At 45.8% G+C, this 71,504-nt stretch overlaps 1 protein-coding gene across 1 annotated transcript; it reads right to left on the bottom strand.

Moving 5' to 3' along the window:
• Positions 1 to 33,938: 33,938 nt before the first annotated feature.
• On the bottom strand, positions 33,939 to 39,271 carry SOX9 (SRY-box transcription factor 9). Its single transcript, XM_037809070.1, has 3 exons — positions 38,492 to 39,271; positions 37,319 to 37,572; positions 33,939 to 36,722 (listed from the first exon to the last, which is right to left on the bottom strand). The coding sequence occupies exons 1-3, from the start codon at positions 38,920 to 38,922 to the stop codon at positions 35,875 to 35,877; spliced, it is 1,533 nt and encodes a 510-aa protein (XP_037664998.1). The 5' UTR covers positions 38,923 to 39,271; the 3' UTR covers positions 33,939 to 35,874.
• Between the last annotated feature and the right edge of the window lie 32,233 nt (positions 39,272 to 71,504).

Here is a 71,504-nt window from a genome sequence, read left to right as displayed (position 1 = left end):
AGCTCTGACAACGGCTTAGACAACCTGTTCTCTGAAGGGCAGATCTGAGGGCAGAACTTCTATGCCCAGAGTCCAAGTGCTTGTATCATGTTAGCATCCAATGACTGCAAAAGGTCAGATATTGGCTTGAGTAACAGAATACTACAGTGGATAGGAATGGTATATTCCAAAAGGAAAGCTATCTGCTTGCTGAGCAGCCGGAGTCTCCCCCAGTCTGATTCCCCTTGCCCCTGATCCTCCAACCGTATCTTCTGCCCCATCTCTCCCACCTCAGGTTGTCTCACATATGGAGAGAGTGTGGAGCTGCCTTGTTTACTGCTATCAGCCTCTGCCGGAGCTCTGGCCTCGGTGAAGCCAGCAGGCCTAAATCAAGGGCTGTTACTGAAGCCAGAAGGTTGCAATCAAGAGTCGGCTGGCGAGGCCACGGGTCACCAGAAGGGTCACCCCTGACTTATTTCCATGTCCCCTAGTCCTGTCAGGCAGTGCATGGGGGCACAGAAAGCAAACACGGTGCAGGGCTCCAATCCAGAAACAGCCTGTGACCTTCTCTGGCGTAGAGCAGGGTTGCGCTGGCCAAAACTCCCTGCAGCTCCCTGAGGACAGTGGGGCCAGAAAGCGGGCTTCCGTGTGTCGCCGGGAATGTCTTTGGGTCTTCCACGCATTTCTGCAGATGTATGCAAATCTGAGCAGAACGCGCATGCTCTGCGAGTGAGCCCCTGAGGCACAAGAGAGGAGAGTTTTCAGGGGACACAAAACCCTGTGAAGGTATCGTGCGTGTGGTACCAGCGAGTTCAAAGTGGCCAGTCTTGCTGGCTCTGACTCGGTGCCCCTTCTTTCTTGTTAGAGGATTGGAAGGAGCCATCCTGAATAGCGTGGCTAATATACAAGCGGATCAGTCTGCCTCCTTGTCACTCCGGGGCTTTGACCAATCAATCAGCATCCGATCTGATCAGGATGGGAAGGCGAGGAAGGAGAGCTCCTTCCGAATGCAGCATTGAAAGGGGCGGGGGGAGGAGGCAGCAGTCTCTGCTGGGTTGGCTCTGTCTCTCTCTCTGTTCCCACCTCACCATCCCTGCTTCACACTTAGCTTAATGACATTCTTTCACTGCAATGTTCCCTGTTTGACTCTCAGACTCTTTGGGAGTGGAATGTTTCACCCCATCCCCCACCCCCACCTTATTATGGGACTCCTCTGGGCTTTCTGGAGCTGTGTTGCCCTGTACTTTTAATATGCATAGCACCTCACCTATTGACTTCATATAATGGTCCCAATTTACATGTTGCTTTGCATGTGATTTGCATTACATTAAGCCATTCCGCCTTCCAATGAATATTTATCAAGTCACACACCATGGAAGATGCTATATAATGGGAATGAAGGCTAGGGTTGCAAAATCCCCTACTCTAAATCTTTGCTGCTTTTCGCCAGCAGCCTCTCTCCACCTTCCAGGCCACTAATCCATCTCCCCATCTACCTTTCTTTGACAGTTCTTAATAAAAGTTGATCTTGGGATAATCACAGGGTCTGCTTCACAGAGTTTAGGTCAGCCTGGAATATGTACCTGAACAGCCAGAACATACTGACATTCCACATGATGTGGTTCTTTCAATCATTTCTACCAGTAATATTGTGGATTTCATGGGCCATTTCCTTTTAGATTTACCAAGTGTCTGGTGTGCGGCTCTCAAGTACCTTACGAATTCATCAGAAAGAGAGCCATGCATTTTATTCCCCTTCTACTAAAGAAAAGAAGAAATTGAGACGTGGACTTTAGGAGGGATTTACCAAGGGCGGTTGCACCATGTTTTAGCCCAATCTGAGGTTAGACTAGATTGGATTCAGCATGCAATTTCTGGATTTTATTATGTTTGAGTACTGTGCTGGAGGAAGAAGGAGGCACGAAAGAAATTTTTGCTCTCAAGTGTTCATAATCCTCCTTCCTGGTTCATATATAATCCTTTTAAATTCGTTTTGAGGTAATTTCTCTTGCTTGGCATGGTACTGAACATAATGGACCTGCATATTTGGGACCCAGTGCTTCAAAGGCTATACCACAACATGAAATAGTATATCATGGACCCTAGTTCAGATCATTCTACAGCAACAAATTAACTCAAGAGTATCAATTGGGTAATTGTCCAAGTGGTGAGTCCAAGATCCCAGATCCTCTTACCTTGTGGCTGAGCCATCTTGGAGTCTTTTGCTTCCACTTATGGGGGCAGGAATGTCAGAGATTTTGTGAGATGTGAGAAGTGGTTTGCGTTGCTTCTGTCCATACTCCAGAACTCAGTGACACGACCAGCCCAACTGCTAGGAAACTGACAGGTGTGAACAGTGATGCTCTCAGCCATACACACTTAGCTGTGGACCTCAGACAAACCATCTGGTGTAACTGAGCCTTACTTCCTCATCTGTAAAATGGGGATGATATCCCCTAGCTTGTAGAGTTCTTGTGAGGATTAAATGCGATGAGACATATGAAAGCACCCGCCAGCATAGTGGCAGGCACAGAGCGAAAGCTAAAGAAATGTTCCCCTCTCTTTTTAACCACACCCCTCCTCCCTACCAGCTATTTGTGTGAGCATATAGGAAAAGAGGAGGCAGCACCATCCACATATGGTTTTAATCAGATAAATCAGGATGTGAAGGAGATTCTGTTTGCACTCTTTGCTGGTCTTCTTAAGGCAAACAAGAGTGATATGCTGCTTTTTTGAAAGACGAGGTCTTCCCAGCCCAATCCAAACACTTCCTGCCTGCTCCGATCATGGTGTCTCCAGGCTCGGTCAGAAAGGATTAAGGCACCGAATGATGCAACCACGGGCACCAGGCACTGAAACGTATCGCCGTGGCCGCGTGCTTGGTTGTTCTTGGGAGTTGCACACAGAGAAAGGCAGGATCGGTGCCTTCCAAATTATTAGCACAGGTGCTGGGGGCTGGCTCAGTTATACTTTGGTTACTGGGTGAGCCGAAGGTGGGTGGAGGGTGTGTGCACAGATGGGCTCGCTCTCTGACTCAAGCCTCAAAGGTGTTGACACCAAGGGCATGGCTTTGGGAAATGCTCTATTGAGAAAGGCTGGGCTGATGTCCTAATACTGCTTTCTCATCTTCTAGAATATTTTAGAGAAACCAATCAGATTGAAATTATGGCCTTCCTCTACTTGAAGGCCCTCCACTTCTCATCCCCAAATCCTCATTTATGCCAGCCAGCATGACACACTTTTTTCCCTATGACTCCTAGACAATTTGGAATTATATCTTTGACATTCATTTTTTTAAACAGTCCAATTTAAGGGGGTTGTGGAAATCAGTAAAGGTCCGATGCTTAAAAACACCCAAAACCCTAAATTATAGTGGTAAAGTAAATAGTTGTATCAGTTAGAAATACCTTGGCCTGCAAGTAGCAAAACAAGGTTGATGATGGTTTTAAAAATCAAAGATATTTAATTGCCTCACAAAGGAATCTGGAGGTTGGTAGTGCAGGACTGGTTCAGCACTCAATGATGATCCCAAAATCCATGCTCCTTCCTTCCTTCCTTCCTTCCTTCCTCTTCTTGCTTTCTTTCCTTCCTTCCTTCCTCCCTCCCTCCCTCTCTCCCTTCCTTCCTTCCTTTTCCTTCCTTAGTTTAATTGGATGGCTTTTCATCCTCATGAAGGTAGCCTTATGACTACAAAATGGCTTCTGTACTCCCAGTGTCACATCTGCATCCAAGGCAAGAAGAAGGAAGTATATAACACTAACCATATCTGTCCCTTTTATCAGGACAATAAAGGCCAATCTTAAAATATAGATCAGGGCAAACAAACAATTCTTTTCAAGTAAAGCCCAAACAGCCTCACTTTAGTTCCAAACTTTGACTTCATTTCATGGTTCTGGAATTGTACCTTTCTTCTTCATTTTCCTGGTAGAGGGAACTGTGGACTGTAGTTTAGGGTTATATTCTCCTCCCTTCCTCCAGCATATCTCTTGAAGATGGAGTAGAAGACTTCCAAGGCCAACAGAAAGAGAGGGAGAAAAAAATACCCAAGACATAGGGGGAGGTGTTTTGATCTATTTCAGTCAATGTAAACTACCACTTTTGGTTTTTATTTTTCAAACCATATTTTAACGGCACCTGCTGAGACTTTACCTGCTGCCCCAGTGAGGTCACACACCTCAGTCTCTCATAGAAACATTTCAAGAATGCCAATGGGCAGATAGATGGCTTGACAGTTAATCTTATTGATAAATTATTTTTAGGTAAGCAAAAACTGAAATCTGTTACAGCCATAGAAATCGACTTTCACTTAACTGTCTAGGACTCAGCTTGGTATTTATATAGGGGGGCTATCATACCTGTTTTAACATGTAGAAATAAAAACTGGCTATAGACAGCAGTTCATTCAAGTATTAAAAACATTAATTCTTCTTTCTTCCCTCCCTTCTATATACTAAGAAAATAGAAATGCATGTTCATGAATTTTAAGGAATTTTTCAAAGATTCCTTGGAAAATTCATATTAAAAACTAGGAATTTTACTTCATACTACCCCAAGGTACACTTGAGACACAACCATGGTATCCATGGCAGACATTGCTAATCAATCACTGTCAACTTCCAGCTACACACAGGGCAGACATTGCTAATCAATCACAGCCAACTTTATGCTGGTTTTTAGTTTCAGAATGCATCTTAGTGGAGTGCTTTAGAAACTACTACAAACTCAGCAGGGTTGGTTGTTGCTGATAAGAAATGAAACCAATTTGTCATACTTGTCACAGAGATTTTTCATTGTTTTATTTGAATAAATCTAAAAACCAAACACTATTTCTTCATTCAACTAAAAAGGTTAATTTTTTTTCTAAAAGGAGATCTTTCTTTTCAAATATATCCCCTCTCCCCGCCCCATCACCCTACCACAAAGATCTCTGTCAAGCCAGAAGGTCTGAGACTGTGTGGAGCGTGCCCCAAACTCTGTGGTTGTTGCTGTGGGGTGCACACAGCTGGACTTGGAGAAGCTCCTGTAAAGAGCCATCAACTTCCTCCCTGTGGGAACCTCCTCAAAGAGCAGTAGTCAGTGGGTGCTGACCTCTTCCTCCCACATGGAACACAGCTCTTCCCTCATCAGGGCCCCCAACTCTCCTCCCCACAGCTGGGAACATTTGTTGGTGGATGGGGTGAGCTTGCCCTGGAATTAGTGATGATAGCATATCCCCTTTCCCCCAGGGCTCCATCACAGCTGCAGCCTGCGCCTGAGAAGTTGATCCACACAGAGCTGGCCTGACGGGTACCCAAGAATTCTAGATCTTTGGATTACACAGCAAGAGTACTGAGGAGCCTATTTGGGAGAGTGGAGGCAAAGCGAGTGATAGTCCATTGATGATAAGGACAGTCAGATAATTAAATAGTGGTTGACTTTTGGAACCATCTTCATTGGCTCAAGAGCAAATAAGAACATGGCCACAGCTAGAAAATATTCACCAATCTGTTAACCCTATTTGAGGTATATTTTTTCTTCTCACAGCAATTATTTTTATTTTAGTTAAGTCTTCAACCTTCATCAGATGGGTTGATGAGCCTGACTTTAGGTGTGAGGAAAGGGGAATTTGAAATTCACAAATGTTTGTGCAATCCAGTTTTCATTTGCAAATTACTGTCTTATGAAAGAGACCTTTGAAACTGGAATTATCAACATACATGCAGTACTTCTGATTTAGACTTCCCTATGGTAGACATACTACAGGATGTAAATTTATCCTTCCAAATTAATTTCAAAATGGTTGCTAACATCTATTGAGGTTTTCCTCTTGACAAATGCTGTTATATGTGTCAGTCATTTAATCCTTAGAACCCTTTAAGGCAGAAACCACTGTCACCTTATTAATTGATGAGAAAATGAAACCCAGAGAAGTTAAATGACTTTTCCAGGATCACACAGCTATGAAGTGGCAGAACCTGGATTTTAACCCACTAATATGGCCTCAAAACCCATGATCTGAAGTCCAACTCTCTACAGTGCTTTTCACCTTTAAAATGCACTGTTACTTGACGTTTGTTTTCCTTTCTTGAAGGTGAAGAGGTTTCCTCTCTAAGTACCAGTACTGGTTCTCAGCACCACTCTCCACCCTGATCAGTGCTTTCTGCTACTTTGCTGCAATGAAGACTTCCACAAATCTTCAAAGCATCAGATTAGATTCTGCATCTTTATTTTTTCCCTATCTCATTTTAATTTAGCTTCTCCTTGTCTTTCTTCTACTTCCTGATCAGGTCCACTGGGCGAACATTCTAAGGGCAGCAAAAAAACTTCAGCCCCAGAGCCCCAGTTGTTGTTGTTTTTCAAGTTCCTTTGATCCTGTTTTGTGGTTGACTTGGTGAAAGTCCACATCTGTCACCAGTGGGGTTTAAAACAGTTGCGACTCAAAGCCCATATAAGTTTGACCTCAACACACCCAGTTCTGAGGCATCCATTTCCTTGTAATGTTGGATGAATAAAGGGTTTCCCTTTTCCAACGTCCATCTTTGTTGCTCTCTGTCTCTCTCCTCCCCCTCAAAGATCCTTCAGCCTCAGGAAGGACCTTAGCATGTTTCTGTGGCTGTGCGGCATATGTTGTGTTCTAATCCTTCCTGTGTTTGCTGTAGGTATGGCGGTTCTCCAAGACAAATTACTGATGTTGTCGAGGAGGTCACCCGGGCGTCATCTTGGTGGGGGCTGGGGAAGGAGATGTCCCTGGTGATACACTCTCAGATCCACCTCCGCCTCTTGGCCTGTTTGGTGCTTGTTTGACGGGAAAGGGCTGGGACCTTGGGACCCCAAGCTGCGAGCCGGCAGGAGGGGAAGGCAGAGAGGGGCTTTACCTACCAGCCCTGACATCTGATGAAGGGGAAGCATGGCTGTGGCAGGCTTGAGGCAACAGATGCTGGTGGAGGATCTGCCAAAACTGTGTGGAGGGTGAGGGAGTGATGCATCTGTTACTTGACACGGGGATGGGGGGGGATTAGGGAAACCATGAGGAAGCTTGCCTCCTCCCTTCACGCTGTGACACCTCGGGGAAGTGAATTATGAGGGCAGGGAAGCAGAACCACGCCCGCCCGGGCAGGGAAGGGTGGGCCAAGTGCTAGCAGCCTGAGAGATGCTCTTGGTTCTCTCGCCCCCACCAGCCACCCCCCACCACTCCCCTGCCGGGGCGATTGGCAGGCGTGGTGACATGCATTGTGCAGGCAGTGAAATCAAAAGCAGGAGTCATTTGATGCGAGAGCTGCCTTCCGAGTGGCTCCCCTCCTTCTGCCAAGTCCGCCTCCCCCGCCCATCCCCACATTGATAACGGGATGTGATGCGATGCTCAGTGCTTTTTCCTGGATTCTGCAAATGAAGTCATATGGAAGGCGGCCAGAAGGTCCAACCATTCATCTTTGTTGATGGGACAAGGGCGCATCTATGAAAATGAACACTGTTCCCCAGTCCCAGGCCCTCAAAGAAAGCAAGCACTGAGACCACTGGAAATCTGAGACTGGGCTAAATGAGAACCAGGCAACTAGTGTGAACGAAATGGGCCAAATCCCACTGTTCCTTTCTTTCCCTTTGTGCTAACATTTCTGTGGAACTGGGAATTCTCCTGGTGGGACTAGAGGCAGGGACACGTCTGCCACCCCCTACCTGTGAAATGGGTGGGGAGAGGGGGTATAGAAGAAAGCGGGAATAGTGGAAAAGCATGTGTTGGTGATGAAATGGCTTTTGGAAATGAATCCCAGACCCGAGTCTCTTTCCTTGGGCTCCACACTCCTGGAGGAGGGGAAGGTCTACTCAACTGAAGCGCATTGCTGAATCCAAGGAAGCCATGAACATAAGCTGGGAGACCACCTGCTAGAAAGAGAGGTCAATTTTGCTTATTCCCACTGTTCTAGTTTGCTAATGCTGCAGAATGCAAAACACCAGAGATGGACTGGCTTTTATAAAAAGGGGGTTTATTTGGCTATACAGTTACAGTCTTAAGGCCATAAAGTGTCCAAGGTAACACATCAGTAATCAGGTACCTTCACTGGAGGATGGCAAATGGCGTCCGGAAAACCTCTGTTAGCTGGGAAGGCACATGGCTGGCGTCTGCTCCAAAGTTCTGGTTTTAAAATGGCTTTCTCCCAGGACGTTCCTCTCTAGCAAGCTTGCTCTTCTTCAAAATGTCACTCACAGCTGCACTCCGTTCAGTCTCTTTGAGTCAGCACATTTATATGGCTCCACTGATCAAGGCCCACCCTGAATGTGTGGGGTCACACCTCCATGGGAGTATCCCACCAAAGTCACCACCCACAGCTGGGTGGGGCACATTCCAAGCAAATCTAACCAGCACCAAAATGTCTGTCCCACAAGACCACAAAGATAATGGCATTTGGGGGACACAATACATTCAAACTGGCACACCCACCCCATGAAGCAACCCTCTCAACCCAGTCCATGGGTTTCCTCCCACACTTCCAATCTATTTCCACAAGATAATCTAGAAGGGAGAGGGAAGAAGGAAGGAAGGAAGAGAAAGGAAGGAGAAAAAGAACATGGGGAGAGAACCTGAAATGAGAATACGGAGGAGGGTAGAGAATGAGTGTGTTAGAGGAATGGGAGCATTGAAAGAGAAAGGATGGCTATTAGACATGGAAGAATGCTAATGTGGGTGGGATCTGGTGGTTGGCTGATGCTGACATGCTCGGCTCCTGGACTTAGCTTTTCCTTGTTGCAGACGGGTGGGGGCAATTTTGAGGCACTGAATTGCTCGTGGACACCGACAAGAGGAATTGTAAGAGCATACACACTGACTCAAGTATCTCGAAAACCTTGTTTCCTTCCTCCTTGCAAACCTGATGGATGGGCCTCACACTGAACGGGCTATTTTCTAATCACAAGCAAGAGCTCTGGGAAGTGCCAGGATGAAGGCAGTTTTATATGCACAGGGACAGACCAGATGTATTTCTTCCACTTCTTGTCGTTACGCTAAGAATTCTCCCATTTGAGATGTACTCCCTTAGGTCTTGAGGTGTTCTAGGAATTGCTATATGAAGCTAATAACTTCTTTATTAGCCATTCACAGGTTAGCAGGGATTTGACAACTGGCTTGAGGATAAGGTCCAGAGGTGGGAAAAACCAGGGTCTAAGTTGAGGAACTTGCCCAAGAACACAGAGCTTATGAAGGAAAAGCCGTGAGACCTGGCTGTGCGTTCTGTCTCCATCACCCAGAGAGGGTGACGTGGAGGAGCTGTGAGGGGCGTGATGCAGCATCCAGATGTCAGGGCTTTGAAAGGAAGAGGCAGCGAGGCCGAGGGAGGGTGTACGGGTGGGATTAAGAATAGACCTGACTCCTGAATCGCCTGCCCTGCTGTCGTGATGGATGAGAGACGTCTTTCGTTTATGGAGGTCCCTGGGCTTATTACCCTCCAGTCCCTCTGCCCCTCCCCCATTTCTAGTTTAAAAACACACCCAGCGCTGCAGCCTGAGGAGCAAATCAAGTTTGCATAACGTGCTTGTGTTTCTGGTCCTCCAAAGGGATTTTAAGCATTCAACGGTGCCAGAGAGCAGTATTGCATAATTGCAAGATTTCCCAAACTCTCACTTCAATCACAGATGCACATACACTGAATTTCTCATCGTGGTTATTTTTAATAGTTTCAAATTTTCCAGAAATTTTGTACTGCTGGTGATCCTAAGTAGGAATAAATTGAGATCTGCAGATTTATGTATATTATTTCTATTTCTTTACTTAACCTTTATTCCTTGTTTATTATTCATTCATTACTTATTTATTAGTTAATTGGTTACCTTTAATTATTTTATTTTATCATTTACTCATTTATTAATTTATATCTTTATATTCTATATTATGTCACTGTATCATATCATATCACAATCTATTCTATTCTATTCTATTCTATTCTATTCTATTCTATTCTTCATGGCTTATTTTAGTGCCCTAGTACCGAGATATGAAGTGGATTGATTTGGCCCTGGGCTGTGCTGTAGGCCAAAATGAGAATCAGGACGACATACGGCTCAGTTAATTAAAATTAAATAAAATAAAAAATTCAGCTCCTCAGTTGCACTGGCTTTGTTTCAGGTGCTTGAGAACATCACATGGTTCTGGTAGCTGCTATACTGGACAGCACAGATACAGAACATTTCCATTACTGCAGACAGTTCTAGACAGCGCTGCTCTTCGACCAAAGAAGTGATCTCACTATTTTGGGACACCTGCACCTGTACCAGTGAGCTGGGTCAGTTTTTCATAGAATAATTGTAGCAAACTCTTAGCACACTTGATCTATAGCCAGCACTCGTTCTAAGAGCATAATGGAGGGGCCCATTTAATATCTTTGCCAGCCTGCTGTTTGCAGCTGGAGAGCAGGCTCACAGAGTGAAATGGAATTTAAAGGTGTCCCGGAAGGAGCAAGGTCCCTGGGAAGGATCCAGAGCAACGGGAGAAGGGACTTCTCCTCCCCTGGAGCAGCAGGGAAGGAGGAGAGGGTGGCCGAGATGTGGGTCAGTCTGTAGATGAAGGGCAGGGAGCCTTCTGTCTTCCCTGTAGAGTACGAGGAGGTGCGATCGCCACCCTGGAGTGAGGGGCAGAGCAGGAAGAGGCTGGAGGAAAGTGGAGCATGACACAGCTATGCACTAGGATAGGGAAGCAAGCTCCCTAAAGAAACAGATGTGTGTTCTAGCAGTTTTGAGTGCCCGGGTGGGGGTGGGAGTCATGAATTTATAATGACACCAGTCTGATTACTGGAGTTTCTTCTAACTACTGTCCTGGCTGTCAAACATAGAGCAAGTTCCCCTCTCTGAGCCTGAGTTTTCTCCTGGGTAGAATGCCCACTTCTAAGCAGCTTAGGTGAAATACCATATGCAATGGCTGAAAGTTTTGTTGAATGAGTGAATAAATGAATGAATGGATAAATAGAATAGACATTTTCTCTTTTTCTCTTTCCACCCCCCCCCCCAAGTTAGTTTCTGCTTTCCTTTAAATTTGGTTAAAGAAAAGAAAAGTGTGAGCAAGCTCTGGATGGGGGAACCTAAGGCAAAGGCTGTGGTTAAGCCCCCCAGGTTAAGGCTGGCACGGCCCAGCCCAAGGCCCTTGGAGAGGTTTGCAGTAGAGTTGGTTCTTGGCTTTGTCTGCAGCCGTTGATGTTTACTGTGTCCCCTGACTCAGGGTTATGGTTGACAGAGAATTGCCTTCCATGGGAAGGGTAAGCTGCACTCATGTTCTTTTGTGAGGTCTCTCTGTCTCCTCTGACCCATGATGAGCAGGTAAAAGGAACGCCTTTTGGGAAGGATACGCACCTTTGAATCTTGAGAATTAATTCCAAAGCAACCAATCGGAAAACAAAATTGCTGCTTGGGAAGTGGGAATGAAGAGAATGGGAATGTCTCCTCAAGAACTTTCTCCCTGGGCCCAAAGTATTTACATTCAGATTTGCATATAATTTGCATATAATTTGTGTCTGGCTACAAAGCCTGACTGTTGTTCGGATAATGTTTAAGCTAAAGCTGATTTCCAGTATGTCCATCCCCACCCCCCGTCTTTCCTTGGCACATCTACTTAGATGCTTGGTAGAAGTGTCTGGAGTGTCAGAGGACAGAGGTGGTTCTTGGGTCACATGCTTCTGTGTTAACAGTGCTACATATCATTAGGCATCTTTGTTCCAAAGGATTTTGGACTGCAAGGGAAACCAAGACAGGGATGCCTGGAGGGTTCGAAGCGATAAGTAGAGAAAGAAACTCAGCAGAATTGGAAATGAGCTAGATAGCCTGATAAGCCAAAGGAAGGTAAGGTCCAGGAAAATGAAGTAATGACACTAGCCAACATTTATGGAAAGTGCTTACAATGTATCAGATATTGCTTTTTGTTTTTTTAAACAAGATTCCGCGTGTGCTTGTGCGTATGTGTGTATGGGTGTGTAACTTAGGCACTTAGAAAGGTGCTTTACTTGTATTAAGTGTTTCATCAATATAACAGCCCTATGAAGTAACTACAACTGTCATCCACATTTTGTTATTGAGTAAACTGAGGCACGCAGAGGGTAGGTTACTTGCCCAAGGTCATACAACTAGAAAAGAGGCAGAGTCAGGATTTGAACTTGGTCTTTGGCTTCCAGAATGGCTCACAGCCACTCTTCTACACAGTGTACGGAACAAGGCTTTGTACCGGATCAGTAAGAGAGAGGGCTGGCGTTGGGGACAAGATGTCTGGACACCCGGAGGTTGGGAGCTGGAAAGAGGATGGCAGAGCCCACGGCCACAGCATGACTGAGGAGCAGCTCTACGTCCACCCCCTCCTGGCTTTGTCTGCAGCCACCCACGTTGACTGTTGGCTCCCAGGCTAGAGTTGACCATGAGCTGGCCTCAGAGGGTGGCTGGACATAAATAAGCCTGCTGATGTGGACAAGTGGGAACCCTGGGTCAGTGGCCGGAGTCAGAGGGTGGTGGGTCCCAAAACGGCAACAGGAGTCACCCTCTCTCCAGTCCAACCCAAAGAATCCATCCGATCAGGCCCTCGATGGCCAGCAGAATGCTGCTCGCTGGGGAAAAGAGACGCTGCTGGGACATTCTTGCCACATGGGGAAAAGGAAAGAACTCTGTCTAGTCAAAACCTTCTTTTTCAGTATTGATCCTGCATGTGGATTTTCCTCTAATTATTATTATTATTTTCTTATGTTTTAATTTGTTTATTTGGATGATGTCAACTGCTCCAGAATGAAAATCAGCCAGCAGCAGCTGGGGCGTGAAGGGGGATGCAGCGGACAATACGCTTTGCGGGAGGGAGGGGGAGGAAACAATGAAAGATGGTGGAGAGGCCGGTTAGCATTGGCTGAGGCAGTGTGAGAAACTTCCTAGTGCTGGGGCAGTGTTGTCCAGGAGAGAGTGTTGTCATCTGGGTTAATTTGCATGACAATAGGCTGAGCTCTTATTATGCATGAGGATGCTAATGGGCACCAGCCGCAGTGCATTTCCCTGGGAAAAGGATCTTCCTTTGAGGAGGCAATTTCTTCTCCCCTCCCCCACCTTCTCATCCTCCTGGCCCTCTACCTTCCTCCCCTCCTTCCTCTTCCCCCTTTCCTTCCTCCTCCTCCTCCTTCTCCCTCTTCTCTCCTCCCCTCCTCCTCCTCTGGTTCCTTCTCCCTCTTTTTCTCTTTCTCCCCCCACCTCCCCCTCACAGGGGAAAGCCCCCATCCCTCACCCAGTAGAATATCTCCCCCTGGGGCAGGTGCTGTTAGTGGGGAGGAAAAGATGTCAAGAGGTGGAAGGAACTCTTTCCCCAACCTCCCAGACCCACCCACTTTTCTCCTTTCCACCCCTTCTGAAGTAATGAAATAATGAAAAAAGGAAGTGTGAGTGTGTGCAGCATAATTGAAAACAAATGCACCCTCGATGCTGCCAATGTTGCTGGAGCTGGTGATACTGGGGGAGAAGCCACCACTGAGCGGGAGCAGGTGGGGCAGAGGTCCTGGGGCCAAGTGTTAGGGTGGGAGTGGGTTCCAGGGGAAAGAGTAGAGATGAAAGCGGCGTGAACCTTGTTCAAGGACCTTGAAATCAGCTTGGGAGAAAGCTGTCCTCTCGTAGCTTTTCATCAGCGCTTCCTTCAGGAAGGACTGGTATCTGGGCATGACACTGTGTGGCTCTGTCTTACTTCCTCACTGCCCTCAGGGAGGTTGTAGAATTCAAGGGTTGGTTTTGGAGCCAGATTACCTGGTTCAAAACCCGTTTCTGCTATTTACCAGTCCTCTGACTTTGGCTCCGTGACTTAATTCCATTGTGCCCTAGTTTCCTCTCAAGTAAAGTTGGGCTAATCGTGCCTTTCCCTTTAGGCTGTTGTTTGATTGACATTAGCTATTACTACCCTTGCTTTCTTCTCTAGTCAGTTGCCCTTTAGCCCAACAGCGCCCATTGTCTTCATGTTCCTTTATAAAATAATCTCGGTGGCTTCTTGGACTGTCAGATGACGGAGGGTATTGGCCCTCTACCGCTACCACCGTCGTGGGTGCTGGGCCCTGGGAGAAGGGGCAGTTCCTGATTAGATAGTGCCCTTGGGAAGAGCCTGTCCCTTTGTAGCCACATTGTTTGCTAACAGGTCAGTGGAGGAGCCCAACCGATTTTACTGTGGTTGTTGCAAGTGCTACAAGGCTTATCTACAATGTGTCACATGGCACGCAGTGTTCTTTCTTTTCCAGAACAAGATTTGATCACTAGGGTTGAAGCAACTGCATCTAAAGGTAATTCGGAGTTGCTTAGCCTTGAACCACAGTCTTCCTGAGGAGGATAAATAAGAACCTCTCACTATTGGAACTCCTATCCAGTGCACAGGTTAGAAGAATGAGGCTGGGGCACTTCAGCAGAATTTCTCATGTTTGTTTGTTTGTTTCTTCAATTCATGCTCAAGTTAGAAAATATAAATATTGGGTTTCCTGCACTGTTGTTTATTATTTCAAAATAAATATTTTCACAAAATGTAAATCAAACAGGTGTTAATTTGAAATATACCTTTGGGAATCTTTGATTAGAGGGTGCCACGGAAGGACCAACCAACTGTCTGCTCTCAACCTACAAAAATCTTACATGAAAATTAGGCATTTCTCATAGCTGATCGCATCAAAAGATGGAAGGACCTACCTTGTACTCAAGGTGATCATATCTCATAAAGATTTTAAGCTTTGCAATAATAATTGGTGTAAAACATGAGGAAAATCTCCAGAGGAGTATCATTTAGGTTCTATTTTGCCATAGTCCTGCTCAACATTTTCATCACTAACTTAGATGAAGTCAGAAAAGAAATACTTATGAAATGTGTTTGAGATTAATCATTGAAAGAGATAACTAATGCTGACAACATCACAAATCAAAACTTAGAAAGATTTCAAGAATCGTTAACAATGGATCAAAACATGTCAAATGAAATTTAACAGGATCAAAAGTAAAGTCCTGAAAATTTTGGTTTCAAAAATCAATTACACAAAGGTGATCATGAGGGAGAATGACAGACTTAGTAACAATTCTTGTGGAGGAAAAAAATATGATATTTGGGTAAGTTCAATAAGAAAGAAAAGTTTGAGAAAGCAGCTGTTTATGTTTGCTAAAGCAGCCAGAATGCAATATACCAGAAATGGGTTGGCTTTTACAATGGGGGTTTATTAACTTACAATCTACAGTTGTTAGGCCATGAAAATGTCCAACTCAAGGCATCGATAAGACAATACCTGGACTCTGAAAACAGGCTGCCAGCATTTGGGACACCTCTGGCACGTGGCCAACATCTGCCGGTCCTTCTCTCCCAGGTTTCGCTGCTTTCAGCTTCTGGTTTCAGTGGCTCGCTCTCTCAGTTTCTGTGGGTTTTGTCTTAGCTTTTCTCTGTGAACTTCTCTTAATTTCATCTCTTCGCTTCTGTATGTTTCGTCTTCTTAAGACCTACCCTGAATGAGGTGGGTCACATCCCAATTGAAATAACCTAATCAAAAGGTACCAACCCAAAATAGGTCTGCACCCACAGGAATGGATTAAAGATTGTGGCCTTTTCTGGGTTACAGAACAGCTTCAAACCACCATAGCAGATAACAATACTGAATTCTATCTTATGGTTCTCTAATAAAAGTACAGTTAATTTCCTATTTAAGAATAGACAACTGAGACTCAGGGTCAGAGTTCAGCAGCTATGAATGTCAGCATTACCCCAAACAGCAATTGTTCAACTGAAGCTGAAAAAGAGATCAGACTTCAATTAGAGATATGAACGAAATGGACTTGGTTAGGACTAAGGTAAATCAGACTAAAGGGTAAAGGATGATATTGACTGTGTTTTGAAACTTCAAATTCTGTGAGCGATCAAAGGAAGAGATGTTTATGTGGTACAAAAATCTATATATTTTCTGTTGCACACTATATAATTAACTTGCACGTTCAGTTTATTCAAACACCATAATTACATGGAACTTTGAATAGGGAGTGAGATCTGGTTGGTTTATACAGGTTAGTGTGAAGACCCAATACATCCCAGAGTAATCTGGGCAGAGAATAAAAAAAGTATTTGCAAAGCCCCCTTGAGGGACTGGGGAAACATGTGGAAATATTAAACTTCCCCACCTGGGGAATTCCTGATATTCTCACAAGCACTGAGGACTACCAATTTAGTAGGCCAAGCCCTTGATCTTGGGGCTTGCTCTTATGAAGCTTGTTACTGCAAAGGAGAGGCTAAGCCTACTTATAATTGTGCCTAAGAGTAACCTCAGAGAAACTTTTTTGTTGCTCAAATGTGCCCTCTCTCGCTAAGCCAACTCGGCAGGTGGACTTGCTGCCCTTCCCACTACGTGGGACATGACTCCTGGGGATGAGCCTGGACCTGTCATCATGGGCTTGAGAAAGCCTTCTTGACCAAAAGGGGGAAGAGAAATGAAACAAAATAAGGTTTCAATGGCTCAAAGATTTCAAATGGAGTTGAGAGGTCATCCTGGAGGTTACTCTTATGCATTATATAGATATCCCTTTTTATTTTTAGGGTATTAGAATAGCTAGAAGGAAATACCTGAAACTGTTGAACTGCAATCCAGTATCCTTGATTCTTGAAGATGATCTTGTAACTACGTATCTTGTACAGTGTGACTGTGTGATTGTGAAAACCTTGTGGCTCACACTCCCTTTATCCAGTGTATGGACAGATGAGTAGAAAAATGGGGACAAAAAGTAAATGATTAATAGGGGATATGTGGGGTATGGGATGTTTGGTTGTTCTCTTTTATTTTTGTTTTTATTTTTATTCTTATTGTTACTTTTTTGGAGTAATGGAAATGTTCAAAAATTGATTGTGGTGATGAATGCACAACAGTATGATGATACTGTGAGCAACTGATTGTATACTTTGGATGACTGTATGGTATGTGACTGTTTCTCAATAAAATTGTGTTAAAAAATAGACTGTTTTCCAAACCTTTATTCGTAACCTTGCTGTTTGGAACTCAGAATGTATTTTTCCCCTTAGAAATATTGTCATTCATAAATTAATCAAGCTTTGATATAACGTCATTTAAAATCTAGCTGAATAATATTATAAATAATAACTTGGACCCTGATTTGCAGACAGAAAGGTAACTTAGGCCTAATTGCCTCCAGACTCCCAGCTCCATGTGTCTTGCTCTTCCACAGCCTCCCCAGAACCCACAGGCCTTTTATCCAACATGTCCGACTTATTTCCTACAGCTGGGATGAGGACAGAAGACAAGGTGGTCACCAAAGCAATCATCCTGAAGAAAGACCCAGAGAGTGAGACAAAAGAGACTGATGCCCAAATTCAAAAGCAGCTCAGGAAAAGGCTTTCTTGTTTGATTCGGTCACACTACAGATTAGTAACTCCAGTTAGAAAGTTATAACCTAACCTACATTTACATCGATTTCCCATGAAAAGTACCAGCTGAAGGCCCATTCTGCTGGCATTTCAGGACTTAGTAACTTTTGCTATTTTCTCTGGAGATCTTTGAATTGTTAGAGCTCACTGCTAAAATTGTCATTTCCAGGCAATGGGTCAGAAATCATAGCAACCTCATTTTGGCTTCCAGTTTTTAGAAGGTTACAAACTCCTTCCCAATTAGAGGAAATCTTAGTGTGGCTTATTATTGTTATTATTATTACTTCGACTTCCTAACGCTCATCACACCTAGGTTTTGAATATGGTTAAAATAATGATGTTTCACTAATGAAGTCATCTCACAATAGGAGCCCTCAGGTCTGGGTGCACAGGAGATGTTTTCCCATCAACCCTCCCCGTAATGTAGGATGAACCAGATACAGTGATAGTTACCGGCTGGGCAACAGCTCTGCCACATCTTAGAGCATTATGTTTTCCTTCTGAATCTTTTGAAGGAACAGGAGCCTTAGTGATAAAGAAAGAAACCATTCCACAAAATGGCAGTTTCATATTGTCTCAGTGACAGTCACAGCCGTGATTAAAACAAAACAGGAAGTCGCTACTCTTTGCTCTGGAAGGAATTGGGGTTGTGATTCCCTCATCTTCAGGGAAGACTCAGTCTCGTGGGAGAGATGGGAATGAAAGCTGATTGTTGCAATACAATGTGGTAAATGCTGGAAGAGAGATGACAGAGAGGACAGAGGAGGGGCTGACCCAGCTTAGGAGGAGGGGAGAGTTCCTGAAGGCGATGAATCACAGCTAAGACTTGAAGGAGGCGTGGGAGTTGTCCAGGTGAAGAGGTCAGGAGAAAGCAGAGAGGGCCCACCAGGTCCGGCCAGCGCGAACAGCAGTAGTGTGGTATTGCTTCCACTTGCAAAGAGCGAAGCAAGGAGAGGCAAGACATACAGCTGTTCAGAGCAGATAGAGGCCAGATCACAAAGAGCCTTCCAGGCTAGATGAAAGAGTTTAGACTTCATTCCATAAACAAGAGAGACCTTCGCAATATTTTAGAATAGGATAGAGGTATAATCGTAACAGTTTTAGACCAGGTGAATTGGAGGGTTATAAGCTTGGAGCTGGTAAAACCAATGAGGAGGCTGAGGCAATAATCTCGGAGAGAAGTTCTGAGCTAGGGTGGTATTAGCAGGGGAGAAAGATGGATTAAGAGAATATTTAGGAGGTAAATCAGGCACAGTATTGAGCATTGATTGAATGTGAAAGTAAAGGAGACAGAAAGAGTTGAGGATGCCCCCCGGGTTTTTACTGGGTGGGTGGTGGTCTCTCCAATTCCAAAAGGGAACAGGGATTTGGGAGTTAAGATGACTTCAGTTTTAGACAAATTGAAAAGGTATATGCAAATGACACTTTCAGGCATTGTTTCTGTTTGCTTAGCTGGACCTCCATGTTCTCATTAAAGTATTAATATTTGGGGAGTCCCTATTCTGTACATGCTCAAGGAACTCTTCTATTCACCCTAGATATATCAGGATGAGTTGAATGTGACTCCTGCTTTTAAGGAATGTACAGCCTAATAATAGCAGAGAAGATATGCATACAAAAAGTGCTCTGAAAAATTGTCCTAATTGCCCTAAAATGAGATGTTGGGGGAATAAGAGAAATCTTTGAAGGAGATAAAATTTGAGTTGAGTTTTAAAATCTAGGTAGAATTTGAATATATATAGATTGGGGAAGGTACCCCAGATGAAGGAAGCAGTATGGGCAAAAACAGACCCAAGACTATGAATTTAATTAACAGCACTTAATTATTTGTTTGAATGTGATTAAAAGGGAATCCATAAGATTGTATATATGTTACTAGAATAAACATTTAAAAAAAAACAAAGCCATAGGACTGTACAATACAAACTGTGAACCCTAAAGTAAACCTTGGACTGTAGTTAATAGCACAATTATAATAACATTCATCCATTTGTTGTAACAAATGCACCACACTAATGCAAGGTGTCAATAATAGGGGCTCTGTATTTTCTGCACAATTTATCTATAAACCTACAACTTCTCTATTAAGAAAAAGAAACAGACCCAAGAAATTTTGGGGAAAAAAGGAAAGAAAGGAAAGGAAAGGAAAGGAGAAGGAGAAGGGGAGAAGGAAGAGGAGGAAGATGTGGTGGTGGTGGTGGAGGAGGAGGAGGAGGGGAAGTAAGTCCTTCAGTGTGAATGGGACTTAGAGTGGTTGAAGACAATAGTGAGAGATCAAGTCAGCAATGTAAGTCCAAAATTATGGACTATTTGTCCCCTTGTCTGTGTTTGTTTGACTCATCTTGGCTCATGAAGTCTTCTGCAAAATAATCAGTCCTGAAAAATAATTCTTTCCTTGGGATGACCCAGGCATTTGCCCTTTGCATCACTCCTCTGGATGCTCACTTGTGATGCACCTCTTCTGAGTTGGTGGCCAGGGACCCAATACCAAGTGTGCGAGACTTGCTTTGTTCACCAGTGTTTCCTTCTGCTTACTTACAGGAATGATCTGTAGACTCCAGGATCCATGTGGGTGCCCTAGCCATTGACAGGTGTGCACATTTGGCCATTTTGCTATGTGTGCCTGGTCAATACACATTTGCACATAAAATTTCTGGCAACATAGCAGAAAAATGTAAAAAATGTACTGGCCACTTTTTGTAGGACTTTGTTGCACAAATGCATCAATAAAGCAATTTCAGTCAAACGCAACTGGTACTATAGTGATTGACTTACAACCCATCTGCACATGTGGAAAATGCTCAGCCCCCATCTTCCTGTTTGGATTTCTTCCTGTCTCCATATGTCTTAGTTTCCTAGGCTGCTCAAAGCAGATACCATGAAATGGGTTGGCTTAAACAATGGGAATTTCTTGGCTTACAGTTTGAAGCCGTAAGAATGTCCAAATCAAGGCATCATCAAGGTGATGCCTTCTTCCCAAAGTCCAGTGCTGGAGATCCTTGGCTCCTCTGCCACATGTCAAGGCACATGGCAGCACTGCTGGTCTCTCCCTTCTCTTCCACGTTCCATTGATTTCAGCTTCTTGCTCCCACGGCTTTCTCTCTCTCTGTGTCTGAATTTCATTCTCTTATAAAGAACTCCAGTAAGAAAATTAAGACCCATTCACATTGAGGTGGGTCACATTTTAACTGAATCAAGTCTAATCACAAGATCCTACCTATGATGTGTTTATATCCACAGGAATGAATTAGATTTAAGAACATGCTTTTTGGGGGAACAAACAGCCTCAAACCACCGCTCCACAGCTTCAGAGAGGTCCTACCTCAGAGACTCGGGAAACCTTCCTTAGCCTTCCTTAAAGTAAAGGGGTTTGGTCATGAACTTGAATGGCTATAGAGCTGATTTTCCAGCTGACGGGAGATGGTTAATTGTATATTGTCTACTGGAGTCTTTAAAATCTCTCTGGCCATGTTAATAGTGGCTTGAAATTCATGGCTTGAGACCACTGGGGGGTGATAAGGAACTCAGGGCCCCAGCAATTCAGGATAATAATCCCTTAGGTGGAAAATAAAACCCAGTGGGTGGATCCCAGACTCCTATAAATAGAGATAATCAAAATTAAATATGGTGCAGGTTAAGAACCTCTGGTTGTGTCATGTAGTTTCCTTCCTTGAGTAGCAGCAAAGCAGGCTCAGGTTTTGCAGTGAGATTTGGTCTGTTGGAGGACTGGGAGTACATTTTGCTTCTTTGATTGAAGAACCATGTGGACATTGCTTAGAAATTCCTAAGTTTACACTTTGGTATCAAGACAAAGTGAGTTCGTATTCTGCCTCTTCTGAGCTGCAACCACAGGTGAGGCAGGTGAGTGTCAGGTTGCTGATCTGCAACCAGGAGATTATAGTGCCCATCTCACAGGGCTGCTGGGTGAATTAAAATGAGATGCATGTGTCAGGTGGTTCGTGGGGTGCCTGCACGTGCCTCACTTAGTTGGTTCCCAGGTGCAATAAATTTTGAAGATTTGTAATTTTTATGCTTTTGCTTAATTTGCGTAAATGTCTACGTTTATTCAATATAAATCAATATTTGGAAATGTATGAATTAGGCTTTTAAAATTAGGTAAGAATACATTTTTAACTACCAAATCTAGTGAATTGAATATTTGTACTAGGAGTCTTGAGCGCAGGAATGTGTATTCACTCTTACAGTAATTACTTATTCTGTAAAAATATGTGTGTAGGTGTCTATATGTGTGTGTGTTTGTGAGTGTATATGTACACTTATATACTTACTATAATGCCAGCACTGTGTTTGAGGAGGAGCACAAAAGTTGATCCATTATAGACCATGCCTTAAAGAATGCAGTTCGCAAGGGAGAAAATATCACATACCCAGTAGCTCCATACAGGTTAAGTTTATAGAAAGGATTAGGTATCAAAACACATTCCTGTTTCATTGATTTCTAAGACACAAATTTTGTCTTTTAATCAATGGATCTTAGATCTGATAAAATACAGCAGTTTACTCAGTATGCTTCGGTTGCATGGGGGTGAGAGAAGGGGGCAAGTCTGGGAAAAGGCTTATATCTGTGGCATGGACAGAATTTGGACCAAAGGCAAAAGGGCAAAGGCATTTTAAGGGGAGAAAGGGGAGAGAATACCTGGAGCAAAACACAAAGACATGGGGTAAAGCAAGAACTTCAGTTTGGTGAAAACGTAGGGGCAATGAAAGCGAGTAGTGCCCAGTGAGGCGAGAAAGGCAAGATAGGGTGGGAAAAATTCCAGGAGTTTCTGAATTTGATCATGCAAATAAAAGAGGGCCAAGGAAACTGTTGGAAAGGGTGGGGTGGCGGAAATTGTGGTAAATAATTAGAATTGTGCTTCAGGATGATTGGTCCAAATATAAGATGGATATCCAAATATAAGATGCATGTAAGATGGATAGGAGTTAAAGTATGGGGTGACTTTGAAAGCTTCTATAACAGTTTGGTGGAGAAGTAATGAGGATATATGGAAGACTATCTGTTGACCCCAAATGAGGGGCCAGCCATTATCTCATGTGTTCTTGGAAATTGTTGGGAAAATTAAATGAGTTGACTCTGTCTGACATGCCATGGCAACAGTTACACCTTCAGCCCCACTTCAAGCTTGGCTAGAACTTGCCCCTCACCCTGACCCTGGTTCACAGGAGTGCACCTCCTATGAGATGCGGTTAATGGTTGGCTATTTTGGTTGCTTTGTTTTCAGGCATTTTCTGGTCCTCCAGATCTTCAGCACTGCTGCCTTCCAGGCTCTCTGGAGGTGGCCCTTCTGCTTCAGAGTTTGGGTAGATGAGCCCCGAGGCCTGGACTACACATGTAGCAGCTCCATAGTGCACTGACCAGTGGGAAACAACCAAACAAAACTACAGAGCTCATGGCTTTTGGTTTCAGGTTTTCAAATTGGAAGTTGCCATTTATCAGAAAACAGGGTGCTCATTGCAACCAGGTGCAAAGTCAGGGTTACATAGACTTCAGCTTTCTGATGATAATTTCAGTGACTTGAGAAGCAGGTGCCAGGAAGGGGACAAAGCACTACTTGGGCAAAGGCACAGATAATTGAGGACACGGTTAATACTCTCATTCTAGAATAAGTTATGAAACGTCTTTCTTCCTTCTCTCCTTTCCCATCCCTCCCCCTCTTCCCTCCTTCTCTTTCTTTCTTCTTTCTGTCTTTCTGTTATCCCTTCCTTTCACAGGTATTTATCGAGGGATCACTGTGTGATAGATGAAACGCTGTTTTAAATGCTAAGTGCTATAGATGATACCTAAAAAACAGAAAGACATAGCTCCAGTCACCCAGAAACTTAAGATCTATTTGCTTGAAATGAAACAAACCCATATAAAACAGTTGGGGAGCAGTATCAAGGCAATATAGAAATAAATACCTGAAAGTTATCCAAATAGTGTGGAGAAAGACAGACGATACATCAGCTGAGGAGTGACTCACTCAAGTTCTTTGGAGAAGATGAGCTGAGTCTTCAAAGTTCTAAATAAGGAGAGGAAGCAAGAGTATGTCTCAGACCAAGAGTCAGGTGAATTTAGCCCTAGAGCATGGCTTCTCATCCAGTGGCAATTTTGCCCCCCAGGGGTCATTTGACGATGTCTAGGGGCAGCTTTGGTTGCTATGACTGCAGGCGGGGTGGGCAGATACTATTGTCTTCTAGTGGGTAGAGACCAGGGATGCTGCTAAATACCCTATAACACATAGGACAGCTGCCTACCACAAAGAATAATCTGGCTGCAAATGTCAATAGTGCCAAGGTTGAGAAACCCTTTTCTATAAGGATGAATAATCCAGCATGTGATGGGGCGTAGGACAGACTGTTGAGTGAGATGACTCCAAAGGCATTTATACAGGGGGAGGCTTGAAAAAGAACTTAAAGCTTTGCTTGGCTCAGAATGGTCTTTAGGATCCAGTGATGTAAGTTCTTGAACAATCCAGAAACAATCTCTAAGAAAGTCAGAGCGCCGCAGAGTCTAGGAGCTGATGGTGGAGACTTCAGCATGAGTTACAGAAGTGCTTTCTAGGTGGGTGGCTCTGGAGAGACCCTGGAGAGGAAGAATCAGTAGGACATGAAGACTTTCTCCTGCCACATAACAGAGAAAAAGATAGTCATAAAAGTCTGGTTTTGTTGACTTCAGTGTGACAATGTTCTCAAAGACCTAGGTTTGTCCTTGGGACCTTAGGGACTTTGGCTGACTTTCATGTGCTTTTTTTAGAAATCACTTTATTTAGCTCCATCTTGAGGGGAAGGTTGTTCTTTCAGTTTCTAATTTTTCTTAATTAAGCCTGATGAGGTCACTTCTCTTAGGCTTTCTGGACTTGAGATAACTTGCACTGCGGACTTAAACCACTTACCCCCTTTTTCATATGGAACGTGAAGTAAAAATAAAAGCAAAATCAAAAACCTTGCTCCCAGAGAGAAAACTGGTTGTCTTAGGAGAAGATCTCCCTCCTATATCGGATGCCCCTCCTGCCACGCACTCTTGCCTGAAGGCTTTCCGAGGACACCCCTGCCACACCCCACTGCTGACTCTCCTCCCGGTTCCCTGGAGTGTTTTGGGTTGGGTGAGGCTCAGCTCTAGTTCCTGTTCTGCACTGTCTTGAGAGGAGTTTGTGGTGGCCTGGTGTGGTGAGCGTATGCTCGTGAGCATATGTGTGCTTGGCTTCTGGGAACAGGGAAAAGGGCAAGAGAGAAACAGATGGGTCCCCTGAGCTTCTCTCTAGCCTGAAAAATGAAAGGCGGAGAAAATCGTAATAAAAAACGGAAACAGCTGTGGCAGGACAACAGCAGGTTGTGGGGTGGGCCCAAGCCTGAGGGGGGTTGTGGTCTGTCAAGTTGCTGCTCTTAGGCTGTGTAGGCAGCACCAGAACTAGCATCCTCAGGGTAGATGGTGCTCACTCGGTGGGTCATCAGGTCGACCCCAGGCCCTTCCTCTCACTTCACCCTCCAAGCCAGACTGTAAGATGGAGATGGAGCCATCTTTTAAAACATCAAAGAAGATTTACAAACAGGCCCTGTGGCTGCTGCTGGTCTTTAACGATCTTTGCAGCTTGGCTGCTCTTTCTTTGGATTCACAAAAATTCCCCCAACTTTGCTTAAAACTGTTTTGTTGTTGTTGGGCTGGCAAATAAAGTAAACAGCAGGTTAATGCACCATTGTCGACATTGGCCAGGATGATACACTGAATAAGCAGAAAGTAATCATTGGCTCCCTTTCAAGAGCAACTGGCCTCTTTCTCAGAGGGGGTTTTGGGCTGGGGAGCTCTGGGAAATCAAGAATGAAAATGTGACAACTTGGGAGAAGAGTATAGATGTATCAGAATTGAAGTGAGAAGTTTGTCACCCCTTACCCACTCCCTGCCATCAATAATGACTGATAACTATATTTTCAGTGAAATCACTAAAGTAGCAATAAAGTATAACTTTGCCTTGGAGGGAAGCCTAAATGCTAATCAAACAGCAGATAACTCTATAAATCAGGATATTGATTTTTTTCCAAGTAGCTAATTTATTTATCATTTAATTTTTTAATTTTTTAATTTGGAATTTAAAAGCAATACATATTTAGATGAAGAATTTTGGAAGTTAGGTAACCCCTGACTATAAGAGCTTCATGAACTTAATTCCCTTAACTATATTTAATCCAGGAATATAACTCCCCATACTTTATTTAAATTAATTATTTAATGCAGCCGTCTCCCTCCTAGGTGGCGGGGATAATCAGTCTTGTTTACCTCTGCACCACTAGCGTCCAGCTTTGAGCCTGTCAGAGGCAGATGAGTAATAGACATTCAATGTCTTAATGATTATGATTTCCTGGGTAATGTGGCTGAAGACACAAGAGCAAGGTAGTTCTTCCCACACTATATGCCATGAGGACTGGCTTGATTAACAGCTATGGGCACTGTCCTCTAGCTGGACAGCTGAATTTCATTTGGCCTTGCATCCATTGCTCAGCTACTGCTCATGGTTGATTCCTGATACTCTGTTGGCTCAACTTACCTTCTTGCCATCCAAATTTTGCTGTCTGGCATGGAGTACAGGCTTGGTTTTGATAGCTAACCCCTTGCACACTATGGCTGAATCGAAATTACCAGATAAGAAATGAAAATTGGAGGTGAAATAATTTTGGTGGGAGTAGGGGATCAAAGGGCAGGGACATTGGGGAGATTTAAAAATGCCATGTCATTTTTTTTTTTTTTTCAAAATCCCAGAAAACAGCTGCAGGTGGAGAATAGAATGGATTTCAAGAATTCTCCATGGAGGCAGGGGTTCAGACAGGGGCCAGCTGGGTGATGAAATCAGCTCAGAGGTCAGATGTGCACTCATGTGCAGTGAAGGTTTCAGAAATTTCAGGGACTTTCAAAATTGGCTCCGGAAGGAGGCAGATCTGTTGACTTGGAGGACAGGAACGAATTCATAATCATTCTGAGATTCAGTGGCCTTAAGCATGAGGGGAAATAAGGCTCCAGACTCCTTGCTCTATTTCTGCTTTGGTGATCCCTAGAAGAAAAGTGCCTCTTTTTTTCTGACCTTACAGAGATGAAGAATAGTCAGAACAGAAGCAGATCTTATCCTTTGTAGGACCTCTAAGCTTTGAAGTACTGAAGTTCCCAAACATCTCTCTATCGCTCTATCCTTTACCTGCATACACCTGGGTCATCTCCTCCAGGTCCTGGGCCTGAGGGAATTTGCATAGGCATCACCTAGAAGCTCAGACGTTGATTTGGGCTTTATCTAATGTTTGCCCATTATCCCCCGATTTCTTCCACCTCCCAAGCTGTCTGTAAGGGAGCCCAGAGTCTCACATTAGACAGTCCTGATTTTCCAGCCTTCTTTGCTTCCAGCTGGACACAGAGGGCCAGTGCAATCGGCCCCCTCCTAGCACTTGGCACATCCCTACATGGGACTAGCTGGCTTCACACAGCGCCGAGGCAGCTGCAAAAATGAAAAGTCATAAGAAAAATGGATATTCAGACTCGCCCCATCCAAAGAAGGGAAATAAACATCTGGGTTCCAAAAGAGTGTAGGGGGCCATCAGATCCAATGTCACTTGAATTTTGTAATGTAAAGCAACATGCATGAGAATCACATGGGGCACTGAAGAAGAGGGGGCTTTGGAAATGCAAGTGAAAAACAAGGGATACCATTTCACACCCACAAAAATGGGTGTGAAAATTTCAAAACTTAACAAATGTCAGTATCGATGTAGAACTGCAACTCTCGTACATTGCTGGCGAGAATGTAGAATGATTCAAGCACTTTGGAAGATGGTTTGGCCATTTCTTATAAGTTAAACATATATCTGTCCTATGACCCAGAAATCCTACTTTTAGGTATTTACCCAAGAGATATTAAGACATATGCCTATGTTTATATCAGCTTGATTCACAATAGTCCCAACTGGACAAAATCCAGCTGTCTGTCAGCAGGAAAAGGGATAAATACATTGTTGAATATTCATTTAATGTAATGTTCAGCAATAGAAAAGAATGAAGGACTCTTACGTGTAACAATATGAATGAATCTAAAAACAAAATATTGAGCAAAAGAGGCCAGATGTAAATGGGTACACATTGTATGATTCCATATAAAGTTCAAGAATAGACAAAATTAATGTATGGTGGTTGTCTATAGGGATGGAAATTGACTGGAAGGGGATATGAAGGAAGTTTCTGGGGTGATGGAAATGTTCTATAGTTTGACTGGGGTGGTAATTGTTCAGATACATACATTTATAAGAACCCATTCATTTGTAAACTCAAGATCTGTGCATTTCACTGTATGTGCATTTTGCCTCAATAAAATAAGGGAGTGAGTATCAGAATGGGGAGAGGAGATCTGTGAAGGATGCTTTCTGGAGAGGGTTTTTATAGTGCAATAGACACTTACCCTCTTTTGGGTGCTGCTGGTGTTAACTCCTAACCCCAGGTTTAGCAAATGGGGCTTTAAAGGTACCACTTATGAAGCTTTGCAATGAGTTCTTGTAGTCTGAGAGCTGCGGAGGACTGGTGTTGACTCAGGAGCCTAAGTAACTTAGAGGGAGAAACAGATGTGCTAACCTCGGTTGGGTAAGGAATGTGTGAGTGTTTCCATTGACTAGATGTGAGTCCCGTGGGAGAGAGAGAAGGCATTGGGTCATCTTGGGTCCTGTTCAGCATGCCTGCATGGGCAAGGAGATCACAACCGAAAGAGGGTAGAGATTTCATGGTATGCTCCATGGTGGGGAAAGCTGAAAGTTACCAGTCAGAATAGGGGTGCATCTGCCTGATTGAAGACAGCGGGACAAATGCAGAGTACATAAAAGCATCCCACAAAAGAAAGAGTCACTTCCAATCAAGTGCCTGGCCCACCCAAGTCACCAGCTCTAACCATTTGTGAGGACCAGAGAAATGTGAAGTCATCCAGGTAAATGTCTCACCTCTTTCCTGATCTCTACCCATGCTTGTCCCATCCCCTTTGACTTTGTTGGGGAGAAAGGATTCAGCAGCCAGCTAACTGGAGAGGGGCAAACGGAGAAAAGGGCAGAACCACCTCTCTTCCCCACGGTGGTTTCCATCCTGAATCATTTGTGAGTTGAGGAGGGGAGAAGATTTAATAATAGGCCAGTTTAGATGTTTCATGGGGCAGAATGTTTTAATTACTGAAAAGAGGATTTTTTTAAATCACTAGAAGTAACCAGAGGATTTTTTATTTTTCGGTAATGTTGAGAATATCCATGACCCTCACCCCAAGTGATCACTCAGGGCCAGGGGAGTCTGAAGAGACAGTGGAGGCAAAAGTAAAGCTGCATTTTGCTTACAATCCCCATTATGCTTGTTCAGAAGTATGCGTTATGCCTATATCCAACTGCCCATTACGCACCTCCAACTATTCTCGGTTAGTCCATGATTTGTTAAATGGGCGCCACCACTCATGCTGTCACTGAAGACAGAAGCACAGAGTTTATCCTTGACTCCACTTTCTTGGTCTACATCCCACCAGTCCTCAAATCCTATGACATCTACCCCTTGAGCCCTCTCATAGCCACCCCTTTTCTCCGTTTTCATTGCTGCTGCCTTAGTCTTAAGCTCAGGTTTTCATCTCTTACACAATGGGCTAATGGAGAGACTCCTAAATGGGCTCCCTGTTCATGGATTTTGACAGCAAATTAAAAAAACTGGGTTGATGCAGGGGGAGCAATGTCCTCTTTTTCATGTGGCTTTCATGTGGGATGTGGCTTGCATAAGACATGGCATTGTGTCTTATGACAAGAAACTTGGATTTTTAGTTCAAGTGGATGGGTAGCTATCGGATGGTTTTGAAGGGGTGTGTGTCATCTGCTCAGATTTTGTTTTAGAGATTCCCTGTACTATAATTTGCAACATAAGAAATATATTTCTCCATTTATTCTCCCTTATCCATTATGGACTTCCTTTCAAATTCTCTTTTGAAAACTGAGTACTGCAGGGAGTGGATGGGGTGGATCTATGGTTGTTGTCTATGCTGATTACTAGTTATGTGACCTTAGGTTAATTGCTGAATCTTTCTCAGCTTCACTTTCCTTCTTTATAAAACTGTAATAATAACTTCTGACTCTAAAGGTTATTAAATGGATAAAATGAGATCGCAGTGCCTGGCAAAGTAAGGGCTCAATAGTACAAATCCCTTTTCCTCTTTCTCCATTCACTGAGCCTATAAAGGTGCGGCCAGGATATTTATTAATTGCACCAATACAGAGTAGGTAAGAAATTATTCACCAAAACATAACTGGGTGATTTCGCTGCTACAGAAACTGATACTAATTCTTAAATTAACAGAGGCACAATTTCTGATTGCAATAGATATGAATCCATTTGTATCCATATTAGTCATACTACATTTGGAGTCCTGGAAATAATTCTAGACATGCTAATTCGAGAGGAATACTAGTAAAGGAAGCATGCTCAAAAAAGAACGGCAAGATATGGAAGGGTTTGGAAACCATTTCATGTGGAAAATATATTAGAAGTGTTTAGCCTGGTGGGGAGAAAAAACTGAGTGGAAACTTGAAAGCTGTGTACTCATAGTTGAAGGGCTGTCATTTGGAAGAAAGACAAGACTTAACACCATCCTAGTTTGGAGGTGAACCACCTTTGACCATTGCATGGAAACTGTAAATATAGAATTTTCCCACAACTCAAGGTCTCCTTGAGAGGGAAGGTGACTTCTCAACGAATGAAAGTATTCCAGAAGAGACTGGAGGAGGGTTCAGCAGTCTAACAGACTAGAGAAAGGAATTTTGCATTGAGAACATAACCAAACTAGATAACTTCACATCATTCCTTCCACATTCCTGGTTCCATTAACCTGTGGTTTGGGTTAACCAAATGTCTGGAGATCAGAAGACCCTTCTGGATACAAGGGACTGGTTCCTTCTCTTCCAAGAGAATTGTGGGACACGTGAACCCACCATTCATTAAAAGAGAGACTAATATAGGGTAATTTGTCTGGGAGAGTGTTGATGGTAAAAATACAGTGGGTCACCTTTATGTGAATTGGGTCAGAGGAGTTATCGTGTCATTGAAAAACACATGGAGATCGGGAGAAGGAAAAGGAGGTCAACACTTTCTCACCAAAACATTCTCGAATCTGTCAACCACCCTCTCCTCATGCTGTCTTCATCTAGGCCTTTCTCCTCTCTCACCTGGGAGCTGCAATAGGGTCCCAACTGGCCTCAATCAGTTGTATTTTTTTCCCATTGCATTGAAACAGAAAAATACCAGGGAGTACTATTTGCTTTTTGCCTGGTTCTTTCACACTAAAATTCAAACCCCGTGAGGCCAGGGATTGGGTCTCTCTTGCTCACTGCTGTTTCTTGACCCACAGCCAGTGCTCAATAAATGTTTTTGGAAAGAATGGGGAATGGAAACCTTCCTAGAGTGGAATATGGCAGCATGAAATAATAATAGTTAGATTAAGTTGAATATAAGATCCTGAAAATTCATGAGATGTGGCCAACAGTAGCTCCAAGGCAATGTACCGATTGCCCCAATTTAGCTTGATTGTATTTAATGAGTGCAAATCTGAGATAGCCTGACCCAGATTGTATTTACATCTAAAAATAACTTTCCTACAAACCCAGAATAAAATAATTCTAGTCTTTGAGTGATGGGAGACAAATAGCCAAATCAGGGCCCAATATACTTTGCAGTTGCAAGCGTCCATGTGAGACCCTTGAAAAGGCAGGGGACAGGTGGTATCAGAAAGGAAAAAAAAAAAAGTGAGTAGAATGGAGAGAAGTGAAGGAATGAGGGGGACAGGTAATTAGCATTTGTTGCCTGCTTTACCTACTTCAACTCATCTAATCCTTATTATGCCTGTGAGATAATATTATACCATCATTTGAGAAACGAAGATGTTGGGTCTAAGAGGAATAAGAAACTTGCCCCAAGGTCAAGTGGTAAACGATGGAATATTATGGCATACGTTCCCAATAATGGTTTCTGTGTCAGTGCCATTGAGTCGTGGGTAGTATGAAAGGCTGGTATTTATCAAGCACCTCCTATGTGGCGAGCGGTGCTGAGACCTAAAACTGAGAAAAAAAATAGAAGGGGATAGGCAAGTATCGTGGTCAACCTTTTCAAAGAAAGTATCTTTCACTCTGATACTCTGAGGCGGTGTTTCGTTGGCTAACAGCTAAGGTCATGGGCAGGCCCAGGTTTTTGGGTCCTGAAGCTTATAGGGTGTGTTTTTTGGGGGCATGGTGGGGCTTTTTTTTTTTTTTTGCAGGAGTTGCTCTTTAAGAAAAAGAGTGTAAATTTTTAAATTACAAGATTAAATACAGGGCTGTAAAAGGAGCCTAAGCAAATGAGGGATATTGATGCTTAAAGCTTCATGATAAAAATATCTCTTACTTTCTTCATAGTTCACCAATAAGTTCAATTTTAAAAGTGACTCAGTGGGTCTCCAAAATGTTCATTTTGGACATCAGGGGAAGGGAAGGAAAGGGATGGAGCTGAGGTGGGGATGTTGAACCCACAGCTCCAACTAAACTACATGGCTTTATTCTTCATTTAAAAAAAAAATCTACTTTTGCTAAAACAGTCCAAAAAAAGGTTTTATTTTGAGAGCAAGTAAATAAATAAATACATAACCTGAATCTAAATACAAGCCTTTTCTGGTGTGGAACACTGTTTCTTCGGTTTTGAGACCGATAAGCATGTTGTTGTTGCCAGGGTGATAAGCTCTGTGTTTCTGGATTTAGATGGAAAAATTCCTCTAAAATATTTTGTACTCTAGTGATATCAGGCTCTGACTAGATCTGGTGGATGGGGATGAGTAGGATTCAAAGGGACTCTTTCCCAGCACTCCAGTGTCTCTTGTATTTTACTGTGTATCAAAAGCTCTTGGGGAGCTTGTGAAAATCTCTTATTTCTGGGTGCCATATGCAGAGATTCCAACTCAGCAGGACTCCTGTAGAAACCAAGGGATTCAGATGCAGCCAATTCCCAGACTGCTCTTTGCTCAAATCTGCTCCAGTTAACAACACTGTTTGTTACAGGAGGGAGGGATTCTCAGCATTCCCAGCCAGAGGGGAAGGAAAAGCAACTTGCCCTGGCTCACCTAGCAAGTTTATGCCCTAAAAGAACATTCTGGCTTTACAGAGGTTTGCCGAAGATCGCATACTGAGGAGCAGAACTTATTCTAGGAGAAGAGAGAACAATCAGGCAAACAGAATAGACTTGAGAGAGAAAGGGGGTGGTTAAAGCAGAATGTTGATTTTCACAGACAACGAGATTAGGGCAACTCAGTGTGGACAAGAATTAGCAAACACCAGAGAGACTTTTTACAAGGACTTTGTGAATATTGGCAAGGGGGAAAATAGAGATTTTGTAAGAATGGAGGCTGGCCTCCGTGCTTGCGCGAATGGGATGCGATGGCACCAGAAAGGAGCAGGATCTGGTGTCTGAAGGGACTGGGGTGGGGGGTGGGGGGGGTGAACTTGCACAGTGACCCACAGATCAGAGGCACTCGATCAATGTTTGCTGAAGGAATTTGCAAAGGAGGCCGAGTCCTAATGTTGCCTCGGTTTGATAACTCCCATTTTCCTGGTTGCTGTGATCCTGGTATGGGACGCAAGCCAGGAATCCAACAAGCAAAAACAGACAACGTGAGGTAGGAATACCAGTGAGGTGGAAAGCTGGTAAAGGCTTTCATCAGCATGGGCCGGAGGTGGTTGAGGAGACTTGCCTCCTTGGAGATGCTCCCCAAGTCAGCTGGGGGCGTGACCACATGGGGGTGGGAGGCAAAGGAGTGATTTCATCTGTTTGATGAAAAATGACCTGAATGTTTCTCTGATCCTGGAAACTCCCTATCTAACTGCAGCCAAGGAAAACAGGATTAGGTCTTATTACTTTTATGATGGCTTTGCATCTGCTCAGAATGAGTTAAACTGGAGGGAACAAAATGATAATAATAACAATAGATAACAATAATGATGATGTAATCTCATTCCATTGTCAAGACTCTGGGTCCTTAAATTGGTTAATACGACATGCTGCCCACTCGGAACACTCTGTTCTACTTCGGCTTCCTTCGCATTTTAAATGGAGACCTCATTTCTTTGGTGCATGCTCATAATAACAAAAAGTTTGCTATATTAAATTAAGACAAGCAAGTCACCACCTCTGGCATTCTGTCTCTACAGACAAGCTACTGATTTCAGATCTAATGCTCCCTTCCAACCCCCACAAGGGAAAACTTTTCCCCGGAAGCATGAGATTAAAGCCCCAGCAAGCATTTTGCCAGAGTGGGCAACTGTGGACATCTAATTGTCTATTTGACCTAATGGTGGCAGATCTCCCGATTTTTCTGCTTCGACTTTTGGGGACATGACAGTCTTTTCCTTGGTGTGTTTCTTAGGATTGCCAAAGAAGCATATAAAAACAAAACGTCACAGCAATCAGCATTTAACAGTTGCTTCTGGGCCCCAATTTTTCAGTGAATCCAGTGAATAAATCCATAGGACTGCTTTCTTTTAATGCAATGTATATTTATTGTAAACAATAATATACAAAAAAAAAAAGAAGAAAAGAAAAAAAAGGAAAGGTAAGTTTCACAGAGAGAACAAAAGGTTTGGGGAGGGGGAGACAAGCGAAACAAACAAAACACAAACACAAACCAAACCCTACCTAAAGACAAAATATGATTCAAATGCCAGGTTTCTTAAGTTACAGAAATATTTTTTTTAAAGATCTGCTTTTATACAGAAATTGAAAGATGCCATATTATAAGAGTGCTTTAAGATTTTATTCTACTGACTTCTAAAACTGTTAATATATCTTTTTTTAAATATAAAAAAAAGTTTGCTGTCTTTTTTAAAAAGCAATCCTCAAACGCTCCAGCCACAGCAGCAAGTAAGTCTGCAGGCTAGCCTCCTCCCCTCCTACTCCTCTGCAAGAGAGCGTGCCCAGAAATACTGATGACACACGCTTGCACTGTTTTGTGTCACAACACACACACATACACACACACACAATTTAGGCAGCCCAAAGATCTGTGGCAGAAAACACTGCAAATGACTCAGTGATACACTACATTTGCAACCTCTCATTTGTACAAAAAGAGAAACAAGTTTCCAGTTTGTTTTCAACAAAAACAACAAAGAAAAAAAAAGGTGAACAAAAAGGCATTTGTACAAATCTAGGCCAAGGAATCCAGAGAAACTTGTTTTTAATAATAATAAAAAAAAAAAGATTAAAGAGATAAATAAAAAATTGGTTACAGTTAAGAACATAATTTAATAACAGATGACCCTACCCTTTGGGGAAGGCTCCAACAACCTATTTTAAAGAAGGTAAATTAAAAAGAGAAAAGAGCAAGATATTTTCAATTAGAACCTCTCCTTACAAAATAAATAGTTTTAGCACGTGGAATGTCTTGAAGGGTAACTGCTGGTGTTCAGAGAGTCACAGGTGACAGTCTCAGAGCTCTGACCCCAGCATCTGCATCCCATATGCCAGGGCAAGCACACAAGGACCACTGCATTCGGGGCACTTACTGGCTGCCGAGACATTCCCCAAACAGGTTTTGTCCCCTTTGCTTGGCTTTTGCTTTTTTGTTAAAATTGGAGCAACCAAGCAAAGGCAGGAGGAAATGCAGTAAAAGAGAGCACATGCATCTTCCAGCAGCATTGTTTTAAGGCTCAAAGTGTTTTTCTTGTTTAAAAAATATATATGTGATAAAGCTTACCAAATGCTTCTCTAGACTATTGTTTTCTTCCGTATTTGCAAAATAAGGCCTTTATTTTTCTTTTTAAGGCAGCTTCTCCTGCGGAAATTAAGCAAAGCGATCCCCCAAAACTGATCACGTAACACAATTTCAGTTTTTTTTTTAATGTTAATGCACCAACACATACACTTTTTTTTTTCCTTTTGTAAGAGAAAGCAAATCTGTACAAAAATACTCTGGTTGCAAGAAGAGCTAGGGCACACTGTTCAACTAAGAGTAGTTTAGCTGTTGGAAAAATAAGAGCATTTAATTTTTTATCTAAAATATGTATAAATCCCCTCAAAATGGTAACGAATCATACACAGTACATACTAAAAATATTTAAAATAGAGAATATTCCTCACAGAGGACTTTCTTCTTTAATTACTGCTAAAAAATAATTACAAAGTCCAAACAGGCAGAGAGATTGAGCAAACTGGTCACACGATTCTCCATCATCCTCCAACGCTGGCTTTGCAGAAGGGTGTTGAAAGTCCACTCTCCCGACGCTTCTGCAGGTCCATCCGACCTAGAGCAGCTCGGCCACCGATTCGCAAGAAGTCGGTAACGCGCGCGTTTGGCTCGAAAAAGGTTTCTGTCTCGGAATTTGTGTACGAGTTGCCTTTAGCTTAAGTGTCTTTAAGGAATGAGAAAAAAACGAACAAAAAAAAAAAAAAAAACAAAAAACAATGTCCCAAGGAAATTCTGGTTGGTTATTTCTTCGGTTATTTTTATTATCATCTCGGCCATCATCACCCTTTGTTCTCCTCAGGGTCTGGTGAGCTGTGTGTAGACCGGCTGTTCCCAGTGCTGGGGGCTGTGCGTCTGCGGGATGGAGGGGACCCCGGAGGTGTCGGCGATGGGGGTGTACATGGGCCGCTGCGCGGGGTTCATGTAAGTGAAGGTGGAGTAGAGGCCGGAGCCCTGGCCCGCCGCGTGGCTGTAGTAGGAGCCGGAGTTCTGGTGGTCGGCGTAGTCGTACTGCGAGCGGGTGATGGGCGGGTAGGAGGGGCTGTAGTGCGGGAGGGTGAAGGGGCTGTAGGCGATCTGCTGCGGCGAGTGCTGCTGCTGCTCGCTGTAGTGGCTGGGGCTCAGCTGCTCCGTCTTGATGTGCGTTCGCTGCGCCTGGCCCGGCTCGCCGCTCAGCGGGGTCAGCGCGTGCGCCTGCGGCTGCTGCGCGGGCGCCGCCTGTTGCTGCGGGGGCGCCGGCGGCTGCTGCGGGGGCGCCTGGGGGGCCGGCGGGGCCTGCGGGGGCTGCTGAGGGGGCGGAGGCGGCGCCTGCTGCTTGGACATCCACACGTGGCCCGCGCCCGCCGGGGTGGCCGCCGCCGTGCTGCTGATGCCGTAGCTGCCCGTGTAGGTGACCTGGCCGTGCGTGGCCGGCACCCCCGGGTGGCCGTTGGGCGGCAGGTACTGGTCAAATTCGTTGACGTCGAAGGTCTCGATGTTGGAGATGACGTCGCTGCTGAGCTCGCCGATGTCCACGTCGCGGAAGTCGATGGGGGGCTGTCGGCCCCCCTCTGGCAGGGAGCGCCCCTCTCGCTTCAGGTCAGCCTTGCCCGGCTGCACGTCGGTTTTGGGGGTGGTGGGTGGGGTCGGTGGACCCTGGGATTGCCCTGCAGGCCACGAAAGAGGAAGAAGCCCAGGACAATCAACGCGGGCTGAGCAAATGCCCCAGGCGAGGCTTGGAAACCCTCCCGGGACCCTCCCGGTGTCCTAAGGATCCGCACCCGTGTCCTAAGTCGCGGAACCATTAAGCCACTAGCACACACTCGGCAGCCTCCTCTTAACAGGGGAGGGTCCGAGGCCCGGAGGGTCCAGAAGACCCAATTACCACTTGCAGACCCCCCCCCCCCGGGTGCTTTAGTGGTGGGGCAGCAAAGAGAAAAAGGGGGAAGTCTTGCAAACTTGTAAAGACATTTTAACTTCTCAATAAAGAATTAATCTCTTAGGATGCAGGGACTGAGTTGGTGTGTGTGTGTGTGTGTGTGTGTGTGTGTGTTAGGATGCAGGGACTGAGTTGGTGTGTGTGTGTGTGTGTGTGTGTGTGTGTTAGGTGCCTCCTGCGGCCCTGGCCAGAAAGGCGAGCGGGCTTTAGCGCAAGGGCTGGCGTTTCCCTCCCTGGAGAGAGCCAAGTCCCCCAGCAGAGCCTCCTGGGGGTGTGCCAGTGGAGCTGGGGGTGGCCTGGTCCGGGCGCCGCCGGGGGACTCACCCGAGTGCTCGCCGGGGGAGTGCACCTCGCTCATGCCCGAGGAGGAGTGCGGCGAGTCGGCCTGCAGCGCCTTGAAGATGGCGTTGGGGGAGATGTGCGTCTGCTCGGTGGCCTCCTCGGCCTCCGCCTGCCCGTTCTTCACCGACTTCCTCCGCCGCGGCTGGTACTTGTAATCCGGGTGGTCCTTCTTGTGCTGCACGCGCAGACGCTCCGCCTCCTCCACGAAGGGTCGCTTCTCGCTCTCGTTCAGCAGCCTGGGGATGGCCGGGGGTACGGGGTGGGGAGAGAGAATGGGGGGGGGGGTCGGTGAAACGCGGCTGAGCTGTCAGGGCCGCGAGGGGAGGCGGCGGGCCCCGGAGCACTCGGCTTCCTTGGCACCCAGCGCCCTTCCTCCCACCTCCCGCTGACGTAGCTCGTCGCTTTTCTATAAATAAAACAATAATAATAAAATAAACAAAAATCTCTGTTCTTTTTGAGTCTGACCTGAGCGGACGCTCCCCGCCCCGCCCCCTGCCTTTTACTTTGGAAACCCAAGAGATGAAAATAGCTCCCCGCTGCTGCCGCTCGGAACCCCTTTGCTACTGGGGTCACCCCCCCGCCCCCAAAATAAATTCTTTAAAATCTTTCCGCAAATCCACTTAAACTTCAGGAAGCCCCCCCTGCCCCCTCCCCCCGCCCCCAATTCCAGCGGCCTCCCTTCTTCTTTCTCCCCTCCCCGCTAGGACCCAGGGGTCTCCTCTAGCCTGGGTTTCTATCCCCACCCCACCCCCATTCCTGTCCGGGCTGCAGCAGAAAGCGCAGTTTGGGGGAGGGAGAGGAAAACTCCACCTCCCACCCAAACAGTCCCCACTCCGTATTGGACTCCACGGCCATGGGAGATCGGGGCTGGCAGCCCCCTGCCACCGTGTCTCTTTCAAGTCTTCTTTCATCCTCTGGCGGTCCCTAACCGCCCCCCCTCCTTTAGAACTCCCCCTCCCCTTTTCCGAGAGCAATCCAAGAACTTTGTCAAACTCTGAGCCAAGTTCCACTTCATCTCCCCACCCCCCAACCCTCTTCCCCCCACCCCTCGAACAGCAGCTCCCTCCCGCTGGGAGGCGGGGCGGGAGAGACTGTACCAGCCAGCGCCCCCCCCGCCGCCGCGTGGCCCACCCTGCCCCACCGCCCGGGACCTACCTCCAGAGCTTGCCCAGCGTCTTGCTGAGCTCGGCGTTGTGCAGGTGCGGGTACTGGTCGGCGAGCTTCCTGCGCGCCGCCTGCGCCCACACCATGAAGGCGTTCATGGGCCGCTTGACGTGCGGCTTGTTCTTGCTGGAGCCGTTGACGCGCACCGGCATGGGCACCAGCGTCCAGTCGTAGCCCTTGAGCACCTGGCTGACGGCCTCGCGGATGCACACGGGGAATTTGTCCTCCTCGCTCTCCTTCTTCAGGTCCGGCTCGCCCTTGGGGAACGTGTTCTCCTGGGGCCGCGTGTTCTCGGTGTCAGAGCCGGAGCCCGAAGGGCAGGGCGAGCCAGCCGAGTCCTCGGACATGGTGGGGCTGGGGGCGCCGGACAGGCCCTTCTCCTGCTCGTCGGTCATCTTCATGAAGGGGTCCAGGAGATTCATGCGCGGGCAGGGGGCGGGTGGCTGGGGAAGGCGAGAAGCCGCGGCGGCTCGGAGACTCGAGGCGCGGGCTCCTCTCCTCTCGGCTGCCCGGACGCGGAGCGAGCGGCGCCCGGGGAGGCTGGCGCGTCACCCGGCTGCGGCGGCGAGCCCTTAGGAAGGCGCGGGGTGGCCCGCCCGCAGCTGCCCGCTCCAAGAAGGGGAAGGCGACGTGGAGACGAGGAGGAGGGGGAGAAAAGAGCAAACGGGGGCTCTTGCACCCCTTCTCTACTCCTCCAGCAAAGAAAAGGTCCCGGGGTGAAACTGGCAAGTCGCGGAGCCACGGAAGTTTCCAGTCAGTTTCAAGCTCCGCTCTCCGCTCTCCAGCTCCCAGCCCAGGGTCTCTTTAATAAATACTCCTCCTCACCTTAGAAACTTTCAGCCAATCACAGCGCGGCATTTCAGGGGTTGGCAGGCAGCTGATTGGAGCAGATTTTTTTGGGGGGGAGATTGTGGCACTGGGCTGGGTGACGAGAGGGGAGGGGAGAAAAAGGGAGGGGAGCGCAGCCCAGGGGTGGATGGATTGGGGGGGGACACTGCGGGGAAGGCGGGGGACCCGGGACGTCCGAGTGTGTAAGTTCGCTGTACTCTCGGTAGGTCAGAATTTTGGTGCCGTCTCTGCGCGAATCTTTGCGCGTGTGCGTGTGTGTGTGTGTGTTCAGTCTAGGAGCCCCCCCGCCCCCGCCCACCACCCCGGCATTTCTTTTCATTGCTTTCTCGGTAGTGCCGGGGACTTAGCTGGTGTTTGCAGCATTGGAAAAGCAGCCTCTGCTTAATGCGGAGCCCAGTTTACGCGCCTGGAGCCTGCCCTTTCCGAAAGTGCTTAGAAATGGGCTTCCGAAGCAAATGTTTTGGGGACCCGCTCTTCCTTCGTAATAATCCATAGAAGTAGATTAACATGCTCTGGTTCGCTGCGGGTGGTGCGGCTGGTCGGGTTCCCTGCAGAGGGAATCAATGAAAACCAAAGCCGAGTCCCCGCGAAGGCTGGCAGGCGGCGGCGGTCGCGACGCCCTGGTCCCGCGCTCTCCGGGGCCGTGCCGCGCAACACCGACCTTGAACAAGTCCCTCTACAACCCCGGCCCTCCAGCCCCCCACACCGCCCGGCGCTCCTCAGTGACAGGGCAACGGCTTTGACTTTCTGATCTTCGCCTCTCCGCCGGATCAAAAACGTCAGCCGAGTTGCCACTGCAATGAGCTTGCAAACTGTTCCGGCTCTCAGAGCTCGAGCTTTGCTAGTGGGCCGTCCCGGGCCGCGAGGCCGAGGCCGGTCTCCTGGTTTGTAAAAGGCCAAACAAATGGGCACCATCACCGCAGACAAAACCCCCCACTTAGGCGGAATTGTGCTGCTCGCCCGCTTTCGCTCTACTTTACAAATCACCTGGAGCGGCGAAGCGCCTGTCGTCTTTTCTCCGGTCCTTTCTGACCCGCAGACAGTTGGGAGTTCCGGGGCAGGGAGTCGAGTGCTTCTGATGAATTTCAAAGTTCGATCTGAACACTACCTTTGTGTTTATGTGAACTGCTCCGAGCCAGTTTGAGTAAATGCGGAGTTATCTATTCTAAGAGAGAAGAGAAATCGTAGTCGCCTGCGGCTTACATGTCTTCAGAATCACAAATAAACGCGCAACTTTGGAAAACTATTTTAAACTTCCCCTTCCTCTCTTTTGGAAACGTTTGCCTCAAATTAAATTGTTGTGAATCGGCCGGCATCATATAAACAAGACTTGTTTCTTTCTAATTTGCAAATTGCAGACACTACTGCAAGATCTCCAAGAATGTTTTCTTGAAGAAATTTTTAAAGTCCCGTTTTCTCTTTTTTTCTTCCGAAGCCGACTTTTTTTTTTTTTTTTTTTTAAATAGAGTATGGAACTCTTTGGAAGGGAGTAGGTTACAACCCCGTTAGTCAGTATTTACTTTTTAAACGAATGTGACTCACCTTGGATAGCTCTGTTACCCTATAGGTTGTTTACGAGTTTAAGAGACTTCAGTATAATAGCTTTATATTCAAGGCGGTGTGAATTCGCTGGGAAAGCATAACAACATCGTCCTTTCCTGGGAGAGACAAATCCCGGATAGCATGGACGTATTTCTGAGTGCTGGGGTAGTGAGTGTAACTATGTGATTCGCTGACACCTGATCCAGGAGGAGATTCAGAGACCATCAGGCAGAAGTTTTAAGCAGAACGTCTGTAATTAGGTTGTATTGTATTGTCATTCCCATGTTTGCTGGCATAAAAGGAGTGAAGAGGACCATGCCCTTAAGCTATTTTGAAGAGTTCACAAAATTTGTCAAGATATATAGGTCCATATATAAAATCATTTTAATACAATTATGTAATAGATACATAATATATAACATTTTGAATAATAAATGACGGTACTTTGTACTTTTTTGGTTCGTTTGATGCCATCATTTCGTATTTTTGTATCTTGTTGTAAACTACGATAAACAGTCTTAAATAATGGACTGCAATTTTCAGCTGCATCCAGAGGGGGCGCCAAAAGCCCAGAAACTGTCACAACTCAGGAACTGCGGGAAAACTTTGGTCGTGGTGGTGGTGGCGGTGCAAGGGCGAGGGGGGTGGGGAGGGGTGGGGGGAGGTGCGGGGGGGGGCGGCTCCACTCAATCAGGATTGCCTTGCTGCTGAGATTTATCTCTGCAGCAATCCTGCGCGACATTCCCTCCCGTGCGTGTCCACCTGGGACAGCTCAGTTAGGGGCACCTGGGATGTGTGAGTCTGTAGGAGACCAGGAGACCGTGCAATAAAAGGGCACTCGAGATGCCTGATGTTTCTATTCTGCATAGAACCCGCAGACCGAGGCCTGGAAAAGGAGCCGTCCCCCTCAGGTGCCCAGGGCTGCGCTCTGTCCTGCCTGCGAAGACCAGGCCAAGCCCGGCGCGTGGGCACTGTTGATTCGCGAGTGGGTCCGTCTTGCCTTTCTGCAGATGGCTCTATCTGCCGACTCCCCCATCATTATTCAGGGGTTCGGTTCCCTTAAGTATGACTCTCCCCAGTCGCCCCAGACCCCTTCTCCCTGCCTCGGGAAGACGAGTCCCGGACCCGAGGACCTCAGAGCTAGAGGGAAAGGAACCCACCCCCAACGCTCAGGTTACAGATTGGGAAACTGAGGCTGGTGGCCCAGTTTTAGCTAGAGCTGTCTGCCAATAACTAAACGCGCCGGGGTCCTTCCTCGGTCCGGTGGGGGTGAAGGAGGGAAAGGGCACAGGTCTGGAAAAGTTGCAGGCAACGCACGGCGCTTTACAATGTGTGTGCGCCACCAGCATTCGGATCCCAGCTCTTGATCCAGCGCTGCGAGGTCTGCCGCCGGGAGCGGAGACACGGAGGTGCGAGCGGATCCCAGGGGGGCACTTCGGGAAACCGAGGTCTGGGAGCCCCCCCTGCTCCTTCTTTCCGCGTTCCGGGCCGGCGCCGGGTTCAATTTCCCCAGCTGGGGCCGCCAATCCTCCCTCCGCGTCTACGCGGGAGCAGGGGCAGGAGCCCGGAATTGCAGGCGCGGAGCTAGCGTTGCTTGCTCTGCCGGGCGGAGCAAACACTTCTTGCAGGGGAGTTTTCCGCCTGCTGGAGGGGGTGGGGTGCCGGCGGATGGGGTTCCCTTTGCCTGGGGAATTAAGGACTGCAACCTCCCTCTCCAGAATTTCCTAGCAAATATGGGGACTGTGTCTGATCCGTTTTCAGCAGGAACGCATGTCTTAGGAAAGGGTTGGCTGGGGTGAACAGGCGCCTCTCCTAGCGATTCGCAGTCCTGGGCAAAGTTTTCTATAGAGGTGACCTGGGAGGAGATACCCCTTTTCCTCCTGCAGTCCCCCGGGTCCGGTGCTCTTGAAATAAAAGACCCCCACCCCTGGTGGGACACTCCAGGTCCTCGCACCCAGCGCTCCACGCCTCTTCGGGGTGATTCGGGACTTTTCCCTGGGCGTGGGCGCTCTTCCCGCCGGACACGCGCTCCCTTTGGGAGGGAGAGGCAGGTAAGCAAGGCCAAGTCTCAGCACAGGCGTTGGGCTGGAAACAACAGCAAACAGGAAAAGGAAAGTACCAGATAGCTTCATAGGTGCGCAATAAGTATCTGTCGAGGGACTGAATAAATATGACCTTCGGATATTTTGCTCGCACGTGCGTGTGTGTGTGTGTGTGTGTGTTTCCCATCGCAGGCCGCCAGACCTCCCAGCAACACGTTCCATAAACGTGTATGAACGTGCATTTCTGCATGTACATTTCTCCCCAAACGGGCACTCTACTTTGGGGTTGTCCAGCACATGTCACCCGGGACTGTATTAACCCGGCGCCTCCTAAAACTGCAGGCTACGACGCGTACTTCAGTTTGTTCTTTTCTGTTTTCGAAGAGAAAGAGGAGTGCGGTGCGGGGTGGGGGTGGGGGGGAATATTGGGAAAGGGAGGGCGTCATTGCCTACCTGCCCCCAGGTGACCGGGCGAAATCCTGGGACACCGGGTGGCTCTAACCCAGCAGGGCACTCCTGGGTGCCGAACGGAGCTAAATCACCAGTCTGGAGGAGCTGGCTGGTCGCGGAGCGGGTGGCCGGCGAAGGGGAAAGTGGAGGGGTGTGGGTGAGGGTCCCCAGTTGCCAAGGGACTGTATTCCCAGAGGGTGGGTGCTTTTCCTTTTTATCCTTTTCCCGAAAATGTCTGTCCTTAGTCGTGGGATTGGGGAGCCGCGTGCCAATCGGTTCCCTAACGCATCCCTAGAACGCCTGCGGGAGATTTTCTAGGCCCACTCCCCACTCCCTTGCCTTCTTTTAAAATCTGACAGGAGTTTTCAGCGGATGGTGCTTTTGCCTTATTGTATTAACAATAAAAATAAAATAAGCGCTCACCGCGGCGGCGCCTGCTTTGCGGTGGACTCCGGCGGGCCAGGGGGATGCGCACCGGAATTGCCTGCCCCCTCTCACACCACCTTTCGGTTTCGGGGTGTCCAGCCGCGGGGAGGGCCCCGAGTGAGGAGGGGTGAGACTCTCAGGCAGTGTCCGTGCGCTTTTCCCGAGGGAGGGGGGGATTCCTGGCAACCACATCACAGCCGCTCCCTCTGAGATGCCCTATTGGGTGGGTGATCAGTGGGGGTCTTTACTAATCGGGGAAAATATTCCCACTGAACCCCGCAAAAGGAAGAAATGCTGTGAAGATTCAATTCCGACGGTAACTGTCCGAATTTGACACGGATTTTTCTGTGTCTTTTCCGCGTTCCTTTTCTGTCTCAGCAGGACCCGGGTAATGCCAGGCAGAGCGCATCTGCCTGGTTCCTGGAACCCACAGATTCACGCGGGCCAAGCAGGGCGTCGTCTCTGCTGCGTGCTGCGCTCCGGAGCCCCGGCGGGCAGCGCGTTTTGCCCCGAGGGCCTCGGGAGGGCCAAGGTCAGGACGTCAGCACCCACCTCTCCAGCTTCGGTGACAGTGACGTCAGAAAACTGGGGTTCTGGTCCTCGGATGGTTCTGGGCGCCGGGGCTTCAAAAAAGTGCTGGGGGGCGGGGAGGCGGACCCAGGGCCCAGGATGTCCTGAGCTTCTGGAAGTGGAGTCCCGGCAAAGAAACGCGGGACACGCCGTGCTTCCCGCCTTGTCGACGGATGCTTATTTCAAATTAATTTCACCGTGTCCGTCTCTGTCTGCAAAACTGCAGGAGAGACAGGGGGGCACTATTATCTGATCCCATCTGAGTTTGTTTGAAGGGAGAGGTGAGGGGTGTTCCTGGGGGAACTCTGGGAGATTCTTGGAAAGCAGAGAGAATTTTTTTCTCTTTCTTTGCCATCGTTCTCCCAAGGTCCTTTTCCTCACTGATATGAAGGGCATAAGTGTACTCTTCAATGCCTTTTTTTTTTGTTTCTTTTTTTTTTTTTTTGTGGGGAGTGAAATTTGGACTGGCATAGGGGAAGATAGTTTTTTGCCTTACCCACGTTTATTAAATCATTAAGACCCATGAAATCTCACAGTGTCCCTGCCACTATCAGTAGGGCAAAATGTGCTTACATTCAATAGGAAAGGAAAGCTTGTTTTCTTTCACACTTAGTTCTAGGGCTGGAACATGCTTCTCTTTTTTCTCCCCACTTTCTAGGCGGGCTGAAACACCAGGGAAGTCCCACCAGAGCGCAGCGGAATCTACTTCCCTTTGGGTTGCCCCTAAAGCTCGCGAAATTGTCAGATGATGGTAGATGATGGACTTAACCTCATCGGCTTTGCTATCTATCCACCGGCAAAGCAGAGACAAATAAGCGGTTACTTCTCTAACGTATGGGGAAGGAAGGTTGCCTTAGATTCAAATATATGGATATTTATTTTCCTTCAAAAAAGAGATCACGCAGGCAGCTTTCCCTTCCTTACTGCCTTTCCTGAAGCAGTGGAGACATCTCAAACAAGGTTGTGTCGGATTGAGGTTCAGTTTTTCTGATAGGAAGGGAAAGGAGTGCAGGCGATCTTAGCTTGGACACTCTACTCAGGCCTTCACCGCAGGATCCACTTCTCCCCAGGGATCCGGCTCCAGAGTCTTCTGGGGGAGTACTGAACAAAGGTTGATTCTGAACCCCAGCTATATTAAAAATATGTGATGTCACAGCAAGCCAGGTAGCCACAGGTGCTTGCAAATTTGAGAGATATGCATGAGAACAGACGCCTGGGCAGGGACTGGGGGACACAGAGCTCTGGGTAGAGGCAGCACTGTGCAGTAGAGAGATACTGTCCTTGCCATTCTTCTCTTTCCCTGTCACTCTTTCATTAGTCATCTCAGGCCAAATTAATGTCCAACATTATCCATTCTCAACCTCAGATAAGTCAATTCATTGAATATTGCTTGAGGACCTACTATGTGCCAGAACATCCAAGATTTGGTCTCTGCTGTTATCTTCTCCATGCCTTGCATCCTGTTAGACTCAGCCTCTGTCCTCTCCATCCATGCCCTGCTGCACCCTCTGATCTCTTGGAGACTCTTTCTCTGCCTCTTTTCACTGATTCTCTGGGTTGCAGAGAGCTGCCGCCTCCCCTGTTTGCCCCTCCATCAAGGTGGCGAGGGGATGGTAAAGCGTAAGAAGTGGTACCCCGGCTCCCAGCTCAGGGGTGGACTCCATTCTGTCTGCTCCCCCTTGGCCCAGGAGCTGCCCCTCTTCTCCCAACCCTGGTGATGCTGCCCCTTTCACTGAGTCTACGACGCCTCCCCCGTGCCCTCCACTTTCTTGGTCCGAGCCCAGCAATGCCTTGTAGTGCGTGGTACACTTCACTCTCTCTTTGGGGGACCTTTGCCAACCAGCACAGTGGTGATGACAGTTTCCAGATGATTTTCCAGGAGCAAAAAATGTCTTCTGGGGGAGGAGAGGGAGACATTTGGCTACACACCAAGTGGGTTGAACCTTGTGGGTCCGGAAGAGGCCCTGGGAGGTGGAGTTTCGTGGGCTCGAAAGATTTCTTTTTCCCCTTTAGATTCTGCCTACAGCAAAAGTTGCTAATTGCTTTTTATTTTCCTGGCACTTGGGTGGCTCCCTTGGTTCTGAGTCTTCCCCAGGAACTTAGGGCTGAGGACAGCAGGGCTTCAGGTGATGTCAGTGGACACATTTGCCTCTAACTCTTCTTCGTCAGAACTGTGCAGCTTTAGGAGAGGACAGAATGAAAAGTCACCTACTCCTTCTCCTGTCCCCAGACCCCCTCTCCCCTCTCCAACTTCACTTCTGCCAGGGGTGCTTTGATTCTTAGTCATGCACCCTAGGAAGTTAGCAAGGTTACCTTTGACACTTAAGAATGGATTCAGAGGAAAGATCAGGTTCTTTTTTGATTCTGAAAAATCCTAAGCATGCAGTTCTTTAGAGAGAAGGAGTTACTGATTTGTCTTCACTTGCTCAGCCCTAAAATTCACACTCATTCCTTAAGCCTCTTCCATGCTTTTGGTTGTTTGTCAATGGCAGAACTAGATTTTCTTTTCTCATATACTACTGAGCCTTTCTTAAAACACTTTCTTGCAGCATTCCTCTTCCTTATGGGAGAGTCTTTCTGCCCTCACCTGCTGTTTTCTTGGGAAAGATGTGAGACTTCCATGCTATGGAATAAATGACTATTAAGGGTTCATATGCTCTCAGTTTAAGCGGCAGCCAGATTTTAATAGGAGATAGGGGTCTAGTTCAAATGCTAACACCTCTGTGAGGTCTTTAGGACTCCCCAGGAATAGCTATTTGTTCCTTCTCTCTGTTCTTTTAAAATTTTGTTCATGCCTCTGTTGTGCTGTTGTTTGTCCTTTATGCATATGTACCCACTGCTAGACTGTGAACTTCCTGAGGACCAGGGCATAGTATTACTGTCTTTATACTCCCAGGGTATACACTTTGCCTAATAAACATTCATAGGTGAAATGAATAATTGAGACTTAAGCCAAAGCAATGAATACCTAATGGTGGAATTTCAGCCATCAGAGACATAGGGGGAACCTTGGCCAGTTAGACGGGATGTCTTTATGGCTCTCCTCAAAATGTGTCCTCTAGATGGCTGCCCATGTCACTTACAAGGAAGTCTGCCCTTGTCCCCAGACCCCCTTCCAACCTTCCTATCCTCTGATTTCTTTTTGTAAGAAAAGATGTTGGAGACACACCTTTGGAAAATATTTGGAGTGATGGATATAGAAGCTTTCAGATTATAATCTTTATACATTTCTGTCCTGGATTTACAGGTTTTGAGAAAACAATCAAACCACAAACTGAAATCGTTAGCAAAACATCAGAACCTCTAAACTCCCCAGACCTTGCTACCCAAATATACAGTGATAAATATTTTTCTCTCCCTGATATTCTTGCTTGCTTTTCTAAGCACAATGCACAGTTCTTTCAAGCACGAGCCACACAGTGGTGAGGTTGACTGGTGAGTGGGGGTGGATGTGGGGGGTGGATGCTGGGAGACAATTATAATTTGGCCTCCCTCTGCAGCTCCTCTAAGGAAGGCCTTTCCTTCTCTCGGCGAATGGCACTGCTGTTTGTTTGGAGAAGGAAAGCTGTGGGTAAGGAATTAGGGGGTGTCATTTGGGCTGCACATGTGCCTGGGCTACCTGAAATCTGTTGCCTAATCACTCCCAGATGCCTCTGGGGGCTTCAGTCCCATGGGTCCCAGAAGCACAAATCCCTCTCCAGCCCCTCCCTGGGAAAGATAAAATTTAAAGGGAAAGAGAGAGTGAAAATGTGTGTGTGTGGGTGTGTGGTGTGTTGGTACTCTGGGGTCTTGCAACACAGCTTGGTCCTAACACCCTACATCCGAGGCATTTGAAAACCCACATCACGCATCCCCAACCCTGCCCCTAATCCACAACTGTGATTTATTGGAACAAGGAGGAGAAGGAGGAGGAAAAACAGCAGGAGGAGGAGAGAAGCTGTAGCTTCAGAAGGAACTACCGCATTTGCTTGTGGAGGTTGGGGATGGAGCTATTTAGATATTAAGTGTCAAAGGTGCCACAGCTTTTTGCAGCTCCTGGGTGAAACCTGCAGCTCAGATGGGTGGAGTGATGCAACAAGAGGCAAAGACAGCCATTCTCTTCCAGCCAATGGGCAGACAACCCCTGTGGGAATTGTGGGGTGCTGCCTTGGGGACGAGAAGACTTGGGGCTTGGCCTCAGGCTATGTAGAGCCCCCATATTCTCCCTGCTCTGCCCAAGGCAACATGCCCACTCCCCCCACACTGCAGTCTCTTTCCTCTCCCCCTTTAACCAGCCTTTGCCTGGATGTGCCCATCACACCTCCTCACAGTTCACACTGACCAGCCATTCACACCCTGTACAATCACTCCTCCACATCAATGAAACCAGGGAGGGCACCCTGAGCCATCCACTCTCTCCTTCTCGTCCTCTCTCTTTCTCTCTCTCTCTCTCTCTCACACACACACACACACACGCACATACACGCTCCCTCAAAAGCACACGCGTTTGTATCTTTTACTCATGTGCATTCTCACCTATTGCTGAAAACTAATTTCACTGCTAACGAATATTCCTGGCTGCTGTTTCATGCGTTGCTTTTGAAGTGCCCTGGCATTCACTCGTCAGTTAAATCCTCTGGACTTCTCTAGGAGGGAGCAAGGGGAGGAGGCTATTCTCTGCTTTTCATGTGTGCTAACAGAAGCCCTGAACAGAGCGTGTAGCTTGCTCAAGGTCACTAGATTAACGGGAGAGGCAGACCTCTGGATGTGTTACTGCAGCTCCACGCCTCCCCCAGACCCCTGTGCACACATGGAATTGCACACGCTGCTGTGAGTGGCGCTCGTTCTCCCAGGCGCTCAGCCCGGTACAGCCGAGAAGCCCACTCCCCCTGATTCTTCTCCTCCCTGCGCTCTTGCTGCAGAACTCGCTCTTCCTTGGGTCATGTGGAGAGACTGGGGCTCCACTCTTTTGTGAGTTGTGTCTCTGATCTTATCTTTCCCTTCTCCTCTAATCAGGGTTTTTCTACCTTTGTCTAGAAGGAGCAGAGAACAAAGTGTGACTTGAACCATGCATGGGAACAGTGGCCTCCCTTCTTGAAATTTCCTTTCCATGAGAATGTCGCTGGGTTTGCTGGAGTGTTGCATGGCTTGATTTTATTTCATAGCAATAATTCTTCATTTTACACAGATGTATAGTGGGATTCTTTCCTTCTCTGTGTTACGTGGCAGCCTTTTGATAGCTTGACCCAGCCTCATCCCTGTTTCCTGAATCATTTTACTCTACAAACCAGAAAAGGGATATCACTCTCTTATAACCTGGGAAAGTCCTCATCGTTTTAGAAGTACACGACTCTCATTATCACCCTTTTCCTCTCCTCTTCTGCAGCTTGAGACATTTATTAATAAGAGGAAATGTTTGCAGAGCCTTTATTATGTTCTTAACAATCTGCTAAAGGCTTCACTGGGTATATATATCCCCATACCCCACTCCAACCCCTGCCCTGGGAAACCTTCCCCTGCAGTCTTTATTCTTTTCCTCATTTTACATATGAGAAGACTGTGGTTTAGACTGGTTAACTAAGTTGCTCAATATGCCATAGTTCTAGTGGTAAGTGGTAAAAGCCAACAATAACAATAAAATCAACAATGAAATGAGAGAGCAATAGCTAACGTGCATTAGGTGTTTACCATGTAAAAAACTCACTCAGTACAACAAATCTGTGGGCTATGTATGCTGTCATTGTCTCCGTTCTACAATGGGGGAAACTAAAGTGCAGGAAGAGAGTAACTAACGTACAAGGGCACAGGCTAAGGAGAAGTAGAGAAGGGCTGAGCCCAGATGTTCTGCTTGCCTGATTACTGCTCAGTGCTGAGCATATGTCCTTCCTTAACTGTGCATCCATTCTTTCACTCCTCAACACCACAGATGTTTCTTGAGAGCCTACGGTGTTGGGGGCTCACTTATGTGTGGGAGAATACAAAGACGGATGAGACCCATTTTTTGCCCTGAATCTATCAGGGACCAAGGTCATTAGGTAGCTCTGTGCAATTCAATACTGTTTTTACTAGCCTGCAAATTTCCTAAAGGCACTTTTACCCTTCTTGTGTCACTATAAGCACCCAGAGTCAAAAGGAATCTAGTTTTTTTTTTTTTTTTTTTTTTTTTCATTTGCAATTTGAATTTACCTGTGGCTTTGTTTCTTTTTGGGCTTGCCTTATTTCCTTTGGACTGTGGGTTTTGTGAGACAATGTTAATCCGCGTTTGTGGCCAACAGTCTGCAAATGAGGTTGTCAATGGAAGAAAATGGGTTGAGAGAGGAAAAGGGCTGCTGAGAACTTCTATGGCAGCTCCCAGCGGCTCTCGTGGATTTTGTGTAGACTTTGGCAGCTGGAGTGACCTGGCATTCTCATCGATTGTGTGGTCATTTGCACTTCACATTGGCACTACCTGTTTACTCTTATAGCCACTCTCCTCATCTCCCCAGACATCTGATTTGTCCCTGAAAGCTGATGGGTGATCACGCAGGGGAAGTACACGTTCTCTTTGGGAGGAATTAAGATTAGAAGCCTCTGGTTCAAACCTGATCTGAAGGGTGATATATTTCAATGGTACAATGATCATTTGGTTTTTAAAACTTACACAGTTGACTTCATTTCAGTTCTTATACCATGTGGGAGGAGTGTTGCAATGCTGGTTTAAGGAAAGAGGCAGCTAAAAGGCAGAAATGGGTATGACTTGCTCAAGACCATGGGGCATATTAGATGGGTGAGGAGACTTGGAGCTCAGGCTCCTTGACTGGTTTGTTGTCCTTTCCACTGTTCTACAGCTGCTTTCTCTGTAGGAGAGAAAGATTTGAATTCACTTGGGCTCAGTCCTTTAATGTTTGGCAATTATTTTACATAATTGGTTGGAAAAGTGGAAAGGACAAGGGTGAGGGTCATTGTTAAAGACTGTTTCCAGAGAACATACAGAAAAGACAGGATTTCAAGAGGAAGAAAAAGGTCAGTTTAGTAGCAATTCTTACCGACTTTCCCTGAGCTCAGATCCCAGTTATGAGAGCCAGGGAGGCTAGCAAATTCAAGAACAATGAAAAATTCAGATGATGGGATTCCTACCTCTGGAAAGTGTCCAAAGTGCTCCAACCATGACAGAGAGCTCGTAAAAAGAGTGGCGCACATTCGTCCCATAAACATTTCATGGATGCCTAACACGGGCTTGGCTCAGTACTACACAACTACCCAAATTCATCAATCCAAGGGCATCTTCATTTCTTAATATTTCATGTCACCCTGAACTGACTTTTTAGATGAAGCCCTCATCAGTGTGGCCTTTTGCAAAGGAACGCCACTTTCGGGACTTGATTAGAAAAAGGAGAAAGCAACACATTTGTGCCACATAACTGGGACACTCCTATATGACTTTTCCTCCGTCTGACACTCAGTCACCATCGTTTTCAAGTCTGTGGCCATGAAGGTTTCCATGGATGTTATAAAGTGCTCTGTGTATTGGAAACTGTGAATAAAAAGGTAGTGGGGAAAAGAGGCTAACCATCACACTCACCCAAACCCTAAACCTCAGACTCTTGGAAGGAGGCAGTTGCATAAAATAATCCCAGACTGCAAACATGCCATCTTCCTTGATGGTGGAGGAGACATTTCTGAAGAGATTCAGCATCTGGCACTCTGTGGAGGCCCTGGCTGCTGAGACAACACCAAGGACTGGAGATCCTTTTTCAGTTTCTGAAAGCAAGATGCTCTTTTCCTGGCACCCCCCTCGCTTCACTCCCTCTCCTGGGTAGTGCTGGCTGACCCCGGATTGCCGACACTGTCCTCCCTCTTGATAGCAGCCACATCCCCTGCCAGCCCTTATCTGAGCAAACAGGCTCCTACCTTTCAGAGTCCCAGCAGTTTCTGAAAGAGGGTATTGTTATTTTCTCAAAACTGCCCAGGTTAGGAACAAAGGCAGCTTCTGGATCTTCTTTAACCAGGATAGAATTGAATTGGCATTCTTTTAAAATGGCTTACTATTATGGCCAATTTCTGGATTTCTGCTAACAATTACCTGACAATATAGAAAGGGGATCTGACTCCTTTAGGGTGTTGTTAAGTTTTCTTTTTCTCTTTTTCTTTCCGTAGAGCCTTAAAAAATTGGTACGCAGTTGGAGTTTACAATTAGACAGGTCTAGTGTGTCTATATCTGTGACATATGTGTAAATCTTACCAGACAAATAGTGATTTTATACAGGTGTGTTGGTGTGTATGCTTTCTCCGAGAATAGATAATAAGGATAATTCCTTTCCTTTTATAATCAAGTCATCTCTTCTTGAGGACAGGCTTATAGAAAAAAGAAAAGGGTAAGTTGCTGAATTTTGGAGACAAGTATGAAGAGTGAGTATGCTAGGATGGTTTGTTTCACAGGTGGATTTAATAGTTTTTATTAGCTGATATGAGCAAATGCCTTGCATGTAATTGATGCTCAACAAATATTTGTTGGAAATAATTGTGCCTGCTGTGCTCAATGCGTTTAAGTGGAAGGAAGCCCAGACTGTATCCTGGAATTGGTTAGGTAGGAATAAAAATATTTTTGGTGGTTTGGGGGACATGAACATTCTGACCCCCAAAGCAGCAAAGCCTAAGCAGATGATCAGAACATTTGATTAACCCTAAAAGTCAATTTTTGTCAACATAATACCTCCCCCATATATCTTTCAGGTAATAAGTCTAAGTCAAGAGTCTTTTAGGCCAAAAATCTGATCTCTGTGCTCCTGTAAGTATTTTGGATGGCCTTCCTTAAAACAACTTGCTTCTCAACAAGTCAGTTTTCTCATATTTAAAATGAGAAGTTGTCTTTTCTGTGTTTCTATAGATGTTTAGGGTACACTGACTCTGGTCTGCTGAAGGTGTTGGCCTCTAGGATAAGAGCTGTATTTTAAAAAGCCAATGCAAACACAACACCTGGTATTATTAGCATTGTTATTCTATTAGATCTGTTTGTTTGATAGAGAATTGGGGGTGGAATTGGCGGCTTCGGTGAGTGCCCCAGCTTGGTGAGAGGCAAGATATTCCTTAAAGTTACCCATGGCAGCTTGGCAACACGTCAGCAGTCGAGTCAACAATCAAACAGAAAATTCCCTGATACCAGGAGATTTGGTTGGTTGGGGTCAGAGGGAGACTGCCTTGGGACGCCAGACCGGTCTAGCCCTTTCAGAAGCCGTGCGCATCAGGAAGGGATTGCGTCGGTGTAATTTTCTCTGCAACGTGCCTTATGCCAAACAAGCAGAATTCTTTTTGATGAGGATGAGATTGATAGCACATAGGTTTTTGTTTGTTCGTTTCAATGAAAAACAAGGTGTCACCTTCCTTTTTCACCCTCTTGTTCCCCCCTTCCTGGTCCCCTCTTGTGGGCCCCACACATTGATTTTAATTTTCAATACCAAGTGCCTGCCTTAGTGATCTAAGATCACTGACTCAGAAAGCAGGAAAGGTCAGTGTGACTAACACCTCACCCAGCGTTCTGGGATTAGCATCCAAAACAAATACCAGAGATGGGATGTAGACTCCCAAGAGATGATTCCCACGTGTGAGAAAGCCCAGGAGAAACGGACGATGTTTCTCAAGCTCACTGACATCACTCAAGTCCTGATCCAAGGCTTTACCTTACCCAGGTTGGGGGTTGGAACGCTGCCGAAAAAGCAGAAGAGCAAGGCTGATGGATTCATGAAAATGGGGGAAAGGAGAGGAGTTCCTTTCTGCTAATCAAAGGAGAAACCAGGTGAAATTAATGAGGTCCAAGATAAATACAACTCAATTGTTTTGGGGGCATAAGATGTTGGCTTGGAGGCCTCATTGAGTAATCCCAAGTCACACCCTTTCTCTGTGGGACTGAAGGAATGTTGGCTGTACCTCTGGAGGCCAGGTGGGAGGTGGGTAGACAGGTCTACAGAGATGAGAATTTCTTGGAACTATAACACTCTGATCATCCTCAGGCTGGGACACAAAGACGCAGGAATGTGCTGTTGAGTCCAGGCCAGGGAGCCACGACACTAGGGGATGGGGAGGGGAAAGGTGGGAGCAAACTAGGAAACGGAAGGAAATTGCCTTGTTTTTTGGGTCCTCATACCTGAACAGGGTCATCTCTGTCCTCAAGAGGCCCTTGGCTCCCTTTCGTCAAGCCAGAGGGGCGGATACCCAGGGAGAGGTGGCGTGTCTGGGTCTGGGGTGCGACAGGAAGCAGGAAGTACCAGTCATTTCACAAGAAGGCTTGACATTGGAGAGAGAGCCAGCAAAAACCAGCAGACCCCCAAGGTGGGCCAGGAAAGTCTGGCCCGGAATGAAGAGCACTTGGCTTCACATAGTCCTGTGGGTATGTTAAAAAATAGGTCAGTCCACAAAGTTGTTCTGCCAGCCTACCTAAAAACATCCCGTGCTCTTCCCATCCTTGATTGTTTCTCTGCAATGACATGTCTGCTGCCCAAGGACAGATTAATGTGACCAGATGTCTTGGCAGGATAGTCCTTTCCAGAAGCAAGTCCTCAAATACAATTTTCCTGGAGGTATGTAGGTCCCTGATGGGTCCAGCTACCTTATTTCATCCATTATTCCCCCTGGCTTCTCCCTCTCTTTAGATTTTAACAAGAATTCTCTTTGTGTTGATACAACTCTGGAATTGCTTACATCTCTACTTTGAGAGAGTTACTGTTGGATCAGTCAGTGGTTTGTTTCCTTACTGGATCCTTTCTCTGGATCTTTGTCCCAATCCTGAGCTGATCATTTCCTCCCCAAACTCAAGCTCCACCTTATTGTCTTCACCTGTGGATGATGAAGACTCAGCTATACCCTTTCCTTCCCATCTTGGATGCAACATTTTTCAGATGCAACAGCAGTATCCTGTCTTGGTGTGTTTGAAATCACATCCTTAAGAGGAAAACAATGCCATTAGGGTGCTTTCAATTTTTTCCAAAAACACTCGTTCTACTGTTGGATTTGATTCAGTTTCTGGGTCTCTGGACTCATGCCAATGGGCATTACTATGTACTGCTATAACCACGCCCTGAATTCAGGTCATTTCTTTTAACCAACTTGCTCTGTGACTTAAGAAAAGCCATGCCACGTCTCCAGGCTTTAGTTATATCTCTTACTCAGTGGAGATTCTTCATCAAAAGAGTTTACTTCTTTCATTTGTTTTGGTCTTTGCTGCAGTTGGGAGACTTACCTGAGAGATCTTTGATGTGCTTCCTTGTGGAGAAGGCTGGGGAGGGGGCCATGGAGGAGCTTGGGGTGAGAAAAGGGTTGAATGAAGTCAGGAGCTTTGGGGGATGAAAGATGGCAGTTTGTTTTCTTGAAAGGAATCCCATGCCTTACCCTCAAAAGAAAGAAGAACTAATCATCCATGGGGCACTAGACCTAGAACCTTCAGGGTTTGGTATTTATGTGGCAGCCACCACGGAAAATATCTTTGAGCAGAACAGATGAACCAGTCTGGAAGATTTCCACAATGTCAATAGCCATGTTTACTGTAGAGCACATGGTGAGAGTTCAGATTTGATAAATTTCCATCACCTTTTTTTTTTTTTTAAAAGATGATCCAGCCAGTAAAAGGTATACTTTATAAAATGTGCTTATGTCTGAATTCTATTTGATATGCCATAGAAGCATCCAGTTATGACATCCCAACATTTGCCATTTCCTTATTCCAATCACACAATCCAGTGTTCTGAATTAAAAATCTGGGTACTCAAAGCAATGCTTTGCAGAACGGTCTTTGCCAGCCACATAGAAAACGACTTTCCAAGTGACAATAGTAAAATAATTGAATAACTTGTTGGATTCCCCTCTGAGTTAAAGCTGCGTGCTCTAGTGTACATCTTACAGCAGCACTATAAGGCAGCAGAGACCATGGCATTTAGGAGTCCTGTCTCTCGAGTCCGGGGGCCGGGGGTTTCCAGCCAGGTTCTGTGCAATGGGGGTAACACTGGTGTCTCCCTTGAGATGTAACTGTGAGGTTAGGGAGAGTTCCTGGCATCTGATAAGTGCTCAGTACAGGTTCGTTGGGTTAGATCACGTTTGTTGGGTTAGGTCTTGTGCCCATATTAAAATGAAGGCAAACTGAGGCCCACTGCAGTAAAGGAATGAATCCAACGTCACATAACCAGTAAGTAGAAGAGTTGAGTTTCAAACCTGGGTCCGTCTGAAACTGGAACCTTGGCCAAGAGAAGCCGGGATAGCATCTTGAGCAACCAGGTGGCAATGAGGAGCCACAGGTTTGCCATGACGGGCATCTTGAAAAATGTTGCTTGGAGGAAAAGCTAAGCATTCAAGAGCCATTCATGTGAGAATAATAACATAAACATGTGGCTCTGGTGGTAGAGGTGGTGGTGGTTACTGTATGATTCTTCCAATTTTTCCAGAGATTTGAAGATTTTCATGACCAAATATTGGAAAAAATTGTACGACATTGGAAGTGAGATGAGGTTTACATGGAAGGCATGAGGGCAGTTTTCCAGTGATTCTAGAGTTTTCTGTCATCCGAGAATTTTCTTAAGGCAGAAAGGAGCAACAGTGTCTGGAAGCTTGGAGTCCCATTTCTGGGGCCTGGTCCCCAGGAGTTGCCCAGCCTGATTCCGAGGTCATCCTGGCCTGGGTGGTAGGCAAGTTCTTAGGAATAAAGCCTCTTTTCTCAAGACCTTGCTGATCTCCACATTACATAATGTAGACGTATGTGTCTGCTGTGCAGTTGGCAGGAGCCTGAACATGATATGTTGATAATACGTGGAGTCTTGCTTGCAAACTTTGTTTATATGCTAGGCCCTCCCTCCTGTGCAGGGGCAGGTAGCTGGCTGTACGGTCTCCATCAGAGCTCTGGAGAGCCAGGATTTTATGGCCACCTTTATTTATTTTGCTGTCTAACCGGTTAGCCATTGTGAGTTTGGTTTAAGCAGAGCACTGTAAAGAAAATGGAGAAATTATCCTTTGATAGAGAAGCAACTGCAAATCTACATTTATCTTCCTTCTCAGAGTGTGTCCCTGCCCATGGAGGAGAGGCCACCCATGATCAGAAAGGAGCATGAAGCCCTGCTCCGATCTTTTATCTACTTCCCTAAATATTTTGTTTAGCTATTAAGGCTCCTTTAAATATTTAACCAAGTTTTGTGTCAAAGTTGGCTACTGGCTTCTGATACTGGGAGCTCTTGGAAGGGACAGGAGAAAGACGTATTTCCATTTGTCCCCTGTAAGTATTACCATTTGCCACCTCTAAGCCATCAGCTCTGAGTGGGAAATGAGACGAGCTCTTCTTGAGAAGCCTTCATCAACCCAGCCAAAAGGGAGCTCAGATCTCAGGTTGAAACAGGTTCCCGTGAAGCAGCCAAATGTTTGCAAAACGAGCACCGGGATGAGGATGCTTGGTCTGCAGAGACATCCCAAGGTTGCGACAGTCTTGGAAGCTATGAGAGTAGCCGATGGAAGAGCCTGGGGGAGCCAAGGTTGGGAGGCAGAACCACCTGGGAAGAGCCGGGGTCCTCTCTGCTCACTGCCGGGGACATAGCGTGCTGAGCAAGGAAGGGGTGACTGGTGGGTAATAGTCCAGTGTTTATGTTTGAAAAGGGATACCACACTTCCAGGATAATTTCATCCAGCCTCCTCTTGATTTCCAATTGGTCTAGAATCCTGAAGAGAAATCAGGGGCTGATTACCTGGCTGACTGGGCTGCAATCACACCTCTCAATACTAATTATCTGCTCCTTGAGTTCAATGACATTGAGCGTTGGGGCTCTGGCTGGGGCAAACCTTGCTCAGTGGTTTGCATCACTGGCTTAAGACAATGATTTGAATGGACAAAAAGCCTGCACTGTGCCTTGATAAGCAGGAAATGAACGCTTGTTTGCAAATAAGATTGGGAAATGTGATCAGTTCTTGCTCGGCATTTGTCTTTTGGGAAACAAGCCTGATAATACTAATGTAGAAATAATAAGTTAGAAAACACTGGCATGGGAGCCTTTTTTATGAGCCCCCTTCCCCCTGACTTTCTATCCCTGAAGCTAAGGCAGAAGTAAATGAAATGCTTTACTTCGAAAATCTTCTAGCTTGACTGTTTCTTTTTGGGGATTTAGGGAAAAGGGTAACAAGGTGATGCCTTTTAAATATTGAGATTTGTTCCTATCTCTGGCTTTCTCTAGATGCCTGTCTCCATTCCCAGACTTCCAAGACCCCTTCCCTCAGGAAGTGCTCATTTATTGAGTGGAATAAAAATCTTTCTTCTACTTGAAGGCAACTCAGTCAGGGTTCATGAGTTGCATAAACAGCTTCGGTGTCGATTCGTTCCAGTGGCGTATTAATCTGCGGCTGGCATGCGTCGTGAGTGCCTGGAGCTCGTGGAGGAGGGCGGTGTGGGCTGGGTGGAGAGAGTGTTTATAGGCCAGTGTCCGGCTGACGCTGCTTGCACTGGTGTCCATCTTAAGATGCCATATCTGGTGAAGGGGGATTGGGGATGGAGAGTAAATCTTTGGGGAATGTTACTTTCAAATCCTGACTTCTTGACCGTAAATTAGAGAAGACTAGATTTATAGAATTTGGATGGGGGCAGTAGTATCAGCCTACCCAAGTCCAAGAGCATGTTTGTCCTTTGACTTCCCAGACTGGGCAGGGGGAGGTTCTCAGGCTCCTTGCTCAGTTTCCAGTGGACTCTCAGAAGTCCGTGGCCCATCTTGGAGGTGTTCAGGTTTCAGGGGACTAAACCAACTCCAAGCCAGCCTCCGGCCACATTACCAACAGAGGTCAGGATGTGATTTGAGACAGCTCTTTGGTATGACACGACTTGCATTTTGAATTCCTACCTCATCCTCTTAGCTTCTCCCTTCACAACCTCGAGGCATAGCCAAAAGAAAAATGCTTAGGAGCAGGGGTTTATTTTACAATCAACCATGGTCAAGGTTGCAGATGGTGTTAGTGGGTTTTCTTGCCCACTTGACCCATCTCAGGCCACTTTGAAAGAGATTAGAGTGTTCCATTTAGTACTTTTCTCATGCCAACTTCCTCCAAATAAATCTGGAGCCCAGGGGGAATTAGAGACTCAAGAGACTGAAAATAATGTGTGTACTTCATCTTCCTCTCCTCGTCACTAGCCTGAGGATCACCAGGTCCTGGTGTGTTTCTTTGCCTGTTTGAATTCTGCTTCTGGAGGAACAGACATGCAAGGAGGAGGTTTCTCTCGGCCTTCAGTTTTTGTCACAGTAATGTTTCAAGCCATTGAACCGTAGAGCTGGAAGGAACCTCAGGGGTCAATATTAAAATTTCATATTTTTACTTGAGAATGCTGAGGTTCAAAAAGGGAATATAGCTTCCCCAAGATTCTTTTGCCTTAAAGTGGCCATGCTGGACTTGGGATCCATGATTTCTGAATTTTGCTGTTAATTTTCAAACCATGGCTCCATTCCTTTCTCCTCTTTGGAAGTGAGTGCAAGCCTTGCCCCATGATCTGACAATCCCTCAGTGCCCTGTCTCCCCAAATTCCCATTCTCCAGCCACCAGACCTACCAAGGGTTGTCCTCCCTTTTGCTCTGCACCCTGTTCTCTCTCCTTGGTCTATTTTCATCAAGAAGGAGAGGAGAATTAATACCTGTTGAGCATCTACTATTTGTCAGGCTGCATGCTCAGTACTTTAGCTGTGTGTGGCTCAAAGGGGTTAAAGGCATGCCCAAGGTTATACAGCCATTAAGAGGTGGAGCCGAAGTCCAAGCTTCTGTGGAAAGTCTCCTCCACCTAGAGAAAAGGTACCACTCCCACTGACGCCATGGTTTGGTGCAGCTGTGATCAGCAACAGGAGGGTGAAAATGGCACCTTCATGCTACATTTCCATTCTCTGCTATGTTCTCCCAGCTCAACTGTTTCTAGTTTCCATGTCAACAAGAGCATTTTAATTCAAAAGAGCAATGCCTACCTACAATCTGTAAATGAGTGATTCAAGTTTTCCTCTCTGAACATTCCCAACATAAAGAGCCCATTGTATTGCGGCATCCACAGATCACCCCCACCCCTTCTCACATTCGTAGGTATAGATTGGAATCAAAGCAAGTCAAGAAATACTTGGTGGGCACCCCTGACACCCAAGGTGAAAGGAGTGGTATGTGATCTTCTGTTTGGGTTGGTGACTAGCCTCAAGAGGGATGATTCAGGTGCTGCTCAGCAAGCCAGTTGGCCAGTGCCAAAAATAAGGATGTTCTAGGAGAAAACCAGCCACTGCACAGCCCTCAGCCCACTTCCAAGCCTTGCCTGTCATGTCTCTCCACTTCTATCCTAGTCCTGTTGCTATAGCCGCTGCCACATCCTGCTCTCTCATTTTGGTGCCTTGGCTGAGATTTTGCCCCACCTCCTTATAAAAAGGCCAGGCTGATGTAGTGGAAAAGCTGGGAGCCTGGGCTGCTCCTGTTTGTCAATCTTCTACTACAGGATCCATGTAGGGGGAACTCCCCGCTGGGCTTCATCTTCCACATTTGTAAACAAGGAGGTTATACTTGATATAATAATAGTACATCCCTCTTACAGTTCTAAACCTGTATACTTTTTTCTTTGCCACCCTGGTCCAATCACTCTCTTCAAGACTTTGGCCCAAACTCTTTCTTCTAGTAGAGCTTTCCTGAATAATTCTAACTCATTCTGACCTTTAAAGCACTGAACTAAATATATTGTTTTTCTTTACTACTCGATACTTTTTAATATACTTCTTGAATAGATTCACAATTGTATATTTTTGTTTTCTGAGCAAGTTTATTAGCCATTGAGTGTCTAATTTGCAGTCTCCATTTCTTTGTCATCCAAGGCACTCAACAAATTTGTATTGTATCAATAGAACTTAATTGTGAATTCCTAGGTATTAACTTGTCATTGGTTATGCTTTTCATCCAGTCTACTATTAAATTCTTAGATGGTTTATATATTTTTATAAACATACTCACACATTTATGCAGGTTAGAAGATTCCCAAGCAGATATGGGAAAACTACTATACAGCTGGTGCAGTATGCTGGCTGCACAGTGTAGAATGCATGATAAAAAAAGTTTTGCCATGTCTTTTTTGGCACTAAGACCTTAGTTGGCCTTTTGGGTTATATATCTTTCTGTCACTGAAATTTATCATTCAGCTGAACCCAGTTGGAGATAACGTTGCTCATTGGGAGTGTTTTTGTTTTTAAGTAACTGGTAACCATCATACTTATTGAAACCTCAAGGCCATTATCAGATCATAATGCTGTAGGGGAATCATTCAAATGAGTGTCAACAACTGAAATTGCTCTAGCACCATCGCCCCTACCTGTGATAACTCCAGAGGAGATAAGGAGGTGGGTGCCTAGGAACTGAGGTTCTGGGACTGTTATTGATCTCTCCCTTGAAATAATTAAACCCGGGAAAACCAAGACCATTTATTCATTAATGAAACAGGTATTGACTGAGACCCTAACAAGTTCCAGACATAGCAGCGAGCAGCTCTCAAGGAGCTTGAAGTTTGGACTGGGAGCAATTGTGATAAGTTTTGAAGAAGGCAAACGAATGCCCAGGATGGAGAATGATTGGTGTCGGAGGATTGGGAGATGACCTCCTTTAGATAGGGAGGCTGGCGAAGGGCTGCCTGAGAAGGTGGCATTTAAGCTGAAACCTGAAGGATGAGGGCACCATTCATGAGAAAGAGGAAGTGAGAGGAGAGGGGAGGGGAAAGAATATCCCAGGCAGAGGAAAGAGCACATTCAAAGGCCCCGAGGTGGGGAAGACTTAGGTATGTTGGAGGAACCAAAGAATGATGACAATGCTAGCCTGCATCAGCACCCACTCTCCCAGGCCCGGGCTGAACATGCTGTAAGCATTAATTCCAATCCTTCCAGTTACCCTAAGAGGTACGCATAGCTTCCCCTGGCTTTCCCATATGGAACCTGTGGCGGTTAAGTAGCTTTCCCAAGCCCACACTGCTAGCAGGTGGAGAAGCCAAGCTCGTGCCCTTTCCCACCCGCCATGCTTCCAAACTTGCAGCCTGCCTGGGTGTGTCTCGGTAAGGAAGTCAGAAGGGATCACCCATCAGGACTGGGGAGTCTGGGGTTTGGCTGGCAGGATGTGAAGCGTGTGTACTTTCTGTTTATTCTTGAAGTTTACTTCCCTGCAAATACATGCCTAAATACCACGCACCTTTCACAAGGAAGCCAGCGCCAGCCCTCCATCGCTCATGGGCAGCCCTGCAAAAACAAATCGACATCCTCAGAGCAACCCTGGGTGCCAGCGAGTCAGGCCTGCAGTGGCTGGGCAGCCTGGAGCTTGGGAACAATCTGGTTCTCAGAAAACGAGGGAAGAAAAACAATTTCAAATTCCAGGCGCCGAGGGCCTCTTACAGATGGCCATTGTCGGGAGAAGGGAAAACTAAACTGTGTGAAGGAGCCTGGTGGCGCCTCTGGGAAGGGGAGAGGATATTGAAGTTAGGGGCTGCTGCTTAGGGTGTGTGAGCAGTGGGGATGGGGACTGGCAATCTGAAGACAGAGCTGAACAATTTACTTGCTGGGCAAGGTCACCTTTAAAGTGCCTCAGTTTCCTTTTATTTAAAATTATGAGAAGAGTAAAAATACTTGCCTTGTCTCCCTCTAGTTGGGCATATGAGTGTGGACAGCCTTCAGAAAGGGGAGCACACTCCCCAAATGTCAGGATTTGCAAACCTCTGCTGCTTCCCTCTTTAATTATGTTGTGGGTGATACCTTTCCCCTCCCTCCTGCCCCATGCATCTTAGTGACTTTCGCCCTCCTGGGCATAACCATATGAGAAGAGTCCCATGGCTTTCTGTTTCCAAAGGTGAAAGTGGGTTGATGCTCTTTGGATTGATGTAGGCTCTGCTAACTCCCTGAGTGGCTTTGGTAGCTGCAGAATGGTAGCAACTCTTCAAGTTATAACGCATCAGAAGCCCCACAGAGAAATGTGGCAGGGGTATTTTAACATCCTGATGATGATGATAATGATGATGATAATGACTAAAGTTGAGTACTATTGTGAGTCTGCTGAATAGCAAGAGGTGCTTTATTCGTATTATCACATTTGATCCTTGCAACCACCCTGTTAGGCAGGTGCTAGGCTAATCTCCACTTTGCAGATGAGAAGACTAAGGCACAAAGGGGATGATAATTTTCCCAAGGTCATACTTGTAAGTGACAGAGCTGATACTCAAAGCCATGCATATCTCATGTCAAAAGTATGATCTATCAATATAATATATGCAACATCTTTTAGAAGTTGTCCTAGTTTGCTAATGCTGGAGAATGCAAAACACCAGAGATGGATAGGCTTTTATAAAACGGGGGTTTATTTCACTATACAGTTACAGTCTTAAGGCCACAAAGCATCCAAGGTAACACCTCAGCAATCGGGTACCTTCACCGGAGGATGGCCAATGGCATCCGGAAAACCTCTGCTAGCTTGGAAGGCAGCTGGCGTCTGCTCCAAAGCTCCGGCCTCAAAACGGCTTTCTCCCAGGACGTTCCTTTCTAGCAAGCTTGCTTCTCTTCAAAACATCACTCCCAGCTGCAGTCGTTTCCTCCCCCCGAGTCAGCTCATTTATATAGCTCCACCGATCAAGGCCCACCCCAAATGGGCGGGGCCACGCCTCCATGGGAACGTCTCATCAGAATCATCTCCCACAGCTGGGTGGGGCACATTCCAAGCAAATCCAACCAGCACCAAAACTTCTGCCCCACACAAGACCACAAAGATAATGGCATTTGGGGGACACAATACACTCAAACCGGCACAGAAGTGAACCATAAAATTTGAGTAATTGATGCTTATCTTTTTTAACAAACTTGTTTAAACATGTATGAACTACATTTGACATTCATTTTTTAAAAATAATTAGCCATATGGGATTGCTTGATTTGTTTCTTTGCATATTCTTTAGTCTTTGAGGCTTTCAGAAAAACAAAATGTTCATGTAATGCAAAAACTGTCAGCTGAGGGATGGGACTATTTGTTTCCTGTCGTATGCTTTTTAGCATATGCTTTTTAGCATAGAGGAAAGAAGGGTGGGAAAACATGTTCCAGACAGAGGGAACAGCATTTGCAAAACCAAGGTATCAAGAGAAAACATGGCAGGATCTGGGAACTGCAAATCATTGAGATGACAGGAAGGCAGAGTGCTCCTGGGGGTGGAGGGTGGGGTGACAGATAAACCTAAGAACATAGGCTAGGGGCAGATCAGAAAAGGCCTTGTATGCAATGCTAAGAACACTGGGATTTACCCTGGGCAAAGGGGGGCTTTGAAGCCTTCAGTGGAGGCTATGAAGCTAGAGAAGGACATGATCCAATTCGTATTTTAGAAAGAGTTTCCTGGCTGTAATAGACTGCTTCCCATGCTCAGAACTAGAATCACTTTTTTTTTTTCCTCATCAGATGGTGGAAGCAGTTGAATTATTTTCATATCCAAGTTCACCCCTGCAAGTGTTTCCTCTGAAGGGCTATACCATTTTCCTCTTTGTGTCAGGGGGTCTAGTCAACATTAGCCATTAGTGTTGTGCTGCCATAACCCAAGGGAAGTGCAGGTTCCCCTCCTGGTTTCCTACCCGAGAGTGTGCCTCCCTGCCTGTGTTCGGAGATGGGATACTGATTTTCAGGGCTTTCAGCCTATTGAGCCCTAGCTCTATGCTGTGTCCTGAAGAACAGTTAGCTGGAGTCACTTGGGCACAGGGCACCGATGGGGAGCCCTGAGTGACTTTTCACCTTAGTTATAAGTCACCTGACACATTAGGGGGGAGCAGGTTGAAAAAAGCCACTGTACTTGACTTAAAAACAAAATAGCAATGCTTTCAGCTACTATCATTTCTTCGTCTTCTGCTAGCACTTCCAAATCCCTAAACTGAGTCTCTACCACAACCACAGTAGGATACAGAGGAGGTGACAGGTGAATGGAGGTTTTTAAAAATTTGGCACATTGGACTTGAAATATGTCAAGTCTGCTGACCTCTCTCCTTAACTTTGCTCGTCCCCAAAGTCAATGACACCAGTGACCAAAGACTGTAGGTCAGTGTGGGGAGGTGAGAGGAGAGGTATGTAGACCTGGACTTGTTTTAATACTGGCAGTTCTTGTTGCTTTCTCTGATTGAATTGTCCAATTCTTTCAGATTACTAAATAGAAATTTCTTGGTGTTCAGTTGCTAAGGCCAACCGACTGGGATAGACAATTCTGGGTAATGCCTGTGCCTGGAAGCAGAGCCAGGAAATTCCTTCCTGGCTGCTTCATAGATGTCAGGTCTTCAAAAGGTGAAGGGCTGTTGTTTGCAGGGTGGATGTTAGTGACCTGAATGGAGCTTGGGAAACTTCGCAGCTCCACTTCGAACTCTTCTGTAAGAAGTCAGAGCAAACATTGGAGGAGGTCAATGACTAAATCATGTCTTAAACTCTTTCCGTGGGAGTCAGATTCCATTCTTAGCTGTTTAACCAGGACATTTGAAACCTGAATGTGAACATTTTGCTTTTTGAGATCTACGTTTTGAAGTGACCATCCATTGAATGGTAACCTACCACTACCTTTTGGAGAAAAGGAGAGGGAGAAGAATATAAATGACAGAATCTGTTGTTTTGCCTTTGATTTACTTAAATGGTTCAATAGCCCCACTGGCTAATATAAAGACTGATTATAATTTCAAATCTCTTCTAGTCTGTTTTCTGTTTGAATTTACTTCAAGTTCTAAATTGGAACTATTAGCAAAGTAATGTTTAACTTAGGGTCATAGCAGTATATTGTGATAAGCAAACCTATGGAGTTCTTCCAACAGATCAGTTTTGAACAGAAAAAAAGTAATTAATTTACTTTATAGCACTAAGCTTCTGTTTTTTTTTTTTTTTTTACAAACATTTCTTAAAAATGCAGAGGTACTATAAGTATCATGGTGAATATCTCCAATCAAGCCTTAAAAATCAGTATTCTGTATTGGAAGGACAAGACAACAGACACATGTGTTCTTGGTAATTTCAGCCTTTTCTTTTTTTTCAGTTTGGTGGCTGTATTTGTACTAAAATGTGCAGAACATTTGGAGATTATGCATGAGACTTTATGTCAGGCTCTGTAAAAATGATCCCCACACAAGTTACTTTCAGTTATGGGGATTTATTGCAAAGAATGGTGCAGGTTTAGGGACATCTGTGCCAGTTTGAATCTATTATGCCCCCCAAAACTCCATTTTCTTTGATGCAATCTTGTGGGGCCAGTCATATTAGTGTTGATTAGATTTTGGAACCTATTAATTGAGTGTTTCCATGGAGATGTGACTCAATAAACTGTGGACAAGACCTTGATTGGATAATTTCCATGGAAGAGTTACCCTGCCCATTCAGGGTAGGCCTGAGTTAAATCACTGGAATCATATAAAAAGCTCAGGCAGAAGGAGCTCACTGCTTGCTACAGCCAAGAGGGACGCTCTGAAGAATGCACAGGAGCTGAGAGAGGAGCTGCGGCTTACAGAGACATTTTGGAGACGGCCTTTGAAAGCAGATTTTTGCTCTGGAGAAGATAAGAGAGGACAAAAAACCCAAGAGCAGCTAAGAGTGACATTTTTGAGGAGCTACAGCTTAGAGAGGAATGCCCTGGGAGAAAGCCATTTTGAAACCAGAACTCTGGAAGCAGACACCAGCCACGTGCCTTCCCAGCTAACAGAGGTTTTCTGGATGCCATTGGCCATCCTCCAGTGAAGGTACGCCCCTACCTTGGACACTTTATGGCCTTGGGACTGCAATTTTGTAGCCAGATAAGCCCCCTTTGTGGGAGCCAATCCATTTCTGGTATTTTGCTTTACGGCAGCATTAGCAAACGGGAACAGATTTTGGTACCAGAGAATCCGGGGTGTTAGTGTTGCTGAGTTTGCAAATACCAAACATGTTGGAATGGCTTTTTAAATGGAGAAGGGGAAGATTCTGGAAGAATTGTGAAGAGCTTGATAGAAAAGGCCTAAATTGTTTGAAGCGATTGTGGAAATAAGGACTCTATAAATACTTCTGATGAGGCCTTGAGCAGAAATGATGAATGCGTCATTGCAAACTGGAAGAAAGGTGATCTTTGTTTTAAAGTGGCAGAGAATTTGGCAAAATTGAGTCCTGGTGTAGGATGGAAGGCAGAATTTGAAAGAAAGAACATGGAATACTTAGCTGATGCGATCTCTAGACTACATGTGGAGGATGTAGCTTGGCTCCTCCTTGTGGCTTATAGTAAAATGCGACAGGACAGAGATAAGCTGAGAAATGAACTCTTGGGAACAAAGAAACCAGAAGCTGATAGTTTGGAAAACTACAGAAGCTACAGACCCAAGTAAGGATTTAACCAAACATGGAACCTGGCTGCCATTTCAGTACAAGCCAAGATTGGAGATGGAGTTATCCAGAAAGGATCTGTGGAAAGTCCTGTTGTCTGATGGTTTCAACCCCTGTGTACTTCATGCCAAGCTAACAAGATTTTTGTGAGATCTATTTAGATGGAGACACTGCCAGTCTGGATTGGAGAAGGGACAAATTGAAGGAAATATTTCTTCAAAGACAGAGCCATGGAGATTTAGTTCTGGAGTCAAGAGGTCTCAGGCTGGGAGAGTGGAGCGGCCCATGCACGTGGGAAGGGTGAGTTTGCCCTGGAGGCAGAGCATGGGCCATCCAACTCAATGCTCGGGAAGAGTGCTGCCACCCAAGCCCCAGAGAGGGTGGAGCACTTTTCCCGGGGACTGGGGAGAGCCTGGCCACCACCCCACTGTTTGGAGAGGGAGAGCCTTTGCCTGAGAAAGGCAGAGTCTGGGTGGCAACCTGATGTTTAAGGAGGGTGGGGCCAAGAAGGTGATCTCCCCAATGTGTGAGTACTCCCCAACGTTGGAGCACTCACCCCAGCCTTTGGAGAGAAAAGGGCTGCTGCAAAAGCCCTTAGGAAGGGCTAGACTCCCGCTCTCTCAAGCCCCAAGGATAAAACGTTATTATGTAAATGACTCTCAGACTTTGAAACCTAATGGAGTTTGTCCTGCAGGTTTTAGGAACTGTTTTGGTCCTGTTAACCCTGTTTCCCTTTCAGCTTCTCCTTACAGCAATGGGAATGTTTATCCTATGACTGTCGCTCCTTTGTACATTGGAAGCAGATAACTTGCTCTAAGTTTCACAGGTCCACAGCCAGAGGGCAATTATGCCTTAGGACAGACTGTGCCTGTAATGCCTGTAACTGATTCTGATGGGATCTTGTACTTACCTATTGTTTTAAGTTTTTGTGATATTGCGATGGGATATGGAAAGATCATGTCTTTTTGGGGTCCGGGGGGTGAAATGTGCCAGTTTGAATGTGTTATGTTCCCCCAAACACCATTTTCTTTGATGCAATCTTGTGGGGCCAGTCATATTAGTGTTGATTAGATTTTGGAACCTACTGATTGTTTCCATGGAGATGTGACTCAATCAACTGTGGACAGGACCTTGATTATAATTTCCATGGAGGTGTTACCCCACCCATTCAGGCTGGGCCTGAATTAAATCACTGGAACCATATAAAAAGTTAAGGCAGAAGGAGCTCACTGCTTGCTACAGCCAAGAGGGACACTTTGAAAAATGCACAGGAGCTGAGAGAGGAGCTGTGGCTTACAGAGACATTTTGGAGACAGCCTTTGAAAGCAGACTTTTGCTCCGGAGAAGTTAAGAGAGGACAGATGCCTCAAGAACAACTAAGAATGACATTTTTGAGGAGCTGCAGCCTAGAGAAGAACGTCCTGGGAGAAAGCCATTTTTGAAACCAGAGCACACGTGCCTTCACAGCTAATGGGGGTTTTCCGAACTCCATTGGCCATTCTTCAGTGAAGGCACCCCCTTACCTTGGACACTTTATGGCCTTGGGACTGTAACTTTGTAGCCAGATAGTCCCCTTCGTGGGATCCAATCCATTTCTGGTATTTTGCTTGACAGCAGCATTAGCAAACCGGAACAGCATCTCTTGATCATGGTGCCTCTCGGGATCCCAGGATCACCAGGACTATGACGCATAGCAACCTCATGGAGAACCAGCCTTGTCTTTGTCTAATGGTCATGTTTCCTGAAAGAGAGGATTTGATTGGGCTTATTCCCTACCATCCTACATGGACAAACTTAACAGGCAGAACTTAGGAACAAATTAGTCTTTTTCATGCCCAGTCCATGTGTGGGTGTTTTTGGCTTGTCACCCATTCCCCAGGCTGAAAAAAATGTGGGTAAAGAGCAGAGCTGGTTTGGCCACACAACATGGCAGGATTATATATCATGATAGGTAGGAATGAACCACTTTTCTTAAATGTGCTGTGGACAAGTGAGGCTTTGGGGGCTCCTCCTGCAGCCCCTCTCTCATACAATCTCCATAAAGTCCAAAGTCTTGGAGTATAATTTCCTTGGTAAACCATTTAAAGATGGTATACCCAAACCAAATGATAACATCTGATCTTTACAGATGCACCTAAAAGACTTCTACTGTGTTAGAAGGCCATCCATTTCAACCAGCCTGTAGATATATTGTGTAGAAGCTCAAGGAACATCAAGTAAATCTGAAGGTTAGCTCTGAGAACCACTGGTCTGTTTATCAGTGAAATTTTTGCCAAGAGATCTCTGGGAATTCCCAGGTTTGCTAAAATGTAAATATTGATCCTGCTGTTGTACTGGCTCTTCTCCCCTCTTGCACCACATTTCACTTGAGTCATGTTTTGCTTTAAACATCCTTACTTCGTGAAACAAACTGCTTTTTTTAAAAATATTTTTTTACATTGGTTTTGCCTCTTGCTTGGCCATTTCTTTAAAAGAGCTGGGACTTGGGTGAGGTGAGTGAAGCACCCAGGGTGCAAAATTTAGAAGACCCTCATTCTCAGCTTCATACAGGTGCAGGGCTGGTACCTGAGACGAGTGCCATCTTAAATTTTGTGATCTTGGTGCCTCATTCATTTAACCCAAGTGCTGGCTCTGAAAGAGATTTATGTTTTGCTTAGTTCTTCAGAACAATGTTAGCAAGAATTAGTAAACGTCGAGTGCTTCTTATGTGGAAGGAAATGTGACCTACGTGGATTTGCTCACTTTTCCTGACATAAAGCCCTCGGTGTAGATGGCATCATCCCCATTTTACAGACAGGTAAACTAAAACAGGGAGATATTCAGTAATTATTTCCAGGCTACTGTTCTAGGACACGCCAGATCCAGGATTTGAAGATGATCAATCTGATTTGAAACTTTCGATGTCAAACTTTACGCTATCTGCCTCCTCAGGAGCAGTTCTATGTGACAAGTAGAAAATTCCATGGATGGTTCACTGACTGGCCAAGTCAGATAGTCCCTGATACTAGTGTTATGATTAGACAACCCAGGCAGTTCAAAACTGTGCATCACTGAAGGTCAAGGATTTTCAGAGTAGCTCTCCAATAAGAGAAATTTCGAACAGCAAACCCTGAGATAACTCATTTTCAGCAGGGTCTTTTAAGTGATTGTTTCTTGGACCAGTCCATTGATTGATTCATTCAAAGAATATTTATTGAACCCCTACTATGTGCTGGGTACTTTTCTAGATGCTGGGGATATAGCAAAGAGTAAAATAGCATCTCTTTCCTCACAGAGCCTTCATGCTAGTAGGGCAGACAGATCATAAGTCAAAAAACTAACAAATATTCACCATGATGCCAGGAATAAAAACAAAACAGATGTAGACGGTGGTGGATGTTGGGTGGTGAGGGAGGCCATTTCAGAGTCGGTGGCCAGGGGAAGACTTCTCTGAGCTAGCAGCCTTTGAGCAGGATCTTGAGTGACTGGAAGGAGAGAAACAAAATGCAAACCACACATACAAGTTGCTGCAGTTATTTTGAAAAATACACTTTTCTTCCCGTGCATTTGACTTTACATTTAACAAAGTGCAAAACCAACATTTACAGCAACATCGTTACAAGAATTTCCCTCACCAAGGCAAGGTTTTTGTGAGATATTTAAATCTACTTGCTTTGGCAAGAGGGAGTAGGTGGGGCAGAGGGTTCATAGAATTCTTTGCTCCGTGGACCTAAACTTCAGACTGGGGATTGAAGTCTGCTGAGTGATTCCCTGTTTGTTCTTCTAAATTAAATTAGTGTTGGACAATGTCCACTTTGCGGTTTTGTTCTTCAACGTCTGGTATACGTGAGT

The sequence above is a fragment of the Choloepus didactylus genome, chromosome 18 (assembly GCF_015220235.1).
Source record: "Choloepus didactylus isolate mChoDid1 chromosome 18, mChoDid1.pri, whole genome shotgun sequence".
NCBI lineage: Eukaryota > Metazoa > Chordata > Mammalia > Pilosa > Megalonychidae > Choloepus > Choloepus didactylus.
Note: the sequence above shows the minus strand (reverse complement) of the source record. Positions and strands in the feature narration are given on the sequence as shown.

Coding starts and splice junctions, on each gene's coding strand:
- SOX9 (XM_037809070.1), bottom strand. CDS start 38,922: ATGAATCTCCTGGACCCCTTCATGAAGATGACCGACGAGCAGGAGAAG. Junction 37,573..38,491: donor ACGCTGGGCAAGCTCTGGAG/GTAGGTCCCGGG, acceptor GGCCATCCCCAG/GCTGCTGAACGAGAGCGAGA. Junction 36,723..37,318: donor CTCCCCCGGCGAGCACTCGG/GTGAGTCCCCCG, acceptor CGTGGCCTGCAG/GGCAATCCCAGGGTCCACCG.